Source organism: Phaethon aethereus (genome assembly GCF_964289735.1).
Source record: "Phaethon aethereus genome assembly, chromosome: 7".
NCBI lineage: Eukaryota > Metazoa > Chordata > Aves > Phaethontiformes > Phaethontidae > Phaethon > Phaethon aethereus.
In genome coordinates this window covers 34,576,473-34,648,561 of record NC_138583.1, presented here as the reverse complement: position 1 = coordinate 34,648,561, position 72,089 = coordinate 34,576,473, and the positions used below count along the sequence as shown (strand labels likewise).

The window sequence follows — 72,089 nt, the reverse complement described above, 5'->3', positions numbered from 1 at the left end:
CTGAGAGCTGCCTCCAGTATATCACATACAGGAGAGGATGGTATTATGAGGACTTCAATGTTATATGATGATCCCCTTGGCATTGTTTATCAAACTCCTGTTTTGAATTGGTTTGATGCTAAAGCCCACTGTTGATGGTTATACCTGCCACATAATTCACACTGTCCTTCTCCTCGTCTGCTACTTGATGTCATGCATTTAGGGAAAGTGAATGATGATAAACTACAGGAATGTATTTAACCTTAACTGTTATTAAATGATTGCTTGTCTCAGTGTTTCAGCTGTCAGTGGTCAAATAGATCCTTGATAACGACTTCTGCTTTTAAAGTATGTGTTGCAACTCCTGAGATTCATTAGAGGCGGTTATGCAGCCATAGTGATATTTTTGTGGCAGTAAAATAGGACAACTAGGGTAGGAGGTGGCGGAATAAGCACTTGAAGATCATTTAGGAGAAAAGCACCAACTCACTAAAACCCCCCTGTTCTTCCTAAGAACTGTGCTATAGGCCATGAACCCTAGAGCTTAAGAAAGGGCTTTAGCCTGTGCCTTCATCTGGAGCAGGAAGGGCTGTTTTCTTACAAGGTGCCAGCTAGGGTAACCAGTCCCACGGGCTGAGGTCAGCACAAGCAATTCCTTACATTAATAAGGCTTTTTTTCCCTTCCTGTACCTGTGAAGCCATTGAGCAGTGCCCTCAGGGCACAGGGATCCGGTCAGCAATGTCTCTTTGCTGCTTCCACTTCGAAGATGAATTGTCTTGCCTGGAGGATGGGCAAGACTTGAACCAGCAGCACTGCTCTGCTTCAAGAAGGCAGAGGATTAGGTATGCTGAAGGAAAGGAGTTAAAGTTTTCTTGGTATTCCTCAAATGCTTAACTTAATTTAGGTATTAGACTGCGAAGAGGTGGCATTGGTGACTCCAATACAATCCTGCTTGTCTGCAAGCACCAAAGTTGTGCTTCCCTGGCGGTAGCTGGGGTAGGAAAGTAGGGGATGGCACTTCTCCTGGTAGCTGATAATTCTATGCAGTTGAGACCCTCACCACAAGGTGTCAAAGGCTCACAACCCTCAGCCACCGCCTGTGCTTTGTTGCCTTCCTCTCATCCATTCACAAAACAGCAGCTAACAAAAAACGTTTGCACATCTTTTCTGTGCTTTCATGGTTAGGCGGCAAAAACATTCTTCTGGTAGTGGTGGTTAGTCAAAAAATAAACACAATATCTTTTTACAAATATTTTGAATGAATTCGCCAAACCTACACCCTTGCATTGTTCTTTGCTAAAATTGCCAGCAACTGTTTTTGTGATGGGGCTGTCTATCAAATGTAAATCCAGTAGAGAGACCTCTCATCTCATTTCTCCAAAGCCACAGAAGACTCATTTTCACTTTTGATTGTACTTCCTTTGATGCATTTCTACTGCTAACCTTTTGTTAATGACACTTAATTCAGTGTTTTTCTCAATACCTTGCTTTTACTGAGAAGCACCTTCAAATCAGCCATTGTTGTATTAGGGAGATTTTCAAAGCAACGCCTTATACTGCAGGGCAAGCTGATGGCTCAAAGCCAGAAACACTAAAAAGTGTAGGTATCTTTTTTTTTTTTTTTTTTTTTTCTTTTTTCCCTCCTGCTCAGAAAATCACAGAAAGTGTATTCTTGGTAGTCAAGAATACAGGAATGAGAGGAGGTATTTATCACAGCAGCTCGAGTGCTGGAAAGGGACCGTTTGAAAAGGACAGAGGATAAAAAGCCATGAATCAATATTTCTTTGCGCCTTCTGCCGCTGTTTATTTGAATTCATTTGTTTTGCTGCCATATTTCCCACGTGGCTGGAAATGCTATTTCCTTTGATAACATCAGCAATTGATGTGTTGCATTTGCTGTACAACTAGGTGCATCCTAAGCAAAGGGATGTCACTCTGACTTTCTAACTCTGCTTTAATAAAAAAAGTGGATGTTCACTTTTATCTCCCAGCTACGCACCCCTGTGTGACAGGCAGCGGGTTCTGCTGCCGGGCGATGCCACCCTCGCAGGGAATGAACTGACAGACAGTGAACAAATTGCTGTTGACCAAGGGCATACCATTATTTTTGTGTGTAAAAGCTCTGGGATTTCATGCATAGGATGATACAAGGTCTCTTGGACTGAATGCCATCAAGGTCTAGCAGGTCTGTTGCTGACACTGTACGCCAGAAAGTGGTGGGGAGATGACATGATCAGTTGAGAGAACTTCTAGAAGTTTTTAAAGATAGGAAGGACCAGTGCCTCATGAACCAGAATGCATCACTGGTTACTAGATTGCTTGTAACAGAGCGCTCGCTGCTTCCTTCACTGGCCACAACTCCTAATGACTTACCTTCATTATTGAAAATATATCCCTTAAGCCTGATATATCTTTCTATTTGTTGATTACAGTGGTGTGACAAATGGTATATATTTAGTCCAATATTGTTTAAATCTATACACGTAGAATGCAAAGAATTCTAAAAGTTAAAATATTTCTCTATTTGGTCACAGTTGGAATAATGGAGAATTAATTTTTTTTAATATTATGTGTACATAGATAAATGTACATACCAGCTTTGGGCTGGGATTTTAACAAACCCACAAATCCTATGAGAACATAAAAAATGGGTTTTGTTAAGCTGCAAACTAGAGTTTGATGTGTTGTGTAAAAGTAAGAGGAGACAATTTCTATTTATCTGACTTCCTTTCAATACATGTTCTGAGAAGATGTCACTTCTGCTAGAAACTGCTCAACTCAGGCAGTAATAATTTTAATGAATGATATACTGCTTTATGTAAAAAATGTGTCTTGGTTTCTCTCATCATTACCGGTGTATGGAAAAAGCAATTATATTTCCTTTCAAGATTCAACAAGGAAAGAGCAGCTTCCCAAAGAATCACAGAACTCTTGATGTTTTGGGGGGAGCAGAGATGAGAGTGGAGTGGCAATAGAAAACATTTCCTGTGTTTTGCCCGCTTTCAGTGACCTAGAAAAATGTTTTTTTATCCTCTCCATAGTTACCAGAATATCCATTTTTCCTTTTTTGTTTTGTTTTGTTCTCAAAGCCTGGCACCTGCAGGAGGTGATTTCTGTGCTCTTTGAGCATCGGATCAGTAGATGGAGAAGAGCACATCCTTTCTTTGTAAAAATGTGCAGTCTCCTATAGTTTTTCCTATTCAGGAGCTGCTCAAAAAGAACATACCTTTCAAATACAATTCTTGCTATTTAGGAGGTGGTGCTGAACAAAGCTGAGGTTGGGTACTAACCTCTTAAAGGGAATTCTTCCCTTTTCAACATGAAGCTTGATGCATTCCAGTTCAGACCAGCTGCTGCTTCTACTTTTTGAAAGATGAAGAAGCAGATACTGACATAAAGGGATTTAAACTGCCACGTGCCAGTTGCCATTTACTTGAATCTTACGGTGCATGTTCATACAGAAATTGCGAATCTGTGGCTTCAGTGAGGATGTGGAAACAGATAAACAACCTGGTCTGGTAAGGTTCAACTCCAGGAGACTTCTCCCATCGTCTGGATTGTTCTTTTTATCCTGTCCAACATCTGCTCAGTAATTGTGCAGAGCAGAGATTTGTTGCTCGATTACTCTCTTCTCTAGCGCCTGGTGCAGCAGGGCCCTGGGACTGGGCATGTATTTCCAGGCAGACTCCTACAACAGATAATAAATGTCAAGAGTGTTGTGGACCCTTCCACCAGTGTTGTTCTGATTGGATCAGGCTAAAATTCATTAGGGCAATGTGAAAAGCCAGGGAGACTTTCTGGCAAGTTGCAGAGAAGGAAGAACCTGTGCGTAGCAGCCTGGGTATGCTGGGATCTTGTAAGCAGCTTTTATAAAAGGAAGGATGCTACATCTACGCTGAACAGCAAGCACAAGCCATGGTGCAAGCCCACATCTGATTGCCCAGAACAAGCACCTGCCCAGAGTGCATTTGCTTTTGATCCAGGCACCCAAGTTTATCTTCTGGTTAAAGCAGAGCAGCAAGGTCTAGATGGAGAGGGACAAGGGCTTGTCATGCCCGAGTTTTATCTTCACAGAGCCAGCATGTGGAGGGGATTCACACCCTGACCTGGGACCTGGGAAAGGCTCTAGGAACTCATTTGAGGTAGACTGCAGACTGGTCGCAATACAGGGTGACTGGAAAAAGTGCCTGGAAGGTTTCACCATTTTTGGGGGTGAAAATTTGGAACGTTTGGGTCCAAGACAACTTCTAATTTTATAAATTTAAAAATTATGAGCCAGCTTGTCTCTAGCATCCAGCCCATAAATTATCAGCATCAGTTCATTGCTATGTGTTGAAGGTTGATGAAGTTCTGTAAGCTTTTCAAGACAGTTCACAAACACACTGAATTGTAAGCACAGGAGCAGTCTTGTGGATGTCGCATTTCTTAGCATTATCTGAGACATTTTCTCTTAAACCATATTTGACAGGTGAATGCAACAGAGAAAATATTGTTCCAGTGTGTATATTGAAAGCAGATGCAGTAAACTGAGTTCAATGGCTCAGGTGGGGGCAGCTATTGCAAAGCTTGACATAAAGGATAAATTATGAGGTGCTATTTCTGGCCTCTGGCAAAAAGAAAGGTAGGCGATGGAAGATTGACTTGAAAACAATCACTTTCAATGATTTTGGAATTATATGAGCTGGAGATGTGCTGCATGTGCACTGACAGATGAGTCCAGAAGCTTATTTTTGTCATATGGGCTTTTCACTTACAGAAGAAACATTTAAAGACAACTTAAAAGTAATTTCCTGCCTGTGAAGGTAACACACAACAGGTTACTTGCTACCTTTTTCTATTTATTTTTATTTAAGTAACAGATTACTAAGTATTTCATTTGTTTTGTCTAATTCAACCAGTTCCTCCGCAGTGCTTTATTTATTTGGGTTTTTTTGCATAGAAGTTAACTTCTATAAAGGCAGCACATAAAAGCTCACCTGCAATATGGTAACTTTCATCGCAGCTCAACAGAGAATGCTTGAAGAAAACTATATGAAAGGTGGTTAGATTCAGCTGAGATTTCTTGCTGTAATAGTAAGTAGTCCCTGTGCTTTTCTTAATTATGCATTGCAGCAGTGAGTTTTGTAGCAAAGTTTCCACATGCCTTAAGCCACACTAATGAATACGCATAAAGAGAATGGATTTCTTTGTTATTGTCCCATGTCCTTTTATTCACTGTAAACAAAGTTTATTTTGTTTATATTTGCTCCTGCATTGTTTTCCATTCACTTAGTTGTTTTGTAGCATCTCCGTTACAATTTTGATCCTGGGTGACATTTTCAGCTGATATATATTAAAGAAATTCCACAATGAATTAAGCTATTTAAAAGCTTAGTCCCTCTGTTCTAGACTTAGGCATATATCAAACTGGTAGTGTTTGCTGTGTAAAGCATCAGGAACGCTTTGTGTCTAGCTCTGCTGCCACTATAATTCTGCCAGCAAAGGTTGCCCTAGAAAAGATTTATGGCTTATAAATCATTGTCTAACAGGAAAACACAATATTTTTGACCATATGAATATGAAAGAGTATTTTCTTTTAATTCTGCTTTGACTTCAAGAGAGACATTTCTGAAGGCAAGTGGATAGTTCCCTGATTTAGGAATAAAATCTGTCCTGGTGAATTAGTCTTGAAGCAGGGAAGGAGCAGCTTGCAAAAAGGAATGGCAAGAGCAGAGAAACTAATTGTCCTGAAGCATAATCTGTAATGTTATTTATTACAATGGAACAACCACAAAACAGGATGGGATTTGATATTTTTTGCAACGTTGGAAGATGACATTTAAAGGGTGTTAGAGATTTAGAATCCTTTAAAAGCCTCCTTCTCCTTCTACTCTCATTTCCTGATAAGGTCTACCAGTGGTTAGATACAAATATTTGACAAAAGCAAAGGTGTGAATTTAAAATACTGTTCATATAAAAATCTCCCAGGAATGCATTTGCATGTTTTTACGACTTTTCTGCTGATGTGCCATCAGGAAGTTCCATATTTATTTTTTCTTTCATTCTGATATGAAGTCAGAATTAGTCTTCAATAATGTTCATCGATGTTCTTCCAGGTTCATTGCTTCCTTTTATTATGCAATGTTATATGTGTCATTTGCACCTAAATTCCTGCAGTCCGTGGTGAACTTGGGACAAGTATGCTATCAACTAGAAAAAAGTTTGAAACGTAATTTTGGTAAGAAAAGACTATGGATTGATTTACTTCCCTACTGTTGTAACACAGCAGCTGGTCACCGATCAAGACTCCGTTGTGGTGGGGGCTGTGAGAGTGAAAGGCAATGTCTGTCCTGCAAAGCCTGAGGTCTCATCATCAGACAAGAATGAATGAATGGGGGAGACCTTCTTGCAGCCTTCCAGTACTGAAAGGGGGCCTATAGGAAAGATGGGGACAGACTTGTTAGCAGGGCCTGCAGCGACAGGACAAGGTGTAGTGGTTTTAAACTAAAAGAGGGCAGATTTAGACTAGATACAAGGAAGAAATTTTTCACAATGAGGGTGGTGAAAACCTTCGGTTGCCCAGAGAGGTGGTGGATGCCCCATCCCTGGAAACATTCCAGGTCAGGTTGGACAGGGCTCTGAGCAACCTGCTCTAGTTGAAGGTGTCCCTGCTTACTGCAGGGGGTTGGACTAGATGGCCTTTAAAGGTCCCTTCCAACCCAAACTATTCTATGATTCTGTAATATAGACAGGGAGGGAGGCAGATGGAAATATGAGCCACTGTTAGTCAGAGGGTTTCAGCACATTGGCAGCCTAACGCTTCAGGATTTTATTGATGTGATGTCAAAGGAGAATTTGAAGGATAATGAGGATAGTTTCACAGATACTTATAGCTCCCTGGGAAAAAGCACAAAGGTGCCTGAGTGAGTGTTTTAACAAGCGGGACATAAGGGCTTTTATCCTGAATGGGTTGGAGGACAGAGTTGTTTCCTGATACTTAATGAAAAACAAGAACTGGATCATAAAGAACCTTGAAAGTGAAGCTTCTGTTTGATGCGATGGAGAAGGGGGTCCAGAAACTCAAGAGGGGTCTGAGATGGTTTAGTAAAATGGTTGGTTTGATGGATAAGGGGGAAACATGGCTGCATTTGTTGAGAGGAAGTGAAAAAAAGGTCACTGTAACCAAGGAAAGAGAAGAGAATCTGCTCAGGAGACTCACACCTTTGGGTGAGTAGGAGAGGGTGTATGCCAAAATGTTACTTGCACCAATTTCCAAGAATGGCAGGATGTGGGACACGAAGGCCCAAGCCAGGGCAGCACCCAGAGGGGATGATGGGACTGTGCCCAAGAGGAGAGGTAAGGGAAGGAGATACGGTAGTGAGTCTGGAGGGAAATTAAAAGCTCTTTTTGAAGTTGAGCTTATAGTTTTTGGTATGTTGAGATTGTATTACTGCCAGAAAGGAAGGGAGGAGGAGAGAAAGTTAAGCCAGGGACACAAACACAACCTGGGTGGGGGAAGAGCGGCTGAAGGGAAGAAATAACTGAAGTAGGAAGAAAATTAAAGTACTGAGCAAAGAAACCAGGCAAGACAAGATTGTGGGTGGTGAATGATGCCAAAGCTCTGGGCAGATTGAGGAGGATGAGGCTGGAGCACTGATTATGAAGTTTGATTAAGCTAAGGCCCCCTGCTGCACTGGTTAGAACAGTAATCATGAGGGCTAGAGGCTGGCGTCTGTATGTCTTTGGTCCTTGGCTAACAACAGTTAAAAATCTCTTGCATTTGTTATTTCTGTGTTTAAGTTTGTCTGTAAAACCTCTTGCATTTGTTCAATTCCTTTCGCCCTAAGGTGTTTTATAGAGTTTACATTAGTTTGGCCAGCTGAGATTTCGGAGTGGATCAGAGCAGGTGTTGACTTCTGGACGCCTGGACAATGGAGAATGGAAAGCAGGAAGTGGCACCAGGTCCCACAGAATACATGGGTGGACCTTCCTTTAAGTACCGACTTGAAAGCAGACCAAGAAACCACGCGATAGACTGTCATTAAAGCCTTCCCCACCATGAGAGCTTATTGGTAAAAAAGAGTTTTAATGGACCAGTATTTCCTCTCTTATAGCTATGGAAAGATAATGGTCCAGTTTAAAACTCAAGACATGGTGACTTCATGCATTATCTTCCAGCAGGAGGAACTATGGATGCTATTTTTCCATTTTCTGAGAAAATATCAAGAATGAGGAAGTTGATATCCAGTATCTAATACAAAACACAGACTGGGCGCCAGTTCTTCTCTTGCTGCATGCTGGTAGTTCATGCCAGCCAGATATGTGCTGTGCAGATTATCTTCCAGAATGTCTTAGATGTGAAAGCAAACGAAAGATGTGCTGGAGAAAGCTTTCGTACTGATTAAACTGTCCTTAGAAAGGCCTATTTTTGAAACAGCAAGAGAAGTGCTGCCTAACGCCCAAAAGCATTGTGCAAGACAGTAATCAGTAGTAGGACTCAATATGGGAGGGCAGCAAAGCACTACTCTGTCAGGGAGGTGCTACTTGTTCTCATCCCCTTTATATGGTGTTTTTGCTTGTGCAATGGTTCTTCCTCCTGGCCCCAGTCTCCCTTCCCAGATTTTCCCCTGAAAAAGTCTCTTGTGGCTATCACAAATGTATTCTAAACCTTCCAGTAATCTGCTGCTCGCTACTGGTGAGGATGTATCACGCAGATATAGCCAGTATTCAAGCATTTCTTTTTCCAGTTTTCCTGCACTATTGCTCAGAAAATGTCGTTCCTCTGTGTTCAGCCCTGCAGATGACTGGCTCCACCTCTAGGCCAATAACAGTTTGCTTTACAGGGTGATCTGCCTGTCACTGTTTATGCTGGGCTTTTTAATTTTCATTTTGGAAAAATCAAACCAGAATGTTTTGTTACGTTGATGGCTCTCAGTAACCAGCACAACGCTGCTGTTACACTTACGTGCAGAAAGTCTAGGAGGAATGAAAGTTTTCACTCTATTATGAAAACTCCCAAATATTTCCTAAATTTTATACCTAAATGTATTGGTAACGTCCCTTTTAAAAAAGTACCTCATTATTGGGAAAATCCTGCTGGCTTCAGTTAATATAAATTTTTTTTTTTTTAAATGACTAAAATTGTTGTGCTTTTCTACCCAACACATCTTTGTATTTGCATTCTCAGCTAAAGAAGTGGAAAGGGGAACCTGGATCAAAGATTAAAGCTGAAAAGCTTGGGCAGATTCTCTGAAAATATTATGTAATCTATTCTATTATGCACCCTTATTTTACCGGAACCAAAGTTTTCACAGACTCACGCATATTCTCAGAACACATTGTGAGAAAGCAATGAAATACTTAATGATACAATAAACCAAATCTGCTCTGAGAAGTCTCGAGTTTCCTTTTTGCTTTTAGTCAAGAAGCACTTGTTTGATAAATGGGGCGCTTTTAGAGAGCTTACAATAGACTGCACACCCCAGCGGAGGTGGCGGCTCGGCGGAAGATTACCAGGAGATAATGGAGCAAGTCAAATGAGAAAACATGATGAAACAGCAGAAAAATTTACATGCTGTTTTGCTGCTTCCTTTTGCATTAATAAAACCGGGGCTTTTGTGTTTATTTCCAAACGCTACGCTATAAGCACGTGTGGCTGGATGCGCCCATGCGGCTGATGACCTGCCCAGCCCCACAGTCCCGGGGAAGTGGGCTGACATCTAATGATGGGCTGTAAAAACAGCATCGGTGAAACAGCCTCTGCAGGTGTTTACTGCATTAAAAGCATCAGGTCTCTCCTGAAGAACCTAAATCCATTGGGGAGCCAGAACGATGTATCCCCTTTGGCCCCAATGTGACAGAATCACACAGAACCACAGAATCACTAAGGTTGGAAAGGACCTTCAAGATCATCAAGTCCAAGCATTAATCCAGCACCACCGTGTCCCCTAAACCATGTCCTGAAGCGCCACATCCACACATTTTTTGAACACTTCCAGAGATGGTGACTCCACCACCTCCCTGGGCAGCCTGTTCCAATGCCTGACCACCCTCTCAGTGAAGAAATTTTCCCTAATATCCAATCTAAACCTCCCCTGGCGCAACTTGAGGCCATTTCCTCTCGTCCTATCACTAGTTACTTGGGAGAAGAGACCAACTCCCTCGTCACCACAACCCCCATTCAGGTAGTTGTAGCGAGCGATGAGGTCTCCCCTCAGCCTCCTCCTCTCCAGACTAAACAACCCCAGTTCCCTTAGCTGCTCCTCATCAGACTTGTGCTCCAGACCCCTCACCAGCTTCGTTGCCCTTCTCTGGACACACTATAGCACCTCAGCATCCTTCTTGTAGTGAGGGGCCCAAAACTGAACACAGGATTCAAGGTACGGCCTCACCAGTGCCGAGTACAGAGGCACGATCACTTCCCTGCTCCTGCTGGCCACACTATTGCTGATACAGGCCAGGACGCTGTTGGCCTTCTTGGCCACCTGGGCACACTGCCGGCCTATGTTCAGCCGACTGTCAACCAGCACCCCCAGGTCTTTTTCTTCTGGGCAGCTCTCCAGCCACTCCTCCCCAAGCCTGGAGCATTGCATGGGGTTGTTGTGGCTGAAGTGCAGGACCCGGCACTTGGCCTTATTAAACCTCATACAGTTGGCCTCTGCCCATTGATCCAGCCTGTCCAGATCTCTCTGCAGAGCCTTCCTGCCCTCCAGCAGATCAACACTCCCGCTCAACTTGGTGTCATCTGCAAACTTACTGAGGGTGCACTCAATCCCCTCATCCAGATCATCAAAAAAGATATTGAACAAGACTGGCCCCAGAACCGAGACCTGGGGAACACCGCTTGTGACCGGCCACCAGCCGGATTTAACGCCGTTCACCACAACTCTCTGGGCTCGGCCATCCAGCCAGTTTTTTACCCAGCAAAGAGTAAACCTGTCTAAGCCACGAGCCGCCAGTTTCTCCACGAGAATGCTGTCGGAGACACTGTCAAAGGCTTTACTAAAGTCCAGGTAGACAACGTCCACAGTCTTTCCCTCATCCACTAGGCAGGTCACCTGGTCATAGAAGGAGATCAGGAAATCAGGAGACCACACGGGTGTTGCCTGACCTGCTGAGTGCAGGTGGTGCAGGGCTGGAGCCAGCCTTGGTGGGGACCCTTGGAGGAGAACCCGCGTGAGCAACATCTAGCAGAAGGGCTGACAGCCATGGGTTTGAAGAAAGCTGCATGGAAATGGCATCACGTCCCCTGTGAGGACCATGTGGTGCCAGGGCCCTGTGTCGGGAGCCACACAGCTGAACCTGGACCCATGGCGATGGCTTGGCCTGGCTAGTGGGAGCGTTGCCTTCGGTGGTGTCATGCAATGGCCAAACATGCGTGACCTTCCGGCATGGCATTAGCTGCCATGGGTAGCTCAGATACGGCCTCACCTTTTGTGCAACTGCGCACAAGAGGTGGTGCACGCTCCGGGCAAGAGCTGTGGCTGGCTGCCTGCGTGCATCCTGGACTTTCAGCTGCTTGAAGCTTTCCCTGGTGGTAGGGAACTGTCTTCAATTGTCTTCATATTCTGTGGTGTGTAAGCACTGATAGATCATACTCCAGATTTTTCATGTATGCTGGAGGCCAGTGGCTGGTTTTATAAAGTGCTGAACACAGTTTCAGAGACTCCTTTCTATTGCTCGCACTGGCCCAGTGTTGTCCAGACATATTATACTGGCCAACCAAAGGCTCAAGAAACAACCAAAATGAGGTTACTAGTGAATACCAGCCAACCCATTCTATTGTTTAAATGTGAGTTCCTTTTGATATTGGCTTATGGGGCAGAATAATCTGGTCATGCCTGTAGTTAGAAGGATTAACCTGTATGACATGCCACAAAAATGCTTGTCTTGTAATTATGCTAAAAGAATTGTGCCTTGTATTGGTGCTGTAAAACCAAAACCAAACCCATATGAGCAAAATATACGTGCTGTAAAATTACAGGATACACATGCCTCCCATCCTGCTATCCTCAGGGCTCAGGTTAGGGCGTTGCGTTACGTGCCTGAGTGACGTAACAGAGCACCCAGCGTACGTTCAGCTGAGGCTCTGGCCCAGGGAACACGGCTGCGCAGGGCTGTCTCTTCTGTCTGTTCTCATGGGGCAAATACTGAGTTACCCTCATATCCAGGAACTGAGTGACACAGACCTTGAAATAATCCTCCAATTTATAAGGGAGAGAGTAACATGCAAGAACCTGGTAGAGAAAGGACATGTCCTGTTAGGACACACATGACATAGCACAGGCAAGGAATGAACCTCAAGCTCTGAACTTAGAGCTCCTGGATGAAAGAGCAGAAGGTGGGGGTCCTAACTGAGGCTGGTCATGTTAATTATAGTCAATTAGTACACTCAGGGCCCTCACATCAAGCATAGATGATGTAGGCAAAGTACCGATGATGCAGGGAATGTGACCACTAGTGGGGAAGTTGGAAAAATTTCAGTCGATGTACCAGTGTAGCCATTGTGCTGTTAGTATCTTGGTGCTGATGGCGTTCAGGCAGACCAAAGGGAGCTGGTTTGAAAATATATTTTCATTATAAACAGGTTCACACAGTTTTGGGTCCTGCTCTCTTTGTAAGGCTGGAGAGGAGGAACACAGCCTTACTTGCTAAAGGACAGAAGCAGGTATGCACTTGAATGTAAGATAAAACTTTCCCATTTAACCTAAATGCAAATTAACCAGCTGAGTTTTTGCATATGCACCTGGGGATAACAGAGAGCAGACTGTGGAGTGTCTCCTACGACTCTTTTGCTGCTTTCAGGAGACTATGATCTGATTTGACTATGTATTTTTGCTGTGCCCTGCACCACAAGAACATACGTATATGTCAGACACAGTACAGGAGAAAGGACAAATATCTCTGGAGCGCTTGTGTTTGGTTTTGATCAGCAGCTTGCACTTACTCCGATGTTCCCTGGCTGTGTGGCGAGCATGTGCTTCTCTTCTCCACTAAAGGCACTGTGCTGGCATCTGGCAAGGGCACGCTCCTGCTGGCTCGGTGGGGGTAGTTGGGATTACCTTATGTTCTAAATGCGCTGTTTCCCTTACGTTCCTCTGCCTGGGGAAGATGGCAGGGGTTGTTCTCTTCAGGCAGCTGATTTCTGCTTGTGCTGTTTCCTTCTTCTGAACTCTCAGAAATTGATACTGCTGATAAAACGTGTTAACAGCCTTTAGTTCCCAAGGACTTATCACATAAGCTGTTTGTAGGTTTTTTTTCCTAGGTGGAGACCAACTAAGAGATTGTAATATAATGAGACAGACTGCATATAGTCTGTGTTCACAGACTCTATACAGGCAAGAAACACTAAGGGTGGTCCCTCCATACCGTAACTGGCACATTTTCATGAAAACTCTACACTAATCAGTTTGCCCTAAGTGGTAGTTGCTGTTGGAAGGGCTATGCCACAGATTGCCAGACTGCAGAGGGACTATTGGTTCTCTGAGCTCAAGCAAGTCATCTCTCCGAGACTGTCAAAATATGTCTTAAAAGTAATGAGCACTCAAACCTCCCTTTCGGTTTATTTGCTCTCCACCAATTTTACTGCAAGGGGCTGTCTTATTTACCATCGAAAGAGCTACTTTTCATGCTCCTTCTGACAGACTGCTATTTAAGGCTCTGCTTAGCATTCATATTTCTTTGTTGACAAAATTATTTTCTTTTTTTTCATTTGGTTTTTAGGACCAGAGCTATAAATCAGGGAAGCGTTTTACACGCTGTATTAGGGCTTGACTGAAATCCCATTGAAGTCAATAGAAGCTTTCCTATTGACTTCAGTGGACCAGGCGCTTGGGAAATAAGGAAGAATGGTCTGTTTTAAAATAAGAAGAATTGTATCAATTTCATAATGTTTATGATCAATAGCAGGAAATAAAACAAAACATGCTGTGCATATCATTTCCCGACAGGCTTAATATATATCATTTAATTGCGACCTACTTACACCCAGCTGTGACATGGAGTACCTAATAATTCTGCTTTATAAACACAAATACCTGAGGAAAAAGAAAATACCCTTATCTGATTGATACAAATTTTCATATAAAATTGAAACTATGCAAAAGATAAACATCCAGCAGAAGCAAGTGTCATAGCCTGCTTCTAAAAGCCCAGAGAGCAAAGCACCCCTGTAACCTCATTTCTACAAATTTCTGTGCAGAAAATATTTCTTTAACAACTAACTTACACTTTCTGTGGGTACTGTTAGGAAACCTTGATCTTCCCTTCTAATTTGCAGTAAAGCTTGGAGCTGTGACCTGGTTATCAAAAGTGCTGAGCCAAAAAAAAAAAAAAGGTAAATATTATGAAGATGCAAATGATTCTGGTACTTGTCTAGGTAATTAAATACAGATATAGGAGTCTGAAATGAAAGTGTGACATCTACATGTTACTTTGTCGGCAAAAGTACTATAGTCTACTGATGAGCTAGTTACAATAAAGACAAGTCTCAAGTCTCCAGGGATTTTATAGAGACGTGAGGATACTCGGGTCTTGTTGGAATTGCATTTGTACATTGTATTCTCAAATAATATTGAAAATAATTATAGTTATGGTATTACAAAATGTAATTTCACCAAGCCAGTATTTAAAGCCTGAATCAAACTTTCACACGCTGACGAGGAAAAAAGGAAATGATGCGGAGCAGCCTCTAAAGTGCATGCAAAAACAAGTGCTGCTTTAATGACAAAGTATTTGATGGTGCCTTTTTATCAGCACGCAGTCATGTGTTTAAATAGCATGAGCCATAGATGACTGTTGAAGCTTGTCATTTGCCTTATGGGAGGCAAGAAAGAGCTTCTTGTTTGATTTGTAAGATGAGCTAGCTTCTTGCACAAGGCGATAGAGGAGACTTTGTAGAGAACTCCATAGTGAAGTATTTCCTAAGCTTTTTTGGACTCCCGCCACAAGGAAGTGCAGTGAGTGTAGTCACAGTGCAAGCAACATTGTGAAAGGGATTAAAAGGAAACATACCTTTAAAAATTGTGTCCAAAACAAAGGCCCCAGCTGGTCAGTAAATTACAGACATGGTAACAAAAATAGGTGTGTGCAACAGGAGAGTATGAAGCAGAAAACAAGAAATCCTAGAACTGAAAAATGCTGGGTTTATCTTACTTTTCCACTGTTCTTAGATGTTAACATAAGCACTTTGGAAATTAATGAGACAAAGATAAAGCTATGCTGATAAGGATAAGTTCCTGATTTCTCCTCAGGCCACAGTGTTTTTAAATACTGGCAAACCATCCGAGACCTGCTCCTGAGATCAGTGGAAGCGGATGAGTAGGAGGGTACGATGGCATTGCTCTGCAGGCTGAGAACACAAACATGTCTTTCTTGAAGCAGTGAAAATATGCAAATTTCATTTACGTTTCTTTGTGATTACCAGAAAATTGCAACACTTACCTAGGCTAAAAATGGTTTGCTGCTTTAGCTTTCCAAGTTTAATATCTATTACATTCCATTACACATCCCACTCAGTAAATGCAAAGATGCAGCAGAAGTGAACACAAATGTCCTTTCTGTCCTTTTTCCAGCTGTGGTTAAGGTGTGAATCGAAATAGATTAACAGCCAAAACAGGCGTGTGAATATGCTGAACCCATAATCCAAGATCTATGCGTGATGTGCCGTATCAGCTTTCGGTCTCTGAGACAAACCACGACTCACTGCTGCCTACCAAGATAGAAAATGGAGAGGACTGTATATTGGTTTAAATAAACTGTTGATGCACAGTCTGATCTTTTCATCTAAGAAAAACACTATTACTTCAAATATAGAAGAAAAAAATGCCATAGGGACAAACTCTTTTCATCGCTTGCCGTTATCAAAGCAACTTGAGACAGACCTGTTCCACACCATAGTGAAATCAGTAGCATATTCTGCTTTTAGGACAATTTTGTGTCATGCTAAAATGGAAATCGGTGTTTCTATTTGGAAAACAAATGACAAGCTTTTCACTTTTCATGAGATGTTTTGGAAAGAAGGCTAGACACCTCTCCTTTTATCTTCGTTTTTCACTTTTTTTCTTTGCCAAACAAGAGCAAAACCCCACACAGTGGAAATTTATTTTCTGTAAAAATCCACTATTCATTTCTGTTCTTCCATCACAGTAGCCAGTTGCAAATGAAAATAAAACCTAATGTAAGTATACTTGAAGGCAACTAGCCAGTATTAAAAATTGTTTAACTGTTGCATTGTTCATTAACAAGATAAGCGGTTTTATCCATCATTTGTCTAGGCTTTTCCTCCATTAACAGGCGAAAGGCAACACTGGTAAAACGGTAACGCTGTGCAAGCACTTTACAGAAGAGCGGGAAGGGTGGTACAACACCCACTGACACGTTTAGGCGCCGTTCAGCGCTTTTTTCCCCGCCGCTGCCTGAGGAGCGCTTTCCCGCTAGAGGGGGGTGCAGCCCAAGGGCCCGAGAGCGAGCGCAGGCCCGGGCGCCGGCAAGGCAGTCCGGCGGCTCTCCCCTCAGCGGCAAAGGGAAGCCAAACGCAGGCCCTGCTGGAGCCTCCCCGCTCAAGTTACAATTAACGACTGGGCTTGAGAAGAACCGGGAGAGAGGAAGGCCATACGCCCCCGCAGGCCCCGCCGCCCGCCTCACGGCAGCGGCAGACCCCCACGCCTTCGCACAATGCACAGCGGGAAGGGCCGCCTGCGGGCGGCCCCGCCTTCTCCATCACGCCGGCCAATCGCAGCTCCGCCCCGCCGGACTACACTCCCCAGCATGCCTCGCGGTGCGTGTGGGGGAGTTTTTGGTCCTTCCGCCGTCTTCTGCCTGTCGCAAAGCGTCGCGCTGTGCGGCCGGAGCCTGGGCTGGCGGCCGCGGGCTGTGCCCGGAGCCGTGCCGCGGCGAGCCCCGCCGGGCGGAGAGCGGCCGCCATGGGCGGCGGGCGGTGATCCCCTGCCCCGTCTCGCCTCGCTCCTCACCGCGCCGGCAGGCAGGCAGCCGCCATGGAGGAGGAGAGCATGGAGGAGGAGGGCGGCGGCGGCGGCTGCGAGGCCATGATGGACGACCAGAACCACAACAACTGGGGTGCCGGCGGCTACGGGCGGCACTTGCTGGGCCCCGCCGCGGCGCCGCTCGGTGACCGCCTCCTGCGCGGCGCCGCTGGTGGGCCGCCGGCCGGGCCGGAGCTCCCCGCGGTGCCCGAGACCAACGGCGTGCTGCGGGGCTGCGAGCCGGGGGGCGCCGCGGGCAAGGGGGGAGCCGGAGCCATCGCCGCCGCCATCAACATCAACGCCTCGACCTCCAAGTTCCGTGAGTGACCGCCCTGCCCTCAGCCCCGGGGCCTTCGCGGGGACTTCGCCCCCGGGCGGCTCCGCGGCCCTGTCACCCGCTCCCTCCTCGGCCTGCCCTGCCTTGCTGCCCCCCCCTGCACCCTGCGCGCTTCTCCCGCGCCGGTGGCTAGGCTCAGGTCTGTCCTACGGTGGGCCCCTGGCATGAGTCGTGGCCCCAGAGGCCTCCCGAAGCGAAATCAAAGGCGTTAAGGTGCCTTGGAAGGAGAAGGTAGCGTCTTTCTTCATTAACACCCCAACTTCTGCTGCTGCCTTCTTGTCATGGCATGGTGACGTGGTAGGTCTGGCTGTGGAACTGGGAGAGCGAGTGTAGGCAGGGTTTTCAGCTGTACAGGGGCACTGTTGCTTTTCTCAAAGCTTTTAGCTCATGTCCTGTTTTCCAAAAGACATTTTCTGTCTGCCTGAAAAACCCCAGAGGCGGCTTGGAGTCCTGTTAGTGATCAGTGATGGCGGATGGCAATGTGTGCAGAGCCCCTGGAAGGGGTGTATGTCTGCAAAGGCCGGATAAGAACAACTGAAGATTAATTTACCCCCCGCAAAATAGTTTCAAAACACCTTTTGTGTGTAGCTTTTAACAGAAATGGCGGATTTTTCTGGGTTTTTTTGCAGAGCCGAGGTGAAGGGAAGATCTTTCTGCTGTTCATTACAATTCTACTTTTATTCCCAGAAGTCATGCCCCTGGGCAAAATATGCCCTTTTCTGTAATGGCAGCGGGAAAACTTGGATTTGGCTAGTTAAAAGTATTCTTGGAAATGTAACCATGTAACTACCATGATGAAATTTTGATGGGAAACACACTTTTTTTTGCTTTGTTTCCTCCGCCTTCAACAATGCTAGCTTACCTGTCCAGCTCCTCAGCAGCTCAGCTCCAGAGCTGATGAGAAGCTTGAAGTTCAGGCTTCTGGATCCATGCTTCTCAGGTAGCCTGGGTTTCATGGCTCTAGGCACATTGCCAAGGCCAGCAGCTTTGAAGTTGAGGCTCCCAGACTCCATGAGCTTTCTGGCTTTCTGCCCACCTTACTTGTCAGGGCTCCAGATACCTTGGGGTGGCTCACAAGCACTCGAGTGAGTTGAGATGAAATATTGTTTGGCCTCACTAAGCTAAGCGCCTGAATTCCCTATCCAGAAATTTGAAGTCTTAGTGTTTCCTTCTATTTCAGAATGAAAATGGTTTTCAAGCTGGATCTTCACCGAATGGGAAGGTGACTTTCCAGCTAATCAACAATTTATGTCTGAGGGGGATAAGCAGCGGCTGTGCATGATTTTGCTTAGAGTGTGGTTTTTGAGTTCTTGTTTTCACTTCAGCATTGGTATTCCAACACAATATCTGTCTGTCTTTAAAATAATGCTTAATATCAGTAAATTAAAGTCCCTGTAAAAAACAAATTTCTAAGTTCATTAGAACTTTTCTGCACCTTTGTATTGTGGATAACTTTCACAATATGTGTATGTGAACAGAACAAGTCCAATGAAGTAATGTGGACTGAAAAAGTACAGGAACTGAGTTTGGATCCTGCCTGTTCTAATCCTGGCTCTGGCAGAGGATCCCTTAATCGCCTTTGTTTAATTTCCATGTATAGAAAAAGAGAGAAAGGTCACTTTTGATGCAAGTGTTCAGTGAAAAGGGAGACAGTGTGTGCTAGATCCCATCCTGCTTGCTTTGTCTTAGCCATGGCAGGACATGTGTAGAGAAGCTGATTGTCAGTCTTCAGCTTGATAGGCAAGTTGTCTGGTCTCTGCTGCATGAAGAAGTTCTTGCAGTTGAATGAGCAAGGACTCATGTCGTGCTTGCTTCACGATGCAGAGGCTTAGCCTTGGACAGGTTGTGCTACAGGTGACCTTCAAAAGTGTGGGTGACATACAGTTTCCAACAATCCTATGATAAATTGGAGTGCCTCTGACTTCAGATAGGTCTCTCCCTCCGATTCTTTCCTCCAAACCAAAAAATCCAGTGCCTGTGTTCCGATATGTAATTACTTGGTGGCATGGTGGTTTTGTGTTCAGGGTTGCAGACTGAAGCTGTCTGGTGGGCCTTTTTTGGCCCAATTCAGCTGGCAGGATAATGGAGGAAGAAGGTTAGATGGAAACCCTTTAAAATCTTTCTAAGGGGCCAAATTGAATTCTTCCTTGAGATTTTGGTGAGACTGAGAACTAAAATCAGATGTAATAATGCACAGTTCATTTAGTAGCTTTTCTTCTAGTTCAAGCACCTTAGGAAAATTTTCCATGTTTTGGTAAACTTATAACTAAACCTTTATTTATGGTCATAGTTCGTCTTCTGGTCATAGTTCGTCTTCTGTCCTAGTTACAGATTTATAAAGCAATAGTGTTATGAAAAATATTTTTCAAAGTCCATAAGGGAGAAAATAAGAGTAAGAGCATTTAATACTTTAAGTAAAACTCTTCTGTGCTAATAATTGCACTGTATCTGAATCATGAAGAAAATAAAGAGTTTTCCTTCTTGGGTTTTTTCATCCTTTTCAAGCAAGTGTGATTATAAATGTATTTAACCCCAGTCCCATTCAGGATGGGCACATGTGGCTGTGAGTGTTGGCATATCCATTAAATCTGTTGACTGCCCTGTTGCATAATGTAGTTCCATGCGGTGTATGTGCTTTGCTGCGTAGGGAAATGATCTGATGAAGAAAACGTTTAACATTACTTTTACTGACCAGTCTTAATGCAGACTGAGAAACGTGTAATAAAAGTAGAATAGAATTGAAAGCAACTGCAGGGCAGACTCATAAACTTGCTAATGTATGCTAGGATGTGTCAGACAGGGGGTATAGCAAAATCTATTCTGTAAACATATGCATGATGGCTGAGGAAAAGGAAAGCGTAGAGCCACAGTGATAGCTACAGGTTTGTAGACTAGTCTCGGACATCTGCTTGAAGAGTTCTCACACTTTGACAAAATATTTTAGGATTGTAGGGTGCCTTGCTAATAAAGCAGTAAAGATTCACATATGTCACTTTGTGAGGTGTAGTAAAGCTTCTGAAAGATGCCTAGCTGCTTGCTTTGATTTTTATTGTTGGAATAAATGACAGAATTGTCAGACTGATGTCAGCTTACTTCACAGTAGGTTGGCTTATCTGTCCTGCTCTGTCCACAGCTTTTTTAGCTATTGCTTTAAAAGAAGGATTTTTTTTAATATGTGAACATAGTAAATGTTTTGAGTAGCTTTTCAGTTTAAGTTGTCTAAATAAGAAAACCAACAGTATAGTTTTTTTGGGTTTTTTTAATGTTTCTTAATTATTATTCTATTCTTCATCTCTTGTGCCTATTTCTTACTGTTCTGGCATCTTTTTTGACCTATGTGTGTTTATAAGTTATTCTTATCAATTTCATGGGGATGTATGCCTACTCTTGGACATTTTGGTTTTTTTTCTTAAATCTTAGTGGGTTTTGCCATTCCTCTGATGAAGTTGATATCAAAGAATTTGGTAGCTTGGAGCAGGCCATGTTTCAGTTATGGCTGTGATACTGGAATATCTAGGTTATGATACAAAGCTCATGCATATTCTTTTTCACTTAAATGGTTTCACTGCTGCATTTGTCTTAAACAGTCTTTCCTTTGAACTTTTCTGTATATGGGAAAGCAGCAGTTGCTTCTCAAGCTTTACTGGTGAAGTCTTTTATAATTTGCTGGAAAATACTGACTTCCTTTCCATTCAATCAGACTGATTTCTCTCCCAGCCCCACCCCAAACTTGCTGTAGTTGGATAAAATCATGCATTCTAGCATGCTTTGTTACAAATTGTCTGTGTCACTTCCCAGAAAGTTAATAAATCTCAATGAAATTAATCTTTTTAGTATCACCCTTTCCTTGCAATTTGGAAATGGAGGCTGCTGGGCAAATCCTTTTAAATCTTGAATACGTAATGTAGGGATAAACATTTAACAATGACATCCTAAAAAGATGGAAAAGTAAAAAATTGAAGTTTCTGAAAGGGCAGTCTGTCTTTCCTTTCTAAGGGTTTGTGTGATTCTTTTCCTTCCTAGTCCTGAGGTTCTTGCAGAGTTTGTAATTGGAGGGTGCTACTCGGTCATCCTTCCCTTTTGTCTGTGTAAGCACTGACAGAAAAAAGAGACATTACTGACTTGTGACAGTTATTAAAATTTTAAAGTAATTTGTTTTCTGGATTAGAAGAATAAAAGTAGTGATTGTTCAGTGTGTAGTCTTTGGACTCTTAACTGTATAAATATTATTGTTGGCTTAGTTTCAGAGCTGAAGTGTGGAAATCAAATGAAATAATACTTGTAAGAGTCTTTTAAATAAAAATGAAGCTTTTCTAGAATGTTACTTTGCACTCATTGGTGTTTCCTATGCAAGTCTCCAGGGTCTGCTTGTAAAAGCATTTTGTCCTTTACCTGTGCAGAACTTGTAATGGGCAGGCCTTCCTGTCTGCTGCTGCTTTCTTTTTCCATATTGTAAGAAAAATAAATGGACATCTCAACAGCCTGTTAAAAAAATTATTTTGCAGTGTTCTCAATTCCTACTTGACTATTTTCTTTCAAATGAATAGAGCTCGTTTAATATGTTAAACCAGATGTGGTGTGATTATACATTGAAATCTTAAATCAAGACTTGGTCTAATATTTATGCTGACTTCAGTTTAATGTTTTCAGTGGAACAGAATCAAGACTTGGTCTAATATTTATGCTGACTTCAGTTTAATGTTTTCGGTGGAACAGAGTGTCTGTGGAGACCCACCTTTTTTGGGTAACAAAGTGAAATACAAATGCTCAATTTTTTGCTGCTGAGTGTAAACATGAATAGTAAAGCTACTACAGGGAACCTGCTCCTGAGCACATCTGCCTGGAGCTTGGGCTCTGTAAGAGATGAGAACTCAAGCAAGTCATTGCTAGACGGATGAATAAGGGGTGAATTTCCTGTCAGGCAGGTGCTGTGCTGTTCCTGACTGCATGGATGCTTTTACATCGTCGAGCTGACTTGCTGGACACATTGACTTGTGCCCTGGTAGCTGTGTATCCAGACCCGTAACCTTTATCAACTGGTTCGCAAATGTTGTCATACTTTCAGATTGCAGGCTGGAGTGTTGGGACAGCATCCTGCAGCACTTGGTTGTGGTGGCCTGTTGACTGCTCAGACACTAGGTTAACTAGATCTGTTTCTGTAACAGGTATGAAGCAAGAGTGAGCCAATGGCCAGTTGAGTGAAGAGGGGGCTAGGAGTACTACACTAACCTTCTTCACTAAGCAAGGTTTTTGGCAGAAATACCCTAAAAAGACACACAACAGGAATCTGTAATACCTGCTCTTACAAGTGTTCAAACACTTTCTTGTCTCACACCTCTCTTTACTCCACATTCTTTTTATATGCTTCTTTTTCTCATGATACTGTTAACTGTTTCGCCTCTATCTCCCTAGAATTGTTCTTCATAATGCTGCCAAAAGTGACTTACCCAGCTCCTTTCAACCCCTTGTGAAAATAACATTTTGGACATCTTGCTTGTCAAACCCAACAGTGAATCTACTTTTACACATGTATTTAAAATGCAGCCCTATTAAAAATACTTTTTTTCAGTGCGGTGTCCAAACTGGATTGGGTTGGGAGCTATCCTTATTCTCTCTTCCATATAGCCCAGACCCACATGTGGAGTTCAAATGAAGAAATTAATTTACGTTTCTTGGACTGGATAGTTACTGAGGGCTGTGTTTTGAGTGGGTGCTGTGAAGCATGGTGTGACAAGCCAGCAAGGTAGTCCTGTGAGTACATCTCTGAAGGGAAGGTGTTCACCTTCCTACTATGGCTGCTATTGGAACTGAGCCATGTGTGGTTAGTTCAGAAATCCTCCCTGAAAAGAGAGAGATTAAAACTCTTCTGTGTCTGTGAAGGCACACAGAGTAGCTTGCACAACAGTTGGGAAGCTCAGGAGGAAAATCAGGGAGTGATGGGAAACACTAATTTAAATGCCTCCTATTCTTCCCTGTGTTGATCCTTATCTGGAAAAGGAATATTATTGTGCCTGCTAGAGGGGGAACTGTAATACAGATCCAAAAAAGTTGCCTGGGAGCCTAACTGCAATTGAAGGCAGAGGGAATTGCATCAGTTTTCGGGCCAAGGAAGCTGCTGGTCCCACCTGAGACTTGTAAAATTAATACATCTGCTGGGAAGGAGAATTCTAAAAACTACCAGTCTTGGCCAAAGCTTGTTTTCCTGCATGTGAGGACCCAGTGTTAATTGTTGTTTCTGGACTCCTGTAAAGTAGCATAATTTACTAATCTGAGCTAAGTACTGAACTACTTTTTTTTTTTTTTTTTTTTACATTATTACTATATTGTCATGCTAGGACTCCCAGGAGTTCATTTTTCCCTGCAATTTGGATCCCTAATAAATAGCCAAGCACAGATTTGGCAGGTTTTCTGATTTTATTTTTTTTTCCTGTAAATGAAAAGCTACAAATTCAAGTCTGGGCTTTAGTTTTAGATGAAGTTATCTTAGAGGACGTGAACAATTCCCAGTTTTTTTGGCCAGCTAATTGGTGTGATCTGAAACTGCAGAGCATTCACTTGCTTCTCATCTTTTAGCTAAAGTTACTAAATGTAGTTTTGTCTTTTTCTTGTAGTAATGAATGTTATAACAATTGAAGACTATAAGAGCACATACTGGCCAAAGTTGGACAGTGCCATAGATCAGCTTTTAACTCAGAGTCCTGGTGACTACATCCCTATCTCCTATGAACAAATATACAGGTAAGGAAATCTTTTAAGTGCTATGTTACTTTTTTATTTTTCTTTGAAGTTAAATGTTTGGTTTTTATCTTGCAGCCGTGTCATATTTTGTATCTATGAGGAGGGAAGTGGGAAGGTTATGTGAAGTACAATATTAAGTGGTTGGAATGAGTGAATAATAGATACATATCGTGATATGCTGTGTTAACAGGAATAAATGCTGAAGAAGAAAAATGCATAAGCGCTGAAAGCTCCACCACAGTTGCTTAGTGTAATATATTAAGAAATGTATTAAAATCTCTAACTCCCTTTCCTCAAAGGGGAAGAAGATACTGGCATGTTAGGCGTTTGCCTTAATGCTTCAAAAGGCTGCTTTGTCATGTCTAATAGGAACCAGTTTGGTGCAGTAGAGGTGCAGAAGTAAATAGAAGCGACTGGTGCCAAGGTCCATCCGTATAAACTGTCATTTGTGTCTTCTGATAGAACAGATTTGGTCTGATTTCCCCCTTGCCCAGCCATCCTGCTGCATGTGCAGTTAGAGCACTGGCATAAGATTCGGTCCTTCATATCTCCATTCTTGTCTGCAGAACATTTGATTTGTACCTGGCCTGGAGCTGCCATTTACTTTCCTTTAAAAGGCATCACTCACCAGAACTGCCCTGCAGACTAAGCTAGTGCACAGTAGTGGGAACGGTAGGGGATTTGCTTCAAAACCACACTACTGCTCCAAACCAAAATGCTAAATGCTTTAGAGACCTGGCAGTTCCTTAGGAGATTGGTGAAAATTGAGATTTTTGTTCTGTAGGTGACAGGTTTCCAGGGTGTTGGTAAATAGGATGGAAGCTGGATGGCTGCTGCTGCATTTACTGGCCAAGATGCTGTTAAAACTCCTGGCCCTTGCCAGCAACACAACTGGTAGCACTGCTGTCTTAGTTTTCTTTACCATAGTGTTACACTCTATGAAATAACACTGGCAGCTCAGTCACTGATTACCGTTTTTAGAGGCTTTCAGCTCTATTGTCTAATGCCTACTTGCTCTTAGCTACTTTGTCGCTCCAGTTTGAAACTCTGGATTGGGGAACCTGATCCAAGAACAGCAGGTGTTTAGTCTTCCCTCTTAACTCCTGTTAAAAACTTTATTAAACTTCCTCTTTCCTCTTGAAACTTTTGGAACTGCTGTTATCAGGACTCAGACATCATCATGTGTATAAATAGAGATGGTCAATTTAAATTGAGAGTCATTTTGCAGCTTTAGTCTAAGTAATCAAAATCCCTTTCCTAGCCTGAAATTCCCAATGTGCAAACAGCCGTGAGTAAGAGTTAAGCCCACATCTCTTGATAGTGATCTCTGATAAAGAGTAGGTGTGAAAAATTAATGCTTTAATACCTAGAGTAGGTCTCTACCTGGTTATGGTTTTCAGATAACTGCAGTTCATCTTTGTCATCTTTTTGACAACGGCTCAAAAGCTTTCTTTATTAAAGGAAAAATGGGTTTGAAGTTTCTCGTAGCTAACCCTGTTTCATCAGGGTGACACTTGATGCAGTATTGTAATGATGCGCAGATGTCTGTTGCATGTATCTTACCAAAACAAAAGATTGTCTGTTTTGTAACACTAAACTGTGTTACTGATAAAGCTAGTGTGTCAGTTTAAGTTTTCTTTTAAAAATATCTGTGAATGTAATTACTCTGACACAGTGTCTTCCAGTCAGGAGGGTTTTTTTAATTTATTTTAGAGAGTGTCCCTTTGTGTGTCTTATAATCTAGACAACATAGATTGAGGATGGAAGAAAAACTGCTTTTTTGTTGAATTTAGTGATGACGCTTGCTTGCAGTATTACAGAAAGTCTGTATCAGACTTGGGGTTTAGATCCTCTCTGCATTCCTATGCTAGTTCTTTAGTCTGGAAATGGGATGTGTTTTTTGAAGTGGTTCAAATAGCTACATATCTTTTATATTTTTTTTACAGTGAAACTGAGCTGAAAATGCAGTGGTCTTTTTGATCGCCCTTGTGCTGACTAAAGGAATCAAGGTTTCCATAATATAAACTCAAAATACATTGTTAGATGCCCAAACTACTCTATCTGACATGATCAGTGATAACTGTAGGTGTCTACTCCACAGCAGTGAAAGCTAGGAGATAACTTCAAAGGTGTGTATGGAGGTATTTACTACAGATCAGTTTACCCATAAGGTGTCACAGTGTGATTAGTGACTGTTTTCATCTTTGAGTCCGAAGCCTGCCTGTGCATAGTCAGTTCCTATTGAAAGGGTTACATATATTGACAGAGAGACATGAAGGAACCTTTGAGATGAGGAAAATGTGAACAACTAAGTTGTACTTCTGGCAACTGTTATGGCTGCCTCCCAGGGACAATGCAATTAGGTCTGTTCTTCAGGAAAACTTAAAGGTTTCAGATCTTCATTCTTCTCAATAAATGCTTATCTTCTAATGTCCTGCTTGGGTCTTCCTTTTCCTAAGGCGTTTGGTTATGCTAAAAGACTAACAAGCTGCTGACTTCTTTTGGGTAATAGCAGGGCAAGGATGATTCACAGAATCAGCCCACAATCAGGAACTGAAAACAGGATCCCAAAATGGGGAAGCAACCTCTAAATAGAAGTGCTCAAACAAAATGTAAACATGCTCTGCACGTACGTACGAAGGATGATACTTGACTACAGATCGTGTTGCAGAAGTAGGTGTAGTGATATTGTATGTAACACTAAGCAGACATGTACTTTCAAATTCAGTTTAGTTAGAGCATTGCAAATGAAGTGGTCAGCTTGTGGAAGTGACTATATACTGGTTAGTTATGGAGCAAACAAACATATGGCCATTTGCTGTTGTTACCTAGCTGGCTGGTTTGTAAGAGATCACGAAAATCAGTCTGGCTTTTCTTATCAGTGCTTCTCTATTTGATCTAAATTAAATTGATATTTTTTCTGTTACTGCATCATACCACAATGTCTTTTGCACTTGACTATTCCAAAATAGGATCTGATATTGGTAGACTTCATGTGGAAAAAAACCAGGATGACTTTGACTGATATGTAAATAATATCAAACTACAGATAATTATTTTTAAAATATATTAGTAGGAGAGGTGTTGGGTGTCTTTTGGTTTTTAAGAAGTGGCACGGTTTGCCAAATAAGCAGACTTTGCATAAGGATGAACGCTGTATTTTTGGGGCTTTTGAAGTTGTCAAAGGAAATAAATACAGACTTCTAAAAGTTACTGATAATTCAACTGTAAAACTTTCCTCCAGAAGACTTCAAGAGTGGCAGTTATTGAATGAGAGTGCTGTCTTGGCCCCTGAAGGCTTGAAGGTGGTGCCTAACCTCTCAATAGCGTTATAAAATTGCAATAGCCCATAGTCTGGTTGTTTTAATCCCATCTTTGCAGTCTGTCATTGTGCCACCTTTTCAGTAGAGAATTGGAATGTCGTAATTGCCCTACAGAGACACACTGTTGCTGTACCATAGCTTTAGGCTTTCGGTGCTATTGAAAACCTGCAGAATTCAAGTCTGGGATCTGGACTTTGCTGGAAGTATTTTGGCTGTGCATGTCCTAAGGAGCAGTCTCTGGCCTAAATTGCTTGCTGTCACAGTACTCAGTACAGAGGGATGCAGGGAGAGGAGAGCGGAACAGAGGCATGGGGCGGAGATTTGGCTTGCCCAAGATATCAGCTGAAGCCTTCCTTGCGCCTCTTGATTTTTGTCAGCTAGCTTTCAAAATGCTGACTTCAAAGAACGAAAGCACTCAAGGGAAGTAAAAGCTGCTTGGTACAGATAATGTTGGTGTTAGTCGTGACAATGATGACTACGTTAATGTAACTTCTTGCTGAAAGTAATGTATGTATTTGTTTTACAACTGTTGTAAATATGTTTTCAATTCATAGCCTTATTTTGCAGATATGTTATATTGCAGTGTTAGAGCACTAAAATGTTCTTAAAAAACAAAGGTGATGCTGAAGACCAGAGTTAACACAGCCAAGCTGTGGAATGCAGAATTAAACTTTGTTACTCTTTCTCTGCATCTTTGTTTATTATAAAAATGTAGGGTGTTCTTAGATTCTAAGGAACAAAGGATAGAGTAACATGCTTGGCTCTGTAATCTTAGAACTTTTGCTGTTTCTTTTTAAAACACTAGCATGGTTTTGGTGCAACTTCTATGACTGCTCGTCAGTGTTGCCCTTCTTTTAATATGGGTTTTGCCCTAGAATATGCATATAATCATTAAACCTGCTTATTTAATGGAGACTTTATTCACGTAGGAGAGACAAAAGCCAGAGTTATGAGCGTGCTGTTGACAGCATTATCCTGGCTATTCTGAAGTGCACTGTTAAGAGAACTCATTGTAAGTTAGAGTGAGGTCAGGGAGGGGGAATGGGGCAGACACACTGGGGCCTCCAGGGGAGATTTGGGTGTCCTCTGGAGCTCATTCCAAGCTGAGGGCTGTATTTAAAAGTTCAGCAATCATTCAGTTAACTCTATTATCCTCTAAGTTGAGACTTGAACAAAATATTTTGAAGTCTGTTACCCTTCATTGCAAACTGTTGTAAGTTCATTGTTTGTTCCTATATTTGTTTCTGCAGTTGTGTGTATAAATGTGTATGCCAGCAGCATTCGGAACAGATGTATAGTGACCTAATAAAAAAGATAACTAACCACTTAGAGAGAGTCTCAAAGGAGCTGCAGGTAAGAAGCTGCACAATCTAATTCTGTTTTTCCTGGGATCTGTGATTATATCAGAGCAGCATGTAGATGGCCCATGGAGGGGATTGCCATTAAGACTGATTTACACTAGCTTACTCAATTGTGGACTACGTGATTCTATAACTGGCTGTCAGACAATACCAACTACTAGATCCAGTTGTGTAGCACTGGCTAGCCTTAGAGAGCTGAACTACTTAGAGAGCAGTGGTTAAACTTGAATATATAATATAGAAACAAAGACTGGAGTGTGGGATATCTCCAGTGTAATCTAGGATGTAAATACTTCAGTGAAACGATTTGAGCACATGACATGGATATCTGCCATTACTCTGTTAATCTATGTAAACTGTTTATGGTCCTTGTGCATCACAAGCAGCACAAAAGGGAAAATCTAAAGGAAAAAATTGAAGTGAATTAAATATGAATTGTGAAGTTAGGGATTATTGCATATGAAAGTTTTGTGCTACAGTTTATTCTGCATTTTTCTTGCCAATCTCTAGATGTCAGTGGTTTACAGCAGTCCTAATACAGTTTTTATATCACTATCCTTTTCTGCATCTTATTTGTGCACCCATGCTTGTTTTCATGTGTGTTTCTTGTTGAAAATTCCTTTTAGGCTATAGTCTCCAGACACGTTCTTGAAATTGTCATTGCTGTAGCAGCAACACTCTTTCATTTCCCTACAGCTTTTGTCACTTCCATAGCTGGTGTTTGAGTTCTGTACTGATGTGCAGTGCATCAAGTAGGGGCGCCAAATACAAAGGAACCCTAAACTACAGAAGCTCTTTCAATGCTTCTAACAATTGATAACTAATTTCTGTTGGTCAAAAGCAGTCTTATTACTTTTAACTGCATCAGGTACTTCCGGCTAAGTGTGCATTCCCATCAAAATATATAACACTGTGACTGCTCTGATGTCCTTCTTGTTTCACTTCTTTTTTCTCTTGGTGCTTTCCTTATAAAGAAAAATAACCATCCTGCATTTAATGGGCAGGGTCTTTGGGGCAATCATAGACTATAAAATATCTAGGTTATCTTGAGATAAGTTCTTTGCTTCTTTTCTCTTTTACAGTTCCTTTATTCCTTGTGGAATGACAGCCTCACTGTTCTGTAAAAATTGGTTAGAGTAGATGGACATAGTATTTAAAATAAAGCCTTCCCTTGGTTCTGCTGAGCTGGTGCAGCCTGTACATTTTTTTTCTGCTTGTGAGAGCTACGAATCATTGCGGCTGTACAGGTTTGGCCAGTTCTTCTGATACATCCCATGGTAGTGTATTGCATTACTTGGCTTTGAATTTGGAAATACCCCAAATTCTTTACTTTATGGTAATCCTTTATTGTTTCCTCTAAAGTTCCAAAACTGACTGAGGAAGCTGCTTTTAAAGTTTGCTTTAGCACATATGTGCATTAAATGCTTCTGCCTAAAAACAAGGCTGCCTTCTGAACATCAGCTGCTGAAAGAATAATTGAGACAATTATTTAATGCAATCTTTGTCTTGCAAAAGTTTCCTTTTGTAGGTTAGACACACCTTGTGGCAGGTGGTAGGAGGACTGTAATATAACGTGATACCATCTTTGAGTGTGTTATGTGAGTTTTGTCTGATGCGAACATGGCTTTGGTTTTGGATGGTAAATTGACCTTTTTGAGCTGCTTGAAGTAAAACTTATGTGCCTTAGAAAATTGTGCTGTAAAGAAACGGTTTTAGGTGTGCTTTGTGAAATTTACTCTTAAGAAATTACTACAATTTTGTTGATTACCCTGATACTTCTTTGATCTTAATACATTTTGGTGACACTCAGTCACTTGGGTTTTATGTTGGAAATGTGTTGCTAGATCTTTACCCTAGCAACAACAACAAATTACTTTGTAAATGTTGGTTGCTTGGAAGTTTTTTGTTCACACAGGCAAACAATAAAAAAACCTCTATATATGCCAATCCTTTTAATGAACAATATGTGGGGTTTTGCTTTCTCTGACATAAACTCATTCCACCTGCCAACAACGTTTAGTCTGATTGCAGAGTTCTGTTTAATTGGAAAGGTGTGACTTGATGCAAGATGACTTTATTTTTTTACATGCAGAGATGCAAATGTAGCCCAGTATAAGCAGGAATGTTGATTTGTGTGAGAAAGCAGATGATCATGAAAACTGAAATGGCAAGTGAATGCAATGTGTTATTCTGGACAAGCCAAGCAACTTCTTTGCTTAGAAGTGCAACAGTTTAATGGCAAATGGATTGCAGAATATCTGCGTGTAATGTACATGCCCGAGCAAGCTGTTTTCTACAAGAATCAATGATCAACAGCAAAAGCAGTAAAACTGTCAGATAGCAAATAGTAAAGGTGGGAGCATCTCAGGGGACCGGTCAGACTTGCTCTTGCACGGTTCTAGCCGTATTGGAGTTTGTCGTCTTTCTGCACAGCATTCACTACAGAAACTCCCTATATTTCACCCCTCTGTGTGTTTAGCCTTCAGCCTGCCTGACCAGCTGGCCTCAGCTGAAGTCAGCAGAGTGCAGGCACTCGGATGTCCTGAGCTGGGTGTCCCAGGCACTGCTGCCGGGGCCCCATGGTCACAGAGGGACATGCACACACTCCCTGGTCATCTCCTGCATGACTTCTGCTCTTCCAGACTGCAAGACACCTTGTGTGGTATTGGTGTTTGTTGCCATGTGCATTCCTGAAGGTCTGCTTCACGGATTTTCACTTCAAAAATATTAATTTCAGTGGTGACAGAGGCATTATGAAAATGTGGGTGGGCTGATGTATTCTCTGTGTGTTAGACATTGGGTGAAAAGCTGAGAACGTTGCCTGCTGAGTAATAGTATATTTAGATGAGATTAATTGCTTGTCATCAGACCATCAGCTCTTTGATATGTGGCCTCCTATATCCCAAGATTTTAGCTCCTTCCTTACTATGTGTGTAAGTGAATAATCCTCTTTCTTCAGGCTGTTTCATTTATGGTGAGGCTCTGAGCAAGGATTGCCCTCTGTTCTTGCAGTCAATATCTGACCAGCTTCTCTGCATTAGTAAGACTGAGTTTTGCCTTGTGGAACTTCCAGTAATTGAGAATTAAATTTCCCTAATTCTGGAGTTAATCAGTATTTTGGATTTTGTGTGCTTAAAACAAAAAATAATGGGTGGCTGCAGAAAACAAAAATGAACATGTTTCCTGTTGTCTTGAGGTCTGTGAAGCCTGTAGTATACAGATGATTTTTCCAAGATGCTTTATTTGGAAACTTTTTATTGGTAATGGACGTAGCCCATTATGTTGTGGTTTAAAATAATGACAGCTGTTTGTGTGGGTAAGTGCTGAGTCATTCAGATCTATGAGATAGGGTAGATACACAGGCATATGCTTTCAAATCAAATACATCTCTTTTTAAAAATGAATAAAACTATATTTGCATTAGGTGCTAGTGTTTCTGGCTTAATTTATTCTTATGCACTCTGATAAAATAATTTAAAATCAAGTATTCTGCCCATTATGTATCTCTTCAGCAAAAGACACTGGAAAGCACTTTAAACATTGACAATCAAAATGCACTGGGGCATTGAGCTGGCCTGTGACAAAAGTAGCTTTTTTTGTGCAAGTGCAGTGGAATATTTTCATTTTGGTTAGAATAATCTCAGTAATTCCTTTAGGAAATGACTGAGAGCTGAAAAGCAGTTCTTTGCCATGTTGCACCCTCTTTTTATTTAAAGAAAAGAGAAAAAGGGATCTCTTGTTTTTGTTTTCTGTTTGTGTGTGTGGGGTTTTTTTTTTTTGTCTTGAGCAGAAACAGTTGAATTCACTAACTGTATGTAATTTTTATGTTTGTTTGAAGTTAAGTGAGAATCAGTCTTGCTGAGAAAATAAACACTGGTTTGCTTGTGTTGTTTCTATTTTAAATAAAACAGAAATGATAGAGCTAAATCACCACGATTTCATGCTTAGATTCCATCTGTCTAAAAGCATTGGATTAAATTTGGAGCCAATTGCTGATAGCGTACTTTGGCTTTTGAACACTCCAGAGAGCTTGGAGTTTTTCTCCTTTGTTATGTCTTGAGATATGTACGTATGTGTGTGGGGTTTTATTGGTGTTTTTTTTTAATTATGAACTGTATTTTTTTTTTTTATAATGGAACATGACTGAACTGGGCAGTCACTGGTGTTGGTAGGTAATTTGCATGGCTGCTGTGTGGCCCCGAAGACCTCGCTCTGCAAGGCCAGAAAGCTTTCCTGCCTCTTTAATCCTTACAAATTCTCAGCCTTCTAACTTGACAGTTCTCAAACCAGCTGGTGCAGTGTATGAAAATAACTTCTTATCTATTGTTTCCTTGGAAGAACATGCATTGGAGTTAGGTTACTGTAAAAGCCATTCCACTATTTTGAGGACTGCCAAATCTCTGGAAACTGAATGCCTTGTATCACGTCACTGCTGGTTGCCATCTGTTCTTAAAAGTATGTCAGTAATACCTGTTGTGGACAATCTATTTCTTCCTTGCCTTTTCCTTTCTTCTTTTCTGTCTCACATTTACCTTCTGCATATCCCCTGTGACTATATGGAGTTTTGCTGTCCAGTGGTGAGGAGCCTGTCGTTTCCTGCCCCAACTCTTTCTGAAACATCAATCTGACAAATACAGATGCGTTACTCCAAACTTCAGATTAGGTTCTGAACTTCCTTATTTGTCTTTTAGAAACAGTTGTGTAACATCCAGTATTTCTTCTCATTACAGGAGTAAAAGCATGAAGCTTAAGTGGATTGTTGTGTTTACCTTGTGAGCTTTGCATATAGTCGGGGTAGTATAAAAATGATCCAAGTAATGCTTTGAGGGACTGGTAAAACTGAACTTCTGACTGTGGGCAGAGTTATGTACTGGGTACCACCTCATAGCAGTTCTTGATATTTATACTTCAAGGTAATTTTACCCCAGATTGTTTTGTAGATATATTTTTCTTTCCTTACAAGGTGTACTGATGATTACATTACCTTTATATAGTGCTATATTGTAATTGAACAGTAATGCCAGTCTGTAAAATAGGACTTTTGACAACATGATCTGTGTCTGGTTTTTGTGTAAATTTAGTAAATCAGATTGCTAATGAAATTATGATTAGACGTTAGTAATGTACTTAGGGGAGGCTGGGTTATATAGTCCATCTACATAAAGAAGCTCATTCATATTATACTGTTTGTGTGGGCATTGTCTGAGTCGCTAGCCAAGCAAGAAATAGTGAGCCTTCTTCATGATTCATGTATCATCTCTTGTAGCATAGAAATAACTCTCAAATTAGCTCTGGTTAAGTTGAAATGAATTGATTCCCTGAAATAATTTCCATAGTTGCAGTAGTTTTTCCAACACTTATGTAGAAAACAAATCTGCCACCTCTATGTTCTGCCTATAGAAAAGATCAGAAATAGAGGTGGAAAATGGAAATTGAGAACTTGCATTTACCAACTCTTTTCTTACTAAGTATGTTAAATCACTAGTGTTTCTTAAAGTCCGTTTGGGTTAATGCATGATCTGTTAATAATGACAGTCCATTTTTTAAAGAGGAGACTCAGACTGGCCATTTATCTGGTCCATAATATTTAAAAGGGGGAAAAAAAGCAACAACCAAACACCCAGTGCTGTAGCCATTTATCCATCAGTTTTGCTGGGGGAACATTGTTTAATTGTGTGTGAAACAAGCCCTTTACTGCTGTGAATCACACTGAATTGAATCAGATCAAATGAATGCTCAGTATTAGAACTCAGCAGAAACCAGAAGTGTTAGAAATGTGTGCATCTTCATGTGTGGTCATCAAAAAGATGGCTTTTGACTTGAGGTAGCGGTAGGGGTCACCATATTGCCAGAATTGCCATTAAAAATGCCATTGTCATGAGCAAGCTAACCTGAGAAAAGCATCCTTGCCTGCAGCTTTTTGGAAAGACTTCTATTCCTGCACTCATTTTTAGTTCCTTGCCACACTACACTGGGTGCTGCAAACCCCGATATAATTACAGAAAGATAATACAGCACAAATTAATATGTCTTTACTAGATGGGAAAGGTTCTGAAGATTTCTTACTATTACACAGAGTTTTGATGGTCCTTTGATATAATGTCTTTGTGTTTTACAAACATGTAGAATGGAAATGGAAACATGGCCTACATCTGCTACCCTGCTCCAAGACAACTATACGAGAGTATGTCATGATGCTGTGCAGCTTTGAACAGTTTTGAGTGCAGACTTGAATAGGAAGACACAGTCAGTCTTTGAATGACTTGTACTTTGGCTTGATGTCTGTTTTTTGTAAAAAGTTTTAATAGTGATCTTGTCTAGTGAGGTAGATCTGGGCATCACATGAATTGTTGGCAAGGTGAAGTAAACAAATTACATTTTCTTGAGAAAGAACAGAAACTGGTTTAAAAGATTCAGATGACTTACATGAATAGCAGGTTAATTTGTGTCGTTGTAGCCATTCTCCCTTGTCACGTGGCAGGCCTGAGAGAGATGCTGCAGCATGTATACTGGCATTTTGGCAGTGAGCATGTTCCTAGGAAAATGCTCATTCAACATAGGAATGTAAGCTTTGCTGAACATGTTGCTAATTGTGCCAGGTGACTACTCATAGACAGCTTAACTTTGTGTTCCTCAAGCAAAGGACTGTTGTCACTGTTTCTTTCTTGTGAGCCATTTTTGAGTTGTCTTGAGCCAGCAGCATGTCTCCTGGTTTCATTTGTTTGTTCAGTCAAAGAATGATATTCAAACTGCTTTTCAAATTGAAAAAACCCACATCTTTTTAATCTATACAATTTCTTGCCCACAAGTTCATTGAAATGCCTAGATATTAAATTTCAAAGGAGGGAAGCGTAATTTAGTATACTGTGTCTCTAATTGTTTGTTTTGTTTCAAGATGTCTGTCTTGCATGTCATCCTTTCTCAAATGTGTTTTCTTGTTACTTCTCATTTCTCTTGGTACTGAGATGTCCACTGTGGTGTGTGAGGAGATTAAATGATGTCCTCAACATCAATTTATAACAGCAGCCATGGTATTTTATGCTAAGTAGTAGTTGGGTCAAAACCAAGCTGAAGATGTTAAGCAGGTGCAACTGTATCACAATTTGAGAAACCTGACCAAATGTTCAGTGCTCCTGTGGATGGTTGCACTATATAGATGCTACTGGAAAACTGTTTTAACCCTATGAGTGGTAGATGAGAGCAACTGTAGGAGAAGATTTAAGCTGTCTCCCCATATAGTGTCGGGGGGGGGAGGCAGGGAACCCAACAGAATTGACAGTTTGATAGGATTCAGCATGGGGAGTGATGGAACAAAGAATCCTCTTCCTTTCCTTGATAACCTTAGGCTAGCAGTATATTTTTCTTTGAATAGCTTCTGTAATACATCCCTCAGGTAAGATAGGAGTGGTTTTTAAAGACTTAATATTTTCTGGGGGGCTGTAACAAGTAAATGTCATGCTTAGTTACACATCCCCCACCCACCCCCCAGTAATTAAAACAGCTCAATGTATGTCTTATCTTTCCTGGACTAAGACCAAAAGCAAAAAATGTCAGCCTAAGCAGTTTCTTTATTTTTTTTATAATAGCTATAGGTGAATAAATACAGATTTTAAAATGCAAGTTCTACTCTGATGATGGCCATTTAATAGAAAAATCTCAGCAACATCTATTTAGTCATGAGTTTGGTGCCATTCACTGCTTCTTAGTTTATAAAATTCATATAGTTTATATAAAACTAGTCCTACTCCACTTACTGTCTTATTAATGTGAATGTAGAGATGTGGAGAAAGTTCCTATGCTCAAACAAGGAATTGATTTCAGTCTAGCAGTTTTGAGCAGCTATACAGTAACACCCTAATGAGCAGAAAACAGATGGTTCTGTTTTTCCAACACAGATTACGATAATTCATAGATGAGCTGTGAAAATACTATTATTGATTTCTCTTTGGCTTGGGTTTTTTGTTAGTTTACAAGTCAAGCAGTAATTGATGACAGGTTTTCTCTGTGTAGGGTTTTGGGTTTTTTTTTGGTGGTTGTTGTTGCTTTTTTGAAACAAGCGGAGTCAGGTAGTATGTGCTTTCTTGTTTCTTGACTGTTGAGGCTTGACATGAAACACTATCAGGAGAATAAAACTGAAAGGTAACATCCCTGAGAACTACTGACCTGTCAGCCTCACCTTTGTGCTTGGGAAGATCATGGAGCAGATCCTCCTAGAAGCTACGCTAAGGCACATGGAGGACAGGGAGGTGATTTGAGACAGCCAACATGGCTTCACCAAGGGCAAGTCCTGCCTGACCAACCTAGTGGCCTTCTATGATGGAGTGGCTACATCAGTGGACAATGGAAGAACTACGGATGTCATCTATCTGGACTGCTGTAAGGCCTTTGACATGGTCCCCCCCAGTATCCTTCTCTCTAAATTGGAGATATATGGATTTGATGGGTGGACTGGATGGGAACTGGTTGGGTGGATGAGGAACTGGTTGGATGGTCAGATCCAGAGGATAGTGGTCAATGGCTCAATGACCTGGTGGAGATTGGTGATGAGCAGTGTCCCTCAGGGGTCTGTGTTGGGACCAGTACTCTTTAATATCATCATCAATGACATAGTGGGATCGAGTGCACCCTCTGCAAGTCTGCAGATGACACCAAGCTGAGTGGTACGGTTGACACGCCTGAGGGACGGGATGCCATCCAGAGGGACCTGGGCAAGCTCGAGGAATGGGCCTGTGTGAACCTCATGAGATTCAACAAGGCCAAGTGCAGGGTCCTGCACCTGGGTTGGGGCAACCCCTGGTATCAGTACAGGCTGGGGGATGAAGGGATTGAGAGCAGCCCGATGGAGAAAGACTTGGGGGTTCTGGTGGATGAAAAGCTGGCCATGAGCTAGCAATGTGCACTCTCAGACCAGAAGGCCAACCATTTTCTGGGCTGCATTCAAAGCAGCATGGCCAGCAGGTTGAGGGAGGGGATTCTGCCCCTCTATTCTGCTCTGGTGAGGCTCCACCTGCAGTGCTGCGTCCAGCTCTGGAGCCCTCAGCACAGGAAAGACATGGACCTGTTGGAGCGGGTCCAGAGGAGGTGACAAAAATGATCAGAGGGATGGAACACCTCTCCTGTGAGGACAGGCTGAGAGAGTTGGCGTTGTTCAGCCTGGAGAAGAGAAGGCTCTGGGGAGACCTTACTGCAGCCTGCCAGTACTGAAAGGGAGCCTCTAAGAAAGATGGGGACAGACTTTTTAGCAGAGCCTGTTGTGATAGGACAAGGGGTAAGGGTTTTAAGCTAGAAGAGGTCAGATTTAGACTGGATAGAAGGAAGACATTTTTCCCAACAAGGGTGGTGAAACCCTGGCCCAGGTTGCCCAGAGAGGTGGTAGATGCCCCATCCCTGGAAACCTTCCAGGTCAGGTTGGACGGGGCTCTGAGCAACCTGCTGTAGTTGAAGATGTTCCTGCTCACTGCAGGGGGATTGGACAAGATGGTCCCTTCCAACCCAAACTATTCTGTGATCTCACTTTGATAAAGCAGTTAACATGATGATTTTTGCATTCCAGAGGCTAAGACGAAGGCCTGATATTTCCCTGATACTAGTGAGTGCTTCCCCTGAAGCTATCAGGACTTTTCTTAGCTTTTTCGTCTTTATCTAAAGCAGGTGTTTTCCACTTGGTTGCAAGGTGGTGGTGGTCAACAGGTACCCTTCCATTAAGGGACTCTTGACGTTTCTTTCAGGAGACAGCCGGGTGTGCAGTTGTTGTTCCCTCTTAAAACATCTCTCTTAATGCGACATAGGCCTTGTGACATGAGCTAGCAGAATTTTCATCTTTAAGTGGAGGAAAAAGATATCAATCCTTAATATCCCCTGTAAAAAGGGTGGCAGACTGGCTGTATACCATTGCCTAGACTCTGTTCATGGGATTAAATCACATACTGTCCAGACAACTTCTGTCTCTGGTGTTTTTGTGTTGTGGGGTTTTTTTGGCTTGTTTTGGTTTTTTTTCTTTCTAAAGAAAAGGTGCAAACTATCAGTGAGAAGAGTGGTGCCCTGTGTCAGGCTATGGTCTCCTTTTGTCTGATGTATTCTTTGAAATAGAATTTTCCTTTTACTTTAATCTTAGAAGCTGTATACAAATTCTTTACAAATCAGAGAGTATAGCTGTATTTAAAGTTGAGGTTAAAATGGAGTGAAGCAGGAATGCGTACTGCTTAGATTTCATTGCATGTTATTTGCAACAAATTATGTATGTAACTATATATGAAAGGGCGTCCTTGGAGTTCATGGCTGCTTTTATATACTGTTGGCATTTTAAACTAAAATTTGTTCGGCTACCCCTGGAAAACTGCATCTGCAATAAGATTAAAAACTTATGATCATAAATAAGGAATTACCTTTGGCCACAGCATATGGAACAACACTCTTTATTCCTTTGCCAGTTTTGCTTTCCTTTCTGAAATGTCTGCTCTGTATTGCTGTTTGCTGTGAATACTACCCACGTGTCCATTAAGCATATTAAGGAGAGAGGCAAAAGCAGCTAGTTTAAAGGGGAAAAAAAACCTTTTATAAAGTCAGAATTCCTAAGAGCAAAAAGTCAACATAAATTCTAACTGTTCTCTTAGGGCCCCTGGTGAATATCCATACACAGGCTGAAAAATCTGCCTCATAAAGATAAGCGCTTTAAATTCCAATAAGGTGGTCAGGGTGCAGCTGGCCTTGAGCGTTTCTCACGCCACAGATGCTTTAGAAAAATCTTTGAGCTTGTTTTCTTGCAAGGTCCCAGTCACTGCTGTGTTCCCCGTCCTTTTCTGGCTTGGCACTGTCAGAGAGGAAAATGGTGCAAGGTTAAAGAAGTTTTGCTTCTCATTACAGAATCACTAAGGTTGTAAAGGACCTTCAAGATCATCAAGTCCAACCATTAATCCAGCGCCACCATGTCCCCTAACCATGTCCTGAAGCGCCACATCCACACCTTTTTTGAACACTTCCAGAGATGGTGACTCCACCACCTCCCTGGGCAGCCTGTTCCAATGCCTGACCACCCTCTCAGTGAAGAAATTTTCCCTAATATCCAATCTAAACCTCCCCTGGCACAACTTGAGGCCATTTCCTCTCATCCTATCACTAGTTAGTTGGGAGAAGAGACCAACACCCTTGTCGCCACAACCTCCTTTCAGGTAGCTGTAGAGAGCGATAAGGTCTCCCCTCAGCCTCCTCTTCTCCAGACTAAACGACCCCAGTTCCCTCAGCCGCTCCTCATAAGACTTGTGCTCCAGACCCCTCACCAGCTTCGTTGCCCTTCTCTGGACACGCTCCAGCACCTCAGCATCCTTCTTGTAGTGAGGGACCCAAAGCTGAACACAGTAAGCAACATTAGCAAGCAGCCCTTTGTCCTTGGGTGTGTATAGGTGTGGGTATGTATATGAACAGTAGAAACTCAGGCAGCTACCCATCCCCTCCTGAAAAGACCATAGTAAGGAAAGCAGGAGGGGCTGGGCTGGAGGCAGAGCACTGTATGTGGGTGGGTTGGGATGGAGAGGGGGATAGTGCAGGAACATGTTTACCCAAGCTCCACTTCCATTGCTGGGTGTGTAAGTGCACTCCTAAATGCTTTAACACAGCTCCCCTGCATCCCTCCAAATAAATATTTATAAAAGAAACAGTGGTTAGTGCTTCCCATTTTTCTGGTTCCCTTCTCAATTTAACTTAGCTTGTTGCAGAACAGATCTTTTCAGGTTCCTTATTTCCTTGTTTGGGAAAGATGGTATCGTATGCAGAAAATAGCAGTGCTGTCACTGTGGGCTTTTCAAGGCCTATCACAAAGTAGGTACATTCAGGTTTTGTGTAGCTAAGTTTTGCTTAGGGCTACAGGTTAATGCTGTCTGTTGGAGCACTGCAGTAGATTTTCGTGGACCTTATCTGGAGTGCAGGATGCCAGATGTGGAGCTCTATCTGAAAACATTGCTTCATAGTCCCTCCAACTCAACACCCTGAATGCTTCCCTTGCCTTAGGTGACCCAGCAAAAAATTTAAAAATGTTTCCTGTGAGGGACGGTGCTCCCTGGAGCTGGAGGGTGTGCCACTTGCCAGCTCAGATGCAAAGCAGCAGCTTAATCCCACCCTGCTGTCTTGGAATAAAAGCCTGCAGGGGGCTTGGAGCACACACTGCAGTACTCGTTGGAATTTGGTTATGGATTCTAGGCGTGACAGATAGTTCTTTCAGAATGAAGGTCTGGTCTTTACTAAGTGTTTTTATTTGCATATGCTTAATGCTAGTTTGTTACAGGCGTACTGTATTACTTATTGAATGGACCTCTTGCTGGGCACTGACATGTAATCCTAGGCAAAAACCAGTTACTCAAGAAAACTGTTTTTGCTGGAGGGAGTTAGAGCAGAAACTCTGGAATGATGTGTGGCTTGCTTTGTGTGGACTTAGTGTATAAAATACTTTGTAGTTTTTTGAGTTTGCTATGAAAGCATAGCCCATGCTGTTCCAGATCTTTCTCTTGTTCAAATTACAACCTGACTTTTACGGTTTCTTGCAGGCCAGCCCTCCAGATCTCTATATTGAAAGATTTAACGTAGCTCTTGGACAGTATATGGGAGCATTGCAGAGCATTGTGCCTCTTTTCATATATATGGTAAGTTTTAGAAAATTCTTTTCAAATAAAGTATGTCCATACACAAGATGCTGACTGAAAGTGAAAAGAATAAAATGCAGCTATAATGATTTTTAACTTGTAGAGCTTACAATTCATGTCTGGTTTTGCTACCTGCATAACAGTACTGATAAAGTTGTGTGGGGAAAAGAAGGGGAAGCCGTGCTTTTAAATGTAGAGCTTTGCAATTGGTTTCTGCCCTAATACTTCTTTTCTGGTAGTGGGGGGGATGGTTTTTATTTTGATTGTAAAAAAACTTTCCCAAATAGTTAGGGCATTATTTGAATCTTTTTGAGCAGAGATAGTTCATTAGCTTGTTATATGTTGGCTTAGTAGTTTGAGCAGGCTACAAAGATCACAGAATCACTAAGGTTGGAAGGGACCTTCAAGATCATCAAATCCAACCATTAATCCAGCACCACCGTGTCCCCTAAACGATGTCCTGAAGCGCCACATCCACACATTTTTTGAACACTTCCAGAGATGGTGACTCCACCACCTCCCTGGGCAGCCTGTTCCAATGCTTGACCACTCTCTCCATAAAGAAATTTTCCCTAATATCCAATCTAAACCTCCCCTGGCGCAACTTGAGGCCATTTCCTCTCATCCTATCACTAGTTAGTTGGGAGAAGAGACCAACACCCTTGTCGCCACAACCTCCTTTCAGGTAGTTGTGGAGAGCGATAAGGTCTCCCCTCAGCCTCCTCTTCTTCAAACTAAACAACCCCAGTTCCCTCAGCCGCTCCCCATAAGACTTGTGCTCCAGACCCCTCACCAGCTTCGTTGCCCTTCTCTGGACACGCACCAGCACCTCAGCATCCTTCTTGTAGTGAGGGGCCCAAAACTGAACACAGGATTCGAGGTGCGGCCTCACCAGTGCCGAGTACAGGGGCACGATCGCTTCCCTGCTCCTGCTGGCCACACTAGTGCTGATACAGGCCAGGACGCTGTTGGCCTTCTTGGCCACCTGAGCACACTGCTGGCTCATATTCAAGATGATTGTTTCCTGCTTTTAAATTGCACAGATTCAGATAAGACAGAAAGAAATGTCTCTTGGAAATGTCTGTCAGTTGATTAAAGCAATTTAGAGCACTGACTGGATGAAGACAAACTTAGGTTCATAGCACCGTCAGACATACTTGCAGAGGTTCAGAAACCATTGGCTCTGTCATGCTGATTTGTAATTTATGAAGTCTTTTATACCTCTGAAGAAGTTTATAATTTGCACTGTTTTTGTCAAAATGCTGTGACTTTTATTGGGGTTTTTTATGGTAATTAATAACTTAAGCTTGAAATTTGCCCTTCTTCCAGAAACTGTCCTTGCATTGGCATCACCTAGAAGTAAAAACTAAAGGAAATATTTGTTGGGAAAGAAACCTTTTTTTAAAAAAGAAAAAAAAATTTAAACTGATTTAAATTAAATAAACCTCAAACTCTTTAAAATTATCCTCATTGGTAGCTTCCCAGAGTTTGGGAAGCAGTATCTTTTAGAACGATCTCCTCTGTTTTGGGGAATGCACCTGAAATAATGTAATTTGCTATAGTCTTTCAGCGTAGTGTCACCGTATAGATTTGTTGCATAAAAAGAGGGATTTGCCTTTCTTGAACTGTCTTCTAATATACTCTTTAGCTAGTTAATACAGAGTGAAGTCCATTGCTACAGCTTCACTTGTAAGCTAAGGGATCTGTTACTGGTCATGATTTTTATTTTTCTCCTGGTTCCTGTCATGAAGTGCTGGGGAAAAACTAGGAAGATAATTTTTCCCCTATTGCATTCAGGTATTTTTAGATGCTAGCCATTTTTCCACCTGTGTGTGCTTGACTTGTTTATTTCAGACAAGTGATTAAGCATTCTCATAATTAAATATCCATTTACAAATGGAGGTAAGCTGTTCAGGTGTGTACTTTTATTGAGTGCTCAGATCTGTCACTGAGGTTCTTCCATCACAGAGGTCAAAATCTGTCCTTAACAGTTAAGACTGCAGTACCTAACATCTAAAACATCTTCATGACAGGGCTGTAAACAGACAGCTTTTATCATTATATATGATCAGACAAGGTATAATTGCTGAACAGATTTCCATATCTATCTTTGTACACAGTTGTGATATGATGTTTGTATCTTCAAATGAAGAATGTATCCCATTGTTTTTTGAGAGTTTGAGTCTAACTGGTATCTGAACATAGCAAAAATGGTTAATGAGTAATAAACAGACCTGTAAAATTAATAGTTAGAAATTTTTTTTATAATTTGAGAAGAGTGAAAGTACTTTTATTATTTTAAAGGAGAAGCTTCTTTAAAGCGTGACTAGTGATTTGTTCAGGCATAAAGCTCTGTTCCTGCAAACACTTCCTCATTTAAGTGGCTTAATTCAAGTTTGGCCTGAGAATTAGTGACTTATGTGCTAGTTCCTCTTTCTCCCAAACGTAATGCTGATTTGGGTCAGCTATATAGCTAGTTTTGAAGGCTAATGTCAAATTACGTCTCATACCTTTTCTTTGAAATAATTTATTTATTAGTATTGTGCATGATGTGGAAAATATCTCTAGAGAGGTCAGGATGAAAAATGTTTTTCACATTTTTTCTGTTTGCACTTGGAAGTATTTTTATGTACAGCCATTCCTGTAATTTTACATTGAAGCATCTAATCAAGTTTTCTCTCATACAGCAGCAGCAGTTTCCTTTATTTAGAGAGGAGAATACAATTAAAAAGCAATTGCAAGAGGTGAAAGCCTAATTACAGTATAAATTAGAGTTTTGCAGTTACTTAAATAGATCCTTTCGATGTGTTTTCAAGTGAAGAGGACTAAATTGTTGAACTCTGCCTTTTTATCAGAGATGGCAGAGCTTTCCTTTTTTGGTAGTGATGTGATTGCTTTAATCAGGAGTTTCCAAAGCTGTTGAGTTGCACTGATAAACTTTATTCTGAAAGGTAATTATATTGCTGCTCAGGAAAACTGAAGGTTTTTTGTACAACATGTCTTTGTCCCTTGGAGGCCAAAAAAGGTACAGTATTTTGCTTTAGGCTTAGTCCTGTGTGTTTTGATATCGACAGCAGTACTTTTCCTCTTCCTTTTCCTGATATGCGCCAAACCATATTCTTGTTGTGTGACTGGTGGGAATACAGGAAAGGTGTTTTCTTACCTGCTTGTATACGGTGACCAAGGTGTGTTTCAAATCTTATCTCGAGTGATAGTTGCGAGGGCTGACTTTGCAATCGAGGGAGTTTTTTGTTTTTCCTTCTTTTGCTAGGAGCACTTTTTCACATGGTGATGGATTTTTTTCAGTCTTATGCTGCTACAGTGGACTTTTCAAGAAAGCATGGAGGCCTAAGGCACTTTTGTCTCTCCAAAATTCTGTGGGTGTAAGCCCCCTCAAAAGTTCTGGGACGTAACCGCAGATAAAGCAAATTAAATTGGAAGTCAGCTTAGCACACAGTGCTTTGTTCCTAAGAATAATTCCGAGTGAATAACTGTTTGCTTTGTAAATGTGAGGTTATTCTGTATGCTTACAGGTTGTACATATCACAGTATGCTGCGCACATGAATAAAAAAAAGTCGTTATTTCCACTTCAAGAAAAATTAAAATCAACGTTTAGATGATACACTCTTTTTATAAGAGATTCTCAGTTGTGAATTATACTTAAGATAACAGATTTTCAGCTATGTCTCTGTGGCATTGAAATGAGCCTAACATTTGTGAGCACTGTGGTTTTAGGTTAGTTAAGAATTTTTTTCATCGCCTCTAAGATACTACTTTACTGGGTAGTATAGCACTTCATTGCTTATCAGCTAGAGGGCATTTTGTGTGTGGCTGTATAGACAAATATATGTGAATATATATATGTGGATGAAATGATAAGCACTATTATATACTGTTTTTTCTCCTTCAAGTATTTATTGATTTTCTCTTAATATTAACACAATTATGTCTTCTAATGTTTGCCAGATTGCTTTATGATTTTTTTTTTGTTGTTGTAGAATAAATGCTTAGCTCATATCTGACTTTCTTGATTAATTGATACCTACTTACCTTTTACCTGTCAGTTAGACCTTTAGGTGATTTGACACACTTCAAGAAATACTGGTACAGCCTCGGTAGCGCCATCTTATACAGAAAATCTTCCTGTTTTTCCATTAACAAGAACGGGGAAGGTGTTGACTATTCTGCTATCTCCTTTCAGCACTGTGGATTGGAAGTGAAGTATTTAAATTAGATGATTTTTCATTGTCTCTTTAAATTCTTGCAAGTGTAACATCTTTTTGGAAAGGTTGAATGGATGGAGAGCAAATGGATGGAGAACTGGCTGATGGATTGAGAACTGTCTAAGCAACAGAGCTCAAAGGGTTGTGGACAGTGGCAAAGATTCCAGTTGGAAGCTTGTAGCTAGTAGTGCTCCCCAGAGATCAGTACTGGGTCTGGTTTTGTTCAACATCTTCATCAACAACCTAGATGAGGGGCTGGAATGTATCCTCAGCAAGTTTGCTGATGATACAAAGCTGGGAGGAGTGACTGATACACCAGGAGGCTGTGCTGCCACCCAACGGGACCGGGACAGACTGGAGAGTTAGGTGGAGGGGAACCTCATGAAATTTAACAAGGACAAGTGTAGAGTTCTGCACCTGGGGCGGGGAACAACCCCATGCACCGGTACAGATTAGGGGTTGACCTGCTGGAAAGCAGCTCAACGGAGAAGGACCTTGGAGTCCTGGTAGACAATAAGTTATCCATGGGACAGCAATGTGCTCTGGTGGCCAAGAGGGCCAGTGGTATCCTGGGGTGCATTAAGAAGAGTGTGACCAGCAGGTCGAGAGAGGTTATTCCCCCCCCCCCCCCCCCCCGGCTCTATTCTGCACTGGTGAGGCCTCATCTGGAGTATTGTGTCCAGTTCTGGGCTCCCCAGTTCAAGAGAGACAGGTAACTTCTGGAGAGAGTCCAATGGAGGGCTTCAAGAATGATTAAGGGACTAGAATATCTCTCATATGAGAGATATGGGGCTATTTAGTCTGGAGAAGAGAAGGCGGAGAGGGGACCTTATCAGTGTCTATAAATACCTGAAGGGTGGCTGTCAGGAGGATGGAGCCAGTCTCTTTTCAGTAGTGCCCAGTGACAGGATGAGGGGCAATGGGCATGAACTGCAGCACAGGAAGTTCCACCTCAACATGAGGAAAAACTTCTTTACTGTGAGGGTGACGGAGCACTGGAACAGGCTGCCCAGAGAGGTTGTGGAGTCTCCTTCTCTGGAGACCTTCAACACTCGACTGGATGCGTTCCTGTGCAACCTGCCCTAGGTGATCCTGCCTGGGCAGGGGGGTAGGACCAGATGATCTTCAGAGGTCCCTTCCAACCCCCACCATTCTGTGATTCTGTGAAATGTGAAGAGTATTTTACAGTTGTTCTATGTACGAGTACTGTGTTGTAACTCTTCTGCTTAAAACTGCTGGAGGTTTTTGTTGCTTTTCCAGTTATGATAATTAAGATATAGGCTTTCCAACCCTTGAACAAAAGAAAGCATCACGGTTTGCACATTTTGTTGCCAGCTGCTTTTAATGGAAGAAGGCCTTGAGTCTGGGAAAGGAGCAAAGTAAGTTATTTCCCTAGCTGGGTGCATCTCATCTGTGAACTTATAAGAGTCAGTGGTTTGACATTGTCAGGTTTGATTCGGGTCAGTTTGATTCAGGTCAGTAAACTCGGGCTGAGATGCTCTGGATACTCCTGTGTGTTGCACCAGTGGGTATGTGGTAGTATGTAAGCTCAAGGTGGAAATGGTTTAGGAAGTTAAGTCTGGTGAAAGAAGTATGATGTGTAGCTTAGCACTTCCTAGAAGATGCGTATCTTCAGTAGCTGTGAATTTCTGTTGCAATGGCAATTCACCATTGACCAAAAATAGGTTAGTCTGTTTCTCACAAGACAGGTTATTCTGTCTGCAGAGCCTTTCTGTCAGTCTGTTCAAAGAACAGGCCCAGGTGATGGGGAAACAATGTTACTACATTTTTTTTTAAAAAATCCTTTTGAAGATTGTTGTCTGTCACTGCAACAAACCTAAATCTTCCATAGGGGCATGTATTCAGCCCTGGGTTGCCTTTGTTCTAACAGGTGCAGTTTTCATTAAAGGTAAATAACTGCTGCTCAATGCTTGCCTGGAAAATTTAAGTGGTTTCTGCATGGACAGTTTATTGTGGTATGTGTATCGTTTTGGTAATGGCGGAGAGAATGGGTTTCACAGAAAAAGTAGGGTGCTCTAATAGTGTTCTGAGGGTTTGTTCCAATTATGTTAAATGCTTTAGCAAATAGGAGAACAACTTCATTTAAAGTGTGGAAAAACCTTTCTCTTTAAGATACTTCTTCCTTTAGTAAATCTATCAGATAAGTGTTCCAGTACATTATTTTTTGGTTAAGTTGATTTTCTATTACAGTATCTGTTTAAGTCTTTTACACAAATTGTCCAGATGAACTCAGTTGTTCTAATTCCACATTAGTGTTGCAATGAGGAGCTTTATCTTGAAACAATTATTTTTTCCAGCATTTAAAACCCACCTATGAATAAAATACAGACAAGAAATCTTACTATTTATTGCAGGAACCGAGGAATAACATCAAATAGTATATTAGGTATAGAGGCCCTTAAGGAACTTATGAACAGAATTTCCTTTGAGACCTGAAGAGATGAATTTATTATTAATGCTGAATGGGTCAAGATAACATAATCCTAAAAATTTTAATGTAGTTCAGTTTTGTATAGATTTGTATATATCACTTATTTCCACAGCTGAATAATTCTGAGTAGCTATCCTCTGAGATTATCGATGAGCCACAGAAGTGGATAGCTGTACTGATGATTTATTATTGTAACATACCTATTTTAAGACATGGGTAAAAATATTTTCTTTTGTTATAAACATGATGTCCAGCCCTATTTTGGTGTTAGAGTGTTTATAGAGTTCTAAAATGAAGTGTTTTTTCTGCAAACTCTCCAGTCTGGATTGATATGAAGATATATCTGTAGATATAGAAAAAAAAATATTCATGCCTGTGTGTAAGTAGGTTTGTTACCAATAGTACCACAAGCGTTCTTGATTTTGAATACATGTTTTTTGTTGTACAGGAATGTTCTATGTAGTATAAATGCAGTCACCAAGGAAGCACTTTACAGGTCAAATATGCTACAGCTTTAAAATGTTGAACTATTTTTATTCAGGGAAAAAGTAAGTTTACTTTATTTGCTATTATGAAAAACAAACTTGAAAACTTCTGTCTTATTTTCCAGAATAAATTTTACATAGAAACCAAGCTTAACAGAGACTTAAAAGATGACCTTATAAAGCTGTTTACGGAACATGTTGCAGAAAAGCACATTTACAACCTAATGCGTAAGTAAACCTATTGAATTTTTCTTACAATGGGAGTCTGGAAAACCACAGTGCTTTCAGATATTGTAGAAATCCACAGCAAATAGGGAGAAAATGGCAAATGATCAGTGAACTTAAATACAAATTCCTTTTTAAGGCATCCACATTAAGAAATGTGGCACACATCAACTTATTTTTTCAAAAATGTGATTTTTCATGAAGCTGTGGTTTTCTTGAGTATCTGGGAGAACCAATATATATTTTCCCTTATGATTTGTGATTACGACATGACAAATGTTTTATTGTCCTGTTGCTTATGCTGTTACTCTCTAATTTCATTATAAAAATATTGACAGATATCATTAAGAATGTGGTGCGGTCAAAGCATTGTGATACTGCTGGGGTTATTGTCATGATGTACTTGAGTAATGCCTGCTGGTTAGTGAACTGCATAATGCTGACAGCAGTTTCTCTGTTAAGCTAATGGGTTAATGCAAATAGAACATGCTTCAAGTGATACACTTCCCGTTAAGTGCTCCTGTGTGTAACTTCTGTGGTGAACCGCTGAGTTTGCCTGCAACCTGCCACCATCAGTGTGTGTTTGTATAAGCATAGAGACCTTGGTACTGGCCTGGTTAGCTTTTGAGAGGGCAGTTAGCAAAGGTAGAGATAATCAGGCCTGGAGTTCAGATTGGAAAAGTTTGCATAGTGGTGAGCAGTTGACCATCGTGCCTGGAGAATCGCAATTGCAGGTGCTTTGTGCAACTGGGTAGTTCTGTGCACCATGTTGAGTTCAGTATATAGGCTGGTGCACTCCTTACTGTAACGCGGCCCTATTGCAGTGTTTCTGTTTTTGTCTAGCTGCTCCCCTTCTCTTTTCTCTGAAGCAATTGCTGTCTGTATGCTAAATGAAGACCAAATGATGGTTTATTAGAGTTGAGTATGTTTCTTCTTTTGTCTTTACCTGGGTAGCAGTGCCCTTCTTTCTGCCAGCCTTTTGCTGAAGAGAGGAGTTTTGCTGTTTTTGAGGGTTGCTGTGAGTTGGCATCCTGGGAGAAGGGTGGGTTAGCAAGGTGACTACTCCTGAGGTGAGGGAGTTTGGTACCCTAGAATGATGGGTGATCATCAGCTCTGATGCCATCTTGTTCTTGCCATTTTGAAAAGCCTCCCTAAGAAGAGCTTTTAGCCATGTAGCAGATCAGATCACCTTGGAAATAGCGGGGCTACGAGGAATGCCCATGGACCTGATGTTTTATTTTGGGTAAACAAAGGTGTTTAATAGTATCACGAAATCTGATAAGATGATTGCTGCAACAGGATTGTGGAAAATTCATCTGATATTCCCTTAAAATTAAATAGACTTAATTTTAAGTGTATGCATTTTCCAGGCAGTGAAAACATTAATGTGGGTTTTTTTTCAATGACAAAGCAAAGATAAGACCGGTCAAATCTTTAGAACATAAGTAATGTCAGATATGTGTTTCTATGTAATTTGTTTTCTGTGGATGACAATATGAGAATCAAATAGAAATTGCAGACGAACTATTGAAAGGAAAAGACCTGTCGGTTGTGTGTATCTGAAATCTGTAATACTTCCCAACTCTGTTAGTTGCAAAAGTAAAATTAAAAGGAAACACTGAAAAATAAAAATAAGCTGTTATCGACTGTGGTTCTGTATATGGGATCTATTGTTTAATGACCAACTTCCTTGGATTTCCTTTTAGTCAATTTATTAAAACTAAGTTATTTAATTTTTATCTTACTTCTAAGTAATATATTATATACTGGTATGCGTAAACTCCTAACTGTGATCAGACTTGGTTAAATCTTGGATAATAGTATCTTTAAATTGAGTTAAAGTATGCCTAAATAACATTCTAAACTTGCTAACAGATTCCTGGGAAATAATGGAAGACATATAATAGCACATGATGCAGTACTGTAGCGGTGCTGAAAAAGTTCTGGTGTTGTATTATTTTCTGCCATTCTCAGCTGTTCTTTCTAGCTCGCTGACATTCAGACCATAATAGCTAAGAATATTACCTTCATTTTTGGAAGTGTAGGGGCCCTATGAAAATAGAATATAAGTCAGTGTTTGTTAATTACTTTACTTGCCGATGTCATTGTCAGTGTGTGGTACTGTTTCCTGACGTTTGATATAGATTTGGTTCAACAGAAATGTGTTTTTGTATTATGAGGGGGAAAAAAAAAGGTTTTGAGTAGGTATGCTTAGGAAATCAAAGTCAATGAAGTTGTGGTCTGTGTAGAGAAATGGAATCCTGGGGCTGTTTTTGAAAGGGATGCTGCAGCTGCCACTTCAGTGAGAAGGAGCATGCCTTCCCTCTATTTAAAAAAACAAAACAAAATCAGTTTAGTCAGTTTGTGGTCTAGACTTAGAGGACAAGAATAACATCTGCTCTGGCTCCTGAAATTTATTGCTATTTTCATACAAAGAGGTTTTTGTTTGTAGTATCTTGTCATTCTATCAGAGCCTGGAAGCTGGCATTTCTATTTGAAGCTGTGTTCAGGAACGACTGTAAGTACACTTCAGGTTCATTTGATTATAAGAAAAAGTTCCTGCTTCACTTGAAAAGATGGGGGAAAAAAAGTCAGAAAAGTAGTGCAGCACAAATCTCTTCCTTAGTGTTTGATCTTGCTCAACTCCTACTGGTTGGGTCAGCCTTAGTCCCTGTGCTGTGTGGTTGAAAGCAGGAAGATGCAAAATGAACTCCTGGTACAGTGGTCTCTGTGGTGGGAGCACTTATCTGAGCCTTTAGTAGCAGAACATAGAGTGATTTTAAGGTGTGAATTCATTATTTACCACAGAAATATCACCTAAGTGAACTTTACTTAGCCAAATTTTGCTTGCACAAACACTGGTTTGGTTCCTTTTTTTTTTTTGATAGAGGAAATATTTAAAAAGAAAAAGCTGTACTGTCCAGAGCACTTCTGAGCAGTTAAATACATAGAAAATTGTATAATACACAGATACATGAACACGGTTGTGTTTGTGAAACACTCTTACACTAACACATATTTATGAAGTCAATGCTCTTCAAACTAAAGTAGGTACATTTGAACTAAGTGAATATAACCTGATTATTTTTCTTACAAAGCCAAAGCTGGCTTTTGCTGATAAGGCTTCTGTATTAAATGGCTTGGGAGAAGTTGCAGTGTGCAGAACTACTTAACTGAATGTAATAAGCAAAGATATAGCATCTTAATTACAAGAAGCTTCAGAAATGCGGGAGGAAGATGCAGATCATATCCCCTTGTCAATAGGGAGGGGCTGGTGGAGAATGTTGTCTTTGTTCCTGCTAGAGTTCTGCATGAGATGACTTGCAAGCAGTAAAATTCAGAAATGTATGTTTTTTCTCTTTATGCAGCCACTGTCTCTTCTGGTAGGTTATCTAATCTCAGTGCCCTGGAAACATCCTGCCTGTTTATTCTTGTGTCTAGAAGAATGGCAATTATTGCAAACTTTAACTGTCTTCAGTGGTGAAAATGAGTAACAGCTCCTGAAACTCTCTACTTTTAGTACTTGCAGTAGGTAAAATTCAATGGCAGAGACTATTTGCAAGTAACTGCTATTCTTCTCTTTTTTGATGTTGGCAGCTTAGTTTGCTTTTAAATTTAAATTAAATTAAAAAAGCTTGCTTTTAAATCTAATGAGAGAAAAGCTATTAACATTATACTGTTGTTTCTGCTTGGTGGATAGATCACTTGGTTTCCAATTCTAGCGGTTCTCTTTTCAGAAACTAAAGAAAGGAAGGTGAGCGCTAGGCTGGAGTCCTGCTCTACAAGGGTTGATGAGGTTCTCAACACCTTGATACTGAGGAAAAAAGTAACAATAACTTAAACTGGTCATAAAGGTGAAAGTAGTTTTAGAAGGCAATCTGAAAAAAAGAATTCTCCTTATTCTAGGGTTACAACAGTGTTTGTGGTGAAAGTAGGCTATGTCAGATTGGTTATGACACTTACAAATGTGTAGTAGCCTTAGCATATCACTGTAGTACTTAGAACATTTTGATCTCTGTGTGTGTGTGAGCTGTTTCTTTCCTTCCATGTTAGTTTTTTGAGTTCAGGAAGTGGTTTCTACTCTTGGAGGAGCAATGTAGTGGTAGGTATCACTCAGTACAAGCTGGTTCTTTCCAAAGAAGCATCTGCCTGTGCTTCTTTCTGGACAGTAGTTACTCAACTAGGAAGTCAAGTGACCTCTGTCACAGGGAAAACTGCTTTCTTCAACACTTCCGATTTTTTTCCTATTGACTGGTCTAAACAGTGGATGCTTGTGTGTTCCCATTTTTGATCTACTGTCAGGAATAAATCATAGAAACAGGTCCTTTTTCTCCAGAGGAAAGGAAAACTCTTGGACCATGGCAAAAATAGGGCCCAGGACTTCATGGCTCTTAAAATTGTTATCAGGATCCAAGGTGATATGGCTTGTGAATGAGGGAATTCCCTGAATTTACTGATTCAGAACTGGAGCGTGGGCTTGAAAACATGGGAAACTCAGGCAAAATTTTTACTGAGAATTAAAGCATTAGATCTCAACTTCTGGCTGTCTTAGTTTTTTGCTCATGATAGATATCAGGATAATTACAGAATTAGCTACTGAAACCTGAGGATACAGAGCAGTTATCGCCATGTAGATTCTAATAGCATGTAGGCAGTTGTTGAAGGTAGCTGTCCGTGTCAGTGCTTGTGCAGGTTCAGAACTAAAAACCAGTGTAAAAATGTAGCATGTGTATTCACCAAAAGTAGCAGCTTTTCTCGTGGTTTTCCAAGAAAAAATTCTTTGTAAAAAGTCTGGAGGAGGAACCACAGCCTATTTCATTATTTGCAGTTTCTAATTAGTTACTGGGAAAAACTTTTCTGTGAAGGTTCTTGCATATGATGGCTTTGTTTCTTCCCAGTTATATCACCTGCATTCAACTGAGGTGAAGACATCTTGCTGCTCCATTTTCTTAATTTTTAGTTTTTTGCTGGAGGTATATTATAGTTCAATAGAAGGGCTGCTTATGTTGGAAAAGGTTTTCCTTTATAAGATGGCAGGACAGCTATATCCACTGCGTTGGTGCTTTCTGAAAAGTACCAGAAAAGTTAACTCAAAAGTTGGAGCAGGTTGCTAACAGCTTGCTGACGATGAAGTTGTGCAACTGTCCTTTTTGGTTGCACCAGGTACAAATTTAATAGAAAATTACAGGGAATGAATCAAGTTATAATTGTTAGAGGTAGCAGGGAGCACATCTCTCTTGCAGAGGTTTGCTTGCTGTTTGTGCAGTGGGTAAGCAGGAGAGGGTGTATTGCTCCGTGGGTGCCCAGACCTACGTACTTAGCAGATTTATTTTGCTGTGTTGATCTCCAGAAGCCTGTTGATGTCAGTGAGGCAAGCGACCCTCTTCTCTTTGGCTGCGTACTGCTATGACATAATGCCTTTTGTTAATAAAGTCCATATTTAGCTTTTGTATATGACTACCCCAATCACACATAGGACTATGATTGATGCCAGGTTCATAGCCTGACTATACAACAGAGAACACGGGGTTTATTTTGATGTATTGGTGTTCTTTTTTAATTCACTCTCCATGCCTCACCCTTTGGCAGAGATAGACAAGAAAAAGATGGATTGGATTGACTTTTTCCCTCTCTAGTTGGCTTTTCTTTCCCCCCCCCTTCATTTCGGCATCTGTCTCAAATGATCTGCATATGAGAAACAAGCTGTCATTGCCCTGACCCACAAACTGCAGGGGAAATTCCCTGAAAAGGGGGGAAAACACTCTTGTTATTTTTCAGCTTCTTACAGAAAGCATTGCCCCCCCCACCCCCCCTTTTTGTATGCGGCCCCTTTTGGATTTACATTCAAGAAGTTTTTCTTTGTGCTTCTCATTTCCATGTCAGATCTAATGCTTATGTTTCATAAAGTTATAGCAGTTAGTTTCATAAATGAACTTGTTCTTGAATGGCTGTACTGAGTTGGATCAAAAGTCAGTGTAGCCCAGTGTCCTGGTCTTGTCAGAAATGCATGGAGCATCATTATAGGTGTGGTGCAGCAGAAGTCTGATGACCATGGTTTTGTATCTTGAAAGGTGTGTGCCCTGTAGGAAGAGCTGAAGGTTTCTTTGCACAGTTTAGGCTAGGCTACATTAATAAGTGGTGTGGTGTAAAGGGGGCAGAGGTGCAGAGTATGAGACCCCTACATGTTGATGTTGAGGACTCAGTGTTCACCTTTACACGTGTTTTGGAGAATTTTATTCATGCTTGCTAACGTCTGGTCCTGTGGACAGAATGCCAGTTAGTAGTTCGAGCACATCTTGTTTAATCTTGGCCGAAAAGGAATTAAGTTAATGTGCTCCAAGGCAGTTCTGTCATATGAACCAAGGAGCAGTAAGTGGGGATGATAAATTAATTTGCTTCAAAAGCACATTTCTAATCTGAACTAAAGCATTACTATAGAATCTGCCTGTAAGCATTTGAAATCACTGTTCTTTATTCTTTGAGATGCAGAGTGACTACTGTGATGGCAGAAACAGCATGTTGTTAAAAGAATGTCCCATTTGATTGCTGAGGGTCTTTCCTTCTGTAATATATTGCATGTTGCTCAGCTCCTAGACACTGTTTTGCTTTTGCTTACTTTTTTCCTTAGTGTGTAAAATCAGAGAAGCAAACCTGCACAAACCTTACTCTGCCACCTAATTAAAGCTATGTTTCTTGCTTTTTAAGTTTAAGAATGATACTGAAAAATAAAGGCAGAATTACTTTACTGTGAAGTGACTTGGTGCTATGTGTCTGGATAGGTAAAATGAAATGAGAAGATTCCTTCCTATGGGCCTTAAAAATGAAGCAAGGTAGCAGAGCACTAGGAAAAAGTACGGATTCATTCCGGTGTATTTGTACCAGGCTAAAGTTGGGTGACTTCTGTTAGAATTCCTCTACAACAAAAAAAAAAAATTTACTTTTTCCCCCAACTGTAAAGCTGTTGAAATACCAGCTTTGGACAGCAAATGTTTTGGTGGGCAAGAGGGTTCTATAGCATAAAGTGTCCTTTTTGAGATGTAGGGAAGGGATGCATTTATTATCAAGTTCTTCGTTAAAAGTAATTTTTAAAGATTTTTGTGCATCTACAACATTGTGAATCTCTTCAGTGTTTAATTTCTGGCTTACTCTACATAGGCAGATAGTTTAATCCCATTACCTCCACTTCAAACTCCCATTCTAACCTTAAAACAACGCTTTTCTTCCTTTCCTTCCTTCCTGTTTTCATTCCAAATACTGGTAGACAGAGATAAGTCATAGCAAAAATCAACTGCAGTATGTTCCATTGCCCCTCCAGGGTGTGGGGAGTGTGCTGGGGCTCTGCTCTTGCAGGATAATCAGCCATTCCTCCTTCTTCAAAACACTGAATTGGCATATTGATGTCAGTCTGTTCTTAGACCTCAGCAGGTACCCCTACCCTCTCAAGGGCTGTATAGGATAGATTTGTTGCTATTAACCTTTCTTATACCCTCTGTGCTCTGCAGACCTGATGGAATAATGAAGAATAACACGCTCACCAGTTTAAGGATGGTATCACTAATACTGAAGTGGTAGCTGTGATTTGACAGGGCTTAGCAATTGTATTGTAACCATACTGGAAACAGTACTGCTACTGAGTATTATAGAATACGCTCATACTCTTCAAATAACTACACACAAATTTTGTCACTGAACTAAACTTTTCATCAAAGAACTAAGCTATTTTAAAAAGCTGCATCAACATTTCTTTTTTTTTTTTCTTGTTTCATGTTGATTAAGTTGTAGCACCTCAAAGTAAGGGCACTTTTTTAATTGGAAAACATAGTCTCAAATAATGACCATGTTTAATCTGGCTTCTTTGTAAAGAAATAGGAATAATGTTCCGATTTCAATAAGGCTTCATAAAATTTTAAACATGAAAATATTATCTTATTTTGCAGTTATAGAAATCTAACAGTCTATATTTCTATTGTTATAGCTTTGTTTTTCATATTTATTCTTGTTACAACACTGAATATTTTCCATGTGATTAAGACTTGGAATTTTTATTTTCTAGCATTTTTATTAGATACTTAATAAAGGTTTTGGGCTATGTAATTAGTATTTCAAAAGTAATCTGTGGTTTCATTAAATGCCTAGTGAAAATGCTTAGTAATAAATACAACTTTTAATGTGTTTTTTTTTTCTAACCTACATTTTAATTCATCAGAAACTTCTGCAGACTTTAACTTACCAAGAGTTTATTTTTAGTTCCATTTAAAAGAAAATAAAAATGCAGAATCGCAAGGAGTTTGATGTAACTGCAAATGTGAGGGTTAAGCCAGAGGGAAGGTTGGTTTTCATGCAAAAGACTTTTGAAGTTCTGGATCGATAGTTAACATGTACAAATTGTACCTGGGTTAAAGTAATGAAAAGGTAATATATAATCAAGCTTCATCAGTCAATTTAATAATAAAATAGGCAGCAGGTAAAAAATCCCCAGCACCCCAAAGAAGAACAACAACAAAACAAAAAACAACCAACCTCCCAAAAAACCTCAACCCAAAAACCCAACAAAAACCTACAGCCAGATCTTGGATGGCAGCCATAGCGGTTCCCTTCCTATTAATTGCAGGTGGCGTGTGGGGTTCAGTCAAGTACTTTGCATGGACTGGATTTGGGAGTAAAGATTGGGATACAGGACCCATATTCAAGGTGAATCTGATGTTTTCACAGTGAAGTTAGAAGAATATGTGTGGTCAGATGGGCCTGATACAGTTTAGCTGAGTGCAAGGTAGTTTATTATGCTATGGATTTGCCTGCATGTGATCTGATGATATTCCTAAAGGGCAGAATTGCCAGCTGAGCCTGTGCTGGTGAGGTTTGTTTAGGCTGTGCACTGGTGATGGCTCCGTCCATCCCTGTGTTTCTCACAGTTGTGTAAGGGCTCAAGTTCTGTGGAAATATCAAAGTTGTTACTCTGCAAAATTTAAGTACCAAAGAGCATGGTTTGTACAACGGGATAAAGATCTCCGGAACACATCTGTTTTACTTTGTGGCTTTGTTAAGCGATTGGTTCTGCTTCTGTTGAAGACTGGAGAGCAGCAGGTGACTAATGCTTTAGTTGTGGAAGCTGTTGGAGATGCTTTTAATGGGAATACACTTTGTAATTTTTTTAAGTGCATTGTTGAATAATTACAACTTTGAATACATCTGCCCAAGCCATGCTTATGTATGATTTGTTAAAATCGCTTACTTTGAAGTTCTATTAGATTACTGTAAAGGGACGAAAAAAAATTTTGAGCGCTAACAAGCAGAAATTTCACTGTCCTGCCAGAAAAATTACATCTTTCTGAAGGAAAATAAATCTATTTTGAAAAGAATTTTGAAGGATGGAAAAAGATTTTTAGAATAGCTAACTTAGTTTTTGCAAGTGAATCTTGAGTTATGAACAAGTGAGTTTGAACTTGTAAAATATCATCTGCTACTCCTAGAGTTACCAGGGTCCTCGATCTTGCCGCAAGTACCCCACTGTAATTAAGAAGTAGCTTAAACCTTCATTGAGGGACAAGCTGCTTCAATGTTACTGTGCGATAACGAAGTAACTCAGTAACTGCGGAGTACCTGAAGTGCTGCAGGTTCATACCTCACTTACACCACTACAGTTTGTCCACTGTTCCTCAAAAAAATCCTGAGGCCGTTCGGAGTGTTGTGTCTTACCTCAGTTCAACAATTTTTCAAAGCATTTTGTATCTTTCTGCAGCGAAAGCATTTCTTCATGGGAACCCACACTTTTCTTCTTTGACTTTTGCCACAAGTTATTTTCAAGACTATTTGCAGGTTAATGAACTTCTTTGCCTATTGGTTACTTAGTCTGTAAAATGCAATATTAGTTCATAAACACTGTGGAGGTGGTCAGATAGTATCATAGTGTCATTACCACTGTCATTCGTCTGAGGTTTAGTTTTATGCTGCCTCACCCTGCTCTAATTTTGTAAATGCTGCAGATGGAACTTCAGGGAGTAGGTAGGAGGAGTCTGTGCAACTTCTGTGCTTTAGAGTCTCATTAATTATTCTAATAAAGCCAAGTCAAAGCCTTAATATTTCGAGGTCTTTTGTAAGATTGTAAAATAACAACAAAGGTAACTTCAGTGTGTCTGGCACAGCTGTTTCTATTCCTTGAGTTTAAGTGACACAAGAAGTAATAATAGGATTGAATATTTAGGTAGGTTTCATTGCAAAACCGGAGATGAATTTGTGTGAAGAAGTTTTACATCTTTTCGTTATTTACATCTTTGTCTATAAACCTGCATTGAGATTTTTCAGATCTGTCCAAAGAGAGGAGTCTTGTTCATTCTTATGGAAAGCATTCTGAAAATACATATCTTACAGCAGTGCTATTCATTCTTCAGGTATTGATTTCTAGCTTTTGGAGAAGGTGGAGGCTGGATTAGTTTCTACTGTATGGTTTAATGAATAATATATTCTTCTAGTTTTCTTTATTGAGAAACAGGAAATATATGCCATTACTTAGTTATATTGTTGAATATAATACCATCATGCTTGTGTTTACTTACTGTAAATCAACAGCAAGCGATTTAGATTTGCATTGTAGCATGTGGTGTAAGCAGCTGCAGAAACAAAGATAAGAAATGTTAATTTCTGAAGCTGCAATAAAGTGATGAAGAAGATATTTCTGTAGGATTGACCTCCAAGTGAATTCTTCCACTGATTTTCGTCATGAAATACCTTTCTAATGCCAGGTGCTGTTCTAGGTCAGTAACCTAGAACAGAAACAAGTGGCTGCTCATTTTAATTGCATTATATTGCAAATATATCTGTTCACTTTATCTCAAAGGATCACAGCTGAGATGAGCTTCATAGGGGAATATTACCTTAAAAAAGGGAAAATAATATTGCATATTTATAATGGTGAGCTATACTCAAGATGTTGGCTGACCTCTTAAACTGTTGCTTGTAGAAACAATTCTGTTGGTCAGCACCTTGAAAATGTTAAGGGACCGCTTGTGGGAGTGCTGTGGGGGTTTCATTAGCTGGAAAGGAAGGAGAAAGTGGACCATTGTGCACCCCTAGCATGTCTCCAGTACCACTGGCTGAGAGTAATGAGGTGGGCTACTAGTCTGGTGTGCTCATCACCTCTTGTCTTTGATCCATATATACCATAAAATAAAATTTTTCTTTGTCTCTGCCATCTACTTGTTCTATGTTATTAAAAAAAAAATTTAAAAATTGGAAGATGACAGTACATATGACTCTGCTCAGAGTATCGGCACCGTATTTCAGATTTCATGCATAGGTGGAATAGTGTGACCTGCAATTTTCCACTTACTCAGAGATATCCAAGTAGCCAGATGCCCTCTAGATAGTTGTATAGTTGTGGGCAGCTTCCGTTAATGCTTGGGTTTGTCCCCAAAGCAACTCTGAATAGCTTCTTTCTCTTCCACAGTATGCCCTGTACGTATACGATTATATAAAGTAGCTTCTGAAATATTTTTGAATTGCTTTTGTTAGTTCCATCTTGGATACTACTGGAAAGCATAGTTTTCAGTTTATCAGGGATAAATCAAGAAGTTCTGCTAATTGAATTACTTCTTAACATCTATTGAAATGTTAAGTGACTTTTATTTATGGACTTTGTGGTCTTTAAGTCAGTATTAGTTTTTAGGCTTACTCTGTTTTAAATAATTTGTTATACATAGCTTTGGAACATAATTTGGTGTCTGCATGCGAAGAACAAATGTAGAATTCTCTGGACACTTTACAAATCTATTGGTGAAGCTTCTGCTGAAGTAGCTACAGTCTAATGAAATATGTATATATACACACACATTGTATGGATTGTGCATTACTGCCTTCATACCGTCCTTATAAAGCATTATCCCTTTTAATGTTAGGATTTGCAGCTTTCCAGGCTGCCAAGAGGCTGTTTGAAAAATCTTTAGGAAGGCAGCTGTAAATATGTCATTACAAATCACAGGCTCTCACTCCCTCAAGGCTTCAGCTGAAAGGAGCAAGTGCTTTTAAGATGGTTCTATGTAAAAGAAATCAATCTATAACAGTTAAATATAACCACTTTGATTACTTGGAGGTTAGAAAAAAACCTCTCTTTTTTTAATGTCCCTTTTACATGAGCCCCTTAAACAGTTTCAAAAAGAGAAGAACATGCTATCTAAGATTTTTCTTTTTATGGTAAATGCTGTAGTGGCAGATGCTGAAGACAGAACTGGAGAAGCTTTGAGGTTTAAAAACCAAGGTCTCTACAATGTAGGCACAAGAGCTACACCCTTTAGGTAGAATTGTAAGAGTGATTTCTTCTCTACGTAGTGGGTACAGAAAGGTGTGTATACAGCTCAACTCCTTTGTAGAGGCTTAAAAACTGAAAGGCAGCAGTTGGTGTAAATCTTATTGATATATTTTTTGTTTTTTTCTGTAATTCAGATGGATGTACAAACCTCACGTAAATACAAGGCAGGCTAAAGGCCTGGCTATTGAAATACAAGTAGTAAATTCGCTAATGCTGGGTTTTTGCGAAAGAGGAAGATGCAATTATTGCAATGTTTACTACAGAAGAGACCAAAAATGAAGTAAATGTTCATTTGTGTTTAAAAGAACAAACAACTTTTCTTACTTGATTTTTACACTACATGTATTTCATTCATAGGCTTTCAATGCAGCCTTAGTTTTATGGACAAGTTACTAAACCCTGTAAAGCGAGGATTTGTGGATCTCCAGGTGTTTAGCATACTCAGTATGAGAGTGCTCCTAAAAATAAATTGTTTACTTCAGTTCTGCATCTGAATTCTTACAGCCATCACTTGCTTGGTTTTTTCCTCAGAACTCCTGCTCCTGTCTGAAAATGGATAAAAAATAACTTATTTCACATTTTCATCATACATAATTTGAACAGAATACTTCCATTTAAAGGTGATGTTTTATTACTCTTGAGAGTTAAGAAATTGTCAATTAGATACCTGGCTGTTTCCTTTGTGAGGACATCAGGACAAAAAAGCACAGCTATTGTCTTTCTTTGATACAAGAATGCATGTGTAAGAACCTGTAGTTCTTGATTAGAAGAATGGCTAATTCTTTTGATTTTATTTCAGCTTTACTTTTGGAAGCTCAGTCAACACCGTTTCAAATAACTCCTTCAACCATGGCAAATATTGTGAAAGGCCTGTATACACTGCGACCAGGTAAAAAAGAAAAATGTTTCTAGGAGTCTCTTGGTTGTGATATATTTTCCTAAATATGTGTGTGGTTGCTGTCTATCTAATGCACATTTGACAAACAAATGTGCGTTGTGTTCTCTCCGTCCTAATGCTTAGTTTTAGTATGCAAAGGCCCTGGTTCGTCTTGTTGCCCATCTCTGTGACCTGTACAAGGTACCATGTGAATACCAAACTCACTTTTAAAAAAACAACCCAACCTTCTACTCTGGAGACAAAGGCAAGACACTTTTCTTCTGCTCTGTAGAAATAAAGGCGGCTGTTTAATGAATCAATCACGGCAGAAGTTTAGAAGTACTGAAATGGTCAAATTTATGTTATGAGTTGCACTTCAAACGGCCAGCTCTTTGACATGAGATGAATGACAGTTTCTTCTGTGAAGCCATTAGGTTGGTATCATGAGCCTAATCAGATTTTAAATAGTTGTCTTAGGTCTGTAAGATCTTCAAGTATAAAAAAATGTTCCTACAATTTGTGATATCTGCTTTCCCCAGCTGGGTACAAAGACCCAGGTGATTGACTTTAAGCTATTGCTTAAACAGATACACATTTTCTCTAATTACTTGGTCCTCAAACTTCTCAGCCTCTGAGAAAATGAGGAACTTTAATGTCATTCTAACCAGAAGAGCACAGGATAGACTTCTTGATGTAAAAGGCTATTCTTTGGTGGTGCTGGTTCTTGAGGACGAATTCTGAAAAATTAGGGCAAGAGTTCTGAGGTAGTGCTTCTCACTTATTCTGTGGGACATGCTCCATTGGATGTATTGTGGGGACTGGGGAGCAGATAACTGGGGAAGCAAAGCAGAAAATGTGGCCTGTGGGAGGTGCTTGGGGATTAGAGCAGCACTGGGAAGTGTCTGTTTAGGCAGTGCAGCTAGCAAAAGGAGATGTGATACTGGTGTGGCTGGTGGCCATGGGCTTTCTCTTTTCTTCCTCTTCTTTTACTTCAAGTTGAAAGTACTTGGTAGCTGTTAGACTTCAAATGTTGCCAGAAAAGACTGTGTTCTAATTCTAGCTCCAGCATGTGGTAGCTGCAATGGAAGCGGCTGAAGCCTGTGCAGGTGCCGAGGCTGCTAGTTGTCCCACTTGGATTTAATGTGAAATACGCTTTTCATCTCCCCTATAGTGATCTGTCAGTGGCATGAAATACTACCATGGTATTTCATGTTATGAATTCCAAGTAAGTTTATTAACTTGGCTAAATTATTCAGTAGCAGTAGGTTTTTAGTAGGTCACCCATTCTGTGTGGTACCTTTTTACTGTATTTCATAAGGTGAAAAGTGCCATTTTGTGTCTGTGGAGTTGTTGTTGGGGTTTTGGTTTGGGTTTTTTTTGTTGTTTTTTTATATTGAATGCTGCTGTGATCTGGGGCATCTGGGCAACTACAGGCCTGTCATCCTGACCCTGATGCTGTGGAAGGTTATGGAGCAGATCATCTTGAGTGCCATCACATGGCACATACAGGACAACAACGTGATTAGGCCCAGTCAGCATGGGTTTCTGAAAGGCAGGTCCTGCTCTACTAACCCAATCTCCTATGACAAGGTGACCTGCTTAGTGAATGAGGGAAAGGCTGTGGATATTTTCTACCTGGACTTTAGTAAAGCCTTAGACACAGTTTCCCACAGCATTCTCCTGGAGACACTGGCTGCTCATGGCTTTGATGGGCATGTTATTCTCCTGTGTAAAAAAAACCAAACAACCAACAACAACAACAACAAAAAACCAAAACCCCACAACTGGCTGGCTGGTGGTGGTGAATGGAGTTAAATCCTGTTGGCATGGAACACAAGTTCCATGGAACACATGGAACAAGTGGTCTTCCCCAGGGCTCAGTATTGGGGCCAGTTCTGTGTAATATCTTTATCAATGATCTGGATGAGGGGTTGAGTACTCCCTCAGTAAGTTTGCAGATGACAGCAAGTTGGGTGGGAGTGTTGAGGGTAGGGAGGATCTACAGAGGGATCTGGACAAGCTGGATAGATGGCCTGAGATCAATTGTATGACGTTTAACAAGGCCAAGTGCTGGGTCCTGCACTTGGGTCACAACAACCCCACGCAACGCTCCAGACTTGAGGAGGAGTGGCTGGAGAGCTGCCAGCAGAAAAGGACCTGGGGGTGCTGGTTGACAGCCTGCTGAACATGAGCCAGCTGTGTGCCCAGGTGGCCAACAAGGCCAAGAGCATCCAGGCCTGTATCAGCAATAGTGTGGCCAGCAGGAGTAGGGAAGTGATTGTGCCCCTGTACTCGGCACTGGTGAGGCTGCACCTTGAATACTGTGTTCAGTTCTGAGCCCCTCACGACAAGAAAGACCTTGAGGTGCTGGAGCGTGTCCAGAGAAGGGCAGTGAAACTGGTGAAGCGTCTAGAGCACAAGTCTTAGGAGGAGCAGCTGAGGGAACTGGGGTTGTTCAGTCTGGAGAAGAGGAAGGTGAAGGGAGACCTTATTGCTCTCTACAACTACCTGAAAGGAGGGTGTAGTGAGGTGGGGGTCAGCCTCTTCTACCAGGTAACAAGAAATAGGACAAGAGGAAATGGCCTCAAGTTGCGCAAGGGGAGGTTTAGATCGGATATTAGGAAAATTTCTTCACTGAAAGGGTTGTCAAGCACTGGAACAGGCTGCCCGGGGAAGTGATTGAGTTACCATCCCTGGAGGTATTTAAAAGACATGTAGATGTGGTGCTTAGGGACATGGTTTAGTGGTGGACTTAGTAGTGCTAGGTTAATGGGTCTTTTCCAACCTAAATGATTCTATGATGAGGGAGGTTAATGCATTGGTTTTTGTTTAATCCACCTATACATTAGTAATGATTATTTTGTGAGTTTGTTGATTAAAGGCTGTTGAAGCTCGGCATATGGACCAAGTAACCATATGTGGGAATTGGCTAAAAACTCATGATGTGCCTTAGTGAATATATTTAAAAGCATCCCTTTTTCCAAGTAAAGGTGAAGTTTAAGATAACTGCTATAACCTCTGGAAAATCTGGTGTCAGAAATAGTTGAGGAGTATTTATTTTTCTTAAAACATCTTACACAGTTGTTATAAACCTAATTTTCATCTTTTGCTCAATTTTCTGTGTTTCTTATCAGCCTTGAAACAGCTGTAAGGTAAACTGTCTTGCTTCTCTAAGGTAATGTTCAGTGTAGTAAAATTAAATCACATTTCTCTCCTGAAGCTCAACTAATACAGGTTAAAATTATATAATGAACATTAAAAAGTGTTCATCTATGCTTTGGAAGATCAGTGAGAGAATTGCATTAATCCATTTGAAGTGGGGGATGGAGAAGCAGAGTTGTGTGGTGATATTACTGTGCATTCTAGAAGTACAGCTCAGGGAAGAGAGGTGTAAATTTTGTGTATATACTTCCCAGAGTAAAGTGTTATATGTGATCCGATCATCAGTGAGAGTTTGCTGATCATCATTGCCTCTCCCTGAGAGTGTCCAGAGACTCAGCAGGCCCTGTGAGATGCAGCAAGAACTGAATTTCAATTTGATGATGAGATTGATGACCAAAAAAAATAGTAATTCCTTTATCTACATGCAAACATCTGATTTTAACAGTCTGATTATTTATTCTGCTTTTAAGGCTTGGTTTCTGTGGGTTTTGGGGGGTGTTTTAGGGGTTTTTTTGTATTTTGTTTTGTTTGATTTTTTTTTTTAAATTCAAGGTCCTAAAATGTATTTAAAATAGAGCAAAGTTACGCTTGCCAGTAAAGTTTTCACAAAAGATCTCTTCCACATGTTTTGTTGTTGCTTTTCCTCTTCTTACAGAGTGGGTACAGATGGCACCAGCTTTATTTTCTAAATTCATCCCAAATATTCTACCCCCTGCTGTGGAATCTGAGCTTCAGGAATATGCTGCTCAAGACCAGAAACTTCAAAGAGAGCTTATGCAGAATGGATTTACTAGGTAATAATTACTAGTCTTCAGTAGTAATTGTGCTGGACAGTGCTGAAATGGCAAAAGTGGATACATCTAAAAGTATTGAAATAATTTAAGAGTTAATAAAGAATCTTCATAACTCGGTATCTAAATTATGGCCTTATTTTCCTCACGTTTTGAGCACAACCAACCCTGCAGGTGATACCAAAAAGTAAATGGTCGGAAGTCTTGAAATAGTTTCATGAAACAGATTGCTTGCAGTTCAAGCCCCCCTGTGTTTTGGTGGTGCTTCTAATGCATGATCATGCTCTTGTTCAGCCTTTACTTTGGCCATTTATTTTCTATAAGCTGACTTTTTTTTTCCATGACACTTCTGAAAATGTCAGTTGATGACTTCTCTTTATTCCACTTTCAGAGCTATTTATACAGTCAAGGTGTTTATTTTACATAGGCATTTCTCTTCTGAGTATTGAATTGGGGCGGGGGGGGGAGGGAAGAACAAATGGTAAAAGAGGCAGTGGAAAATTTTCATAACCTATATTGTTGACTCTAGGCTGTGCCTGTTGCTCTGTGCTCTTCCATTAACTGCCTAGACAGAAGCACAGCACTTTCACCACAGCAGTGTACCACTTTTGCAGTAGTCTGACAAACCAAGATCAGACTGGGGAAGCTATCGTGCTCTGTTTCAGAGAGGATCGTTTCTGCGTGAAGAGAATGCATCATCTTCTTTCCTGTTAGCTGTGCAACGCTGAGAATCTGGTCCTGTAGTTTGAACACCCACTAGATGTGGGTATGTTTAGTGTTAGATGTACTCCTGGATTTTCTACTCTCCTGTAGTTTTGCTTGAAGGTAATCTCTCTCTTCAAAGCTTGGCAGATTATTGAGCTTCAGAACTCTACTACTGACCCAAATGCAAATGGTATTGTAGACCTGCTCCTTGTAAAGCTTTCTGTTGAGGGAAAGAATTTTTTTATAGATATACATGAGTTAAGACACTAAAACAAAGCTGTAAGAGCTCGGGCTGAGAAAAGCAGTGCATGTGGCCCAAGAAATAGAACTTTGAAACTGAGTAGGCATATAATGCTGATGAAAGAATGTAATGCACAGAACAAAACAAAAAGAGGAACATTTTAGTTTTGTTTAACTTTCAATCTTACTAATTCTGTAGGTGGCTTAGAGTAGTTCTGCTTATAACTGCATTTCAAGCAGTTTCACACTTCACAGAGAATTAAAAATTAAATTTCAAGTAATAACAGTCCATATCCACAAAAACAATCTGTGTCAAAACCATTTTCCCTAGGTACCTGAAAATAAGACAGGCTTGTCAGCTTGGCTGTGAAGTTGTTTTACTGGTACTGTGAGGAGAATATATATACTGGTACTGTATAAAAGTCTTGTAAGGGTAGTAGTAAGGGTACTGACCATTGCAAAGGCTAGATGCCTCTGTGGTGCTCTCATGTTAGACTTGGTGGGATCCCCAGAGTATATTTTAGCAACTCCTGGTTTACGCAGAAAAGTAATTCTCTAGCAGTGGAAGTAATGCAAATCCATAGGTAATTGTTTGTCCTGTGTGATAGGTGGGGACAAAGAAGAGATTAGGGCTTGAGGATAGTCACACAAAGAAGAACTAAGTAAAGGTTTCTGTGTCATGTATGATTTGCAGAGTCTAATTTCTAAGAGTTCCTAAGAGTATGGGGTCTTCTGGGTATTGGACATGTGAAGAGTTTTGGTATGCCTTGTAGATTCAGAAAATTGGCCCACCCTAGTCTGTGCTTTTGTGCAACTGCTGTTTCTATATATCTTGCTTTTCAATTTATTAAATAAAAATGCAAAATAGAACTTTGCAGTCAAATGACTGATTGATGACATTTAGTCTCTGATGAATGTGTTTTGCACAGTATATTTTATATGGTTGTACCATCAGGGAGTCAGTGCAGTCTGGTAAACATGGCGGTTATATAAACTGTTAGTTGAGTCTGTCATTAAAAGGACACAGGTAAAAGAAAACTGAAGTACAGATAATATATTTTCTACATGGCATTTTGCAGTAGTACTTGAAGTGGATTTTGTGTTGAAATGTATTTCAAGATGTAATATGCTTCTTCCTGTGTTATTAATATAGGTTATGTTTATTTATAACTTTTCAGAATTATTCTGAGGTTATATTCCTACACATATAGATGTGTATATTTATATGTACAACAGGGTTGTTTTTCTCTTTTTGCCAAGTAGTGTGCCAAGTGCCGTAACTTCTGGGTTAGTATGAAATGTCATCTGTTCTCCTCTAATTGAGACAAAAAATGGTGATGTCTTTGCTGCTGCATTTCCTACAACAATTACCATGAGGAACACCGCACAGTGAGATGTCCTCAGCAGCATTAATGACATGTCAGGTTCTAGTTGAAATAGTCAGCTTATCAACTCTATTAAATACTGTTGCTGCCGAAAGTGGGAACACAAGCCAGTTGCTTGGTGGTATTTCTCTTGTGAAGGACCTTAATCAAGGCATGCACAGCAGGTCCATCACCTTAAGAGCGGTTTCAGGGAAGAACACTTTGTATTATTAGAAAAAAACCCAATTTCTATCAACTTCCAGCAGATAAATGTGAAATTGTAACCACTGTGATTAAACTATATTGGAATCTCTCTTCCTTGTATAACAGCATCAGTAGCATATCTATCATCACAAGAAACTTGTGAAGCAGCAAGATTTTCCAGCTTTAAGAGTTTGTGAGCACATGAGTAAGAGGGAAAAAATGCTTCCCAAATAGATGTGAATTTGACTTTGGGTTTTCAGGAGCAATGATGTCAACTGGTGTTTATATAACTTTAGTTATTTTTTTAAATCTTCTGCTTGAAGAGGGAGTGCTGTCAGCTCAGCTTTGCTTAAGTCTGATTTTTGAGCTTTCAGGAGCATCTTACCTTTTTTCCCATATAGTTCTATAAAGTGTGGTTGAGAAGTTTGAATTAAGGAAAAAAATTTTATGCATGACTTAAGACCACACTGCATATGAGCAATTTTCCTCATCTTTATTTAGTAAAAAATCATCCTATAAAATCAAACCTACTATCTTTAACAAAAGATAAGCTAATTAAATTTATAGCTTAGACTTCTGTTTTAGTAAAGTGAGAATCCTGCAGTCATGTGTTATTGCTACTATGTTTGCATTTTGTTTCTAAAGTTGGTAAAAGTTCATGATCGTGCTGGGGTGTTTCACTGTTTTCCTTTTTTAAAATCAGAGAATGGTTTGGGTTGGAAGGGATCTTTAAAGGTCATCTAGTCCAACCCCCCTGCAGTGAGCAGGAACATTTTCAATTAGTTCAGGTTATCATGAAAATACCTTTCTTCCTCTTCTTTCCTAGAGGTGACCAGTCACGCAAGAGAGCTGGAGAAGAGTTAACTTACAGTAAGTATGCATCTAACCCTGCCCTCCAGTGTGCTACAGTCCCTGATAGGTTAGACATACAGGTAGTGGTGGAATTCTGGGTTCTCGGGGCTGGCGAGGTGTCAGAGGCTGCATCTCCACATGCAGTGAGCTGTCTGCCAATGTAACCTTACCGTTCTAAGTAATAATCCAGCTCTTGGATGTAGGGCCTGGCTAACTGTGCTAGAGTCCCACAGCCACCTTGTGAGGTAGTAGGATATCCCAGCTACTGAGACCAAGATAATACTTCCACTTCATTTCAGGTCTTGAGGATGAAGAACGTAGTTGTCCCAAGTCTCTGCCTGGTCAGGATACACATAACAGGCAATGAAATGATGAGCCAGTCCGCCTCTGATATAAGTCACCTGCTGGCAATGGGCATTTCTGTCTGTTAACAGAATGGAGAGTTTGGAGGGGTTGTGCTTTTCAACTGGGAACCCTCAATTACATGTCTAATACAACCTGGGATCCAGCTGTGTCGAGATACTAAGGGTGGTATTTGGCTACAAATGTTTGAGTCATGCAGCAGGGAAGTTCTCTTCCATTTGTAGATGAAGTCTCTTGCTGCATGTTTAACTGTGAGGTTCTTCACTTTGTAACAAATTTCCTTATTTTAATGAAATTAATTTCCCCCAGTATAGATCAGAGAGTGGGGGGGAAAAGACACAGGGAAATATGGTATTTCCATCCTTGGTTGCTCTACTCAAGACAGCCCTAATTTGGGTGCAGTTGAAGGTCCCATCTTCTGTGCTGACTAAATATTTGGCCAAGAGAGAATCTAGTCCCATACATCCTAGGTTAGGATTGAAGTACAAGGTCCTAATTGTTGTTAAATAGCCTTGGGGAATAGTATCTGTTCTGGTACAGTTGTTAACTTCATTTTATTGCATTCTTTCTACCAAGTTTCCTCCTGTGCTTTCAGCTGAGTATGTTTGCTTTATTTCGTACCATAAAATGTCATACAGTTTTATGGTGAACTCTTATTACAACCTGAAATAAATGAATGAATGGATGTTTCCGTGGTATATCAGCTTCTGTTTACACTGTTAACGTTTTGCAGGCAACAAACAGCTGGTTTTTGGGCTGTTGGGGGAGAGGGAGCAAAGGACGTAAGGTGGAAGTTTAATATGAGAGAATTTCTTGAACTTTTTATATAATTTCAGATGGCTCATCAGCTTGTGCAAGCTCCAGGGGGTACAGATAGTGAATATACTGGATCAGCTTCTATTCCTAGCCAGAACAGACACTGGAGGAGCGCAGGTGGTATCCGGAGCCTCATTTGGCAACTGCTGATACTTGAGCTCTGACACGAACTATGCCTCAAAGGAGAGTTTTGGACTTTCTTCTTTATATAATAAAATGTCAGTTGCTGCTACAATCGGGATGACTTGGAAAGACATGATTCCTTGGTCTAGCCTCTCAACAAGTTCATGTTCTGCAATTTTTGTGAGGAATGCACCTTGAAAAACAATCCTTTCAAAGTGGAAATGGGCAGCCGAAATCAGCAGCTTCCAAAAGCGTTAGAATGGAAGAATCTTTTTTGCACTCTTTTCTTAATATTAAGGACATTCTTAAAACTAGTTAACACATCAGTGTATTAGTTTTTAAACTTCAAGGTATTTTCTGGAGCTTTTACTTAAATAATAAGAATAAAATTTCATTATTTTGCAGTATTTTTTCATTAGTTTAAAAACTGTCACCTTTTAAGAGTTGGTCCCATATAAATGTATCTCTGTCAGGGAGTTTTAAATTCCATATTTTTCTTTTATTTCTTTTTTTTTTTTGTTACTTGGTATTTTGAAATCTGTTTTCCTGTATGTCTTTGTACTCTGTGCCTTCAGCTTGTGCACTTTGCAACTTTATAGACCATATTTTGTTACTGCAAAATGTGTTCTTGCGGAAAAACTTGATGTGAGCAAACATGCTGCAAAGTTGCACTTTTCTCTTGCATTAGTGGGAGGTGAATTTAAGGAAGAAGGGAGAAAAGTTGAACCTAACACCATCACAAATAATGACTTGGAAGTTTGTCCCCTTTTATTTTTCATATGTATTAGTGTTTAATGCTGGGACCAACTCTTCTAGAACCCCTCTCATTGACTTTTCATTGGCTTCCATAATTGCAATAGATTGAGATGTGAATTCCAGACTGAGTGAAATACTAAGATGTGTTTTATGCTGTGCTATGTAGAAACATTGTGGGCAAAATTCTCCAGTCTAGTAGGTCTGCAAAGTGCATTTCTGCCAGCACAAACCAGATTTGCACTTGGTTGATCAGCGAACAATGGTACCTGTCCAAGATCACTTTGTGGCTCCTGTGCCATTTCTCCTGTTTCAGGGATGTGATGGGAGTCTGACAGTGGATGCAGTCAGAATTGAGGAGTTGAGGAGTGCTGTAATGCATGCATGTGTACCCATCAGCCTCCCGCTCCAGTCTTGTGTAAACTCAGCTGGAGATCCAGCTGAGCCCAGTTCCAGGACATCTGGACCTGTGGTCTAAATCCTAATGATTGTGACATAGATTTTAATCAGTAGTATGGCTAATGCAATTCTTTCATGAGGGGAGAAACATACTTGAAAAAGCAGTTTGACGACAAGTTTTTTTTATTACTATGGATTTATTTTTTATCACCTTTAGTTGTAAAGAGAAATGAGTTGGTAATATAAAAATCTTTCTGAAGTGAAACAAAAGTTTGTTCAGTTTTGTCTTGCACAACTCTTACGCCTGTTTAAAAAAAAACAACACACACAAAACCAACACAACCCCCTTGATGCTTGCATGAATTCATTACAAAATGCAGGAAAAAGATAAAAAAAATAGATGCGGCAGGGACAAAGTTTC

General features: G+C 40.6%; 1 protein-coding gene across 1 annotated transcript; it reads left to right on the top strand.

The window, feature by feature from the left end:
- Positions 1–16,915: 16,915 nt before the first annotated feature.
- CACUL1 (CDK2 associated cullin domain 1) lies at positions 16,916–71,450 on the top strand. The gene is made up of 9 exons (XM_082002035.1): positions 16,916–17,260; positions 23,890–24,016; positions 28,590–28,692; positions 41,237–41,332; positions 48,619–48,721; positions 61,819–61,908; positions 65,714–65,852; positions 69,189–69,232; positions 70,414–71,450. Exons 1-9 carry the CDS (start codon positions 16,954–16,956, stop codon positions 70,452–70,454), a joined length of 1,050 nt encoding a protein of 349 aa, XP_081858161.1. The 5' UTR covers positions 16,916–16,953; the 3' UTR covers positions 70,455–71,450.
- The last annotated feature ends 639 nt before the right edge of the window (positions 71,451–72,089 follow it).

What these genes read in the sequence shown, in the direction of transcription:
- CACUL1 (XM_082002035.1), top strand. Translation starts at nt 16,954, where the DNA reads ATGGAGGAGGAGAGCATGGAGGAGGAGGGCGGCGGCGGCGGCTGCGAG. An exon ending in GAGTCTCAAAGGAGCTGCAG is followed by an intron (nt 28,693 to 41,236) that starts GTAAGAAGCTGC and finishes GGTTTCTTGCAG; the next exon opens with GCCAGCCCTCCAGATCTCTA. An exon ending in ATGCAGAATGGATTTACTAG is followed by an intron (nt 65,853 to 69,188) that starts GTAATAATTACT and finishes CTTCTTTCCTAG; the next exon opens with AGGTGACCAGTCACGCAAGA.